Source organism: Pituophis catenifer, unplaced genomic scaffold, assembly GCF_029215685.1.
Source record: "Pituophis catenifer annectens isolate HBS135680 unplaced genomic scaffold, rPitCat1.0.hap2 SCAF_3, whole genome shotgun sequence".
In the NCBI taxonomy this organism is placed as follows: Eukaryota; Metazoa; Chordata; class Lepidosauria; order Squamata; family Colubridae; genus Pituophis; species Pituophis catenifer.
The window spans coordinates 3,489,877-3,561,965 of record NW_027256883.1 but is presented as its reverse complement, the minus strand read 5'-3'; the positions used below and the strand labels follow the sequence as shown (position 1 = coordinate 3,561,965).

Sequence of the window (72,089 nt, the reverse complement as noted above, 5' to 3'; positions counted from 1 at the left end):
GATGCATTCATTTCCTTGGGGGTAACCAAATGCAGGTTACTAGTTTACCCCATTAAGATGCAAATACTTTTGACTAGCCAGCCTCCTCTTTGCTAAGCAAGCCTGTTCAGCCAAGAACGGGGAACCGGGAAGAAGGGGAACAGTCCCTTCTGATTAGGCTACCTTCACCCAGACCTCCAGAGTCTTGCAGAGAGGAGGCTGGCTAGTCAAAAGTATTTGCATCTCAATGGGGTAACCTAGTAACCTGCATTTGGTTCCCATGGAGACAAGCGCTCCAGCGGTGGTGCTGTGCGGATTGACACTGCACATTGTGGTGCAGGGAAGCCTCTGCTCCACCCCATAATAGAAGCCAGCAACACAGCTATGCAGACATTCGCCCCCCGCTCCTCCTGCTCCCCCACCCCCAAGAGAATATTGAAGAGGATCAATATCCTGAAGACAGCCAGAAGTTTCTTTGGTCTTGGGTTGACATCTATCATGGAGGTACAAGGAGGAGAAGGTGGAACGGGGAAAGGGAGGAGGCTGACGCGGTGAAATTGGCAAGAACGTTGGAATTGTGAGCGTTGTGGTGTGTTTGTGCCTGGAGGGGTGGATCCAAAAGAGGCCAGGAGCAATTAGTGCAAAGGAGACCTTCCCAACAGCTGAAGGAGGGTTGGCAACTGGCCGGCATGGCTCAACAGCTGCCAAGAAGTCCTCTTGTATTTCAAAGACCGGAGGAACAGCAATGTGCTGTTGAAGGTGAGCTGGCATCTCCCCTTACCTGCTGAGTCATGCCAAACAGTGTGAATAGCCTACGCCGGGGGAGTGAGTGCCAAGAGGTTGGCATTTGAGCTCCGAGAGATGAGGGTCCGTGGGTGTCAGCCCTCCATCCTCCTCTGAGACATAAAAGGCCAGGCTGCCTCTGTGGTGTGTCATCACCAAGATGATACAACTGAATAGGAGGGTCAGGGAGATGGAGGGTAATAGAACACGAGAGTTGGAAGGAACGTTGGAGGTCTTCTAGTCCACCTCCTACTCAGGCCACAGACCCTATACCATTACAGTCAAATGGCTTTCTAATCCCTTCTTGAAAATATCTCAGGGGCTGCCCCAAAGAAGAGGGAGTCAAGCTATTCTCCAAAGCACCTGAAGGCAGGACAAGAAGCAAATGGTGGAAACTAATCAAGGAGAGAAGCAACTTATTATTATTTATTTAATTTTATTCATTTAATTTGTATACCGCCCTACTCCCGAAGGACTCAGGGTGGTGAACAGCCAAACAGTAAAATACATAAATACAAAATTTAAAAACAGGATAAAATCGAATTAAACCATTTGGCCCAGACCAATTAAAACACCCCAGTCATTTAAAAACAGATTAAAATTTGCATGTTTAAAAAGAAAAGAGGGAAAAAGATTAGGCCAGGCCCGCCTGGTGGAATAAAAAGGTCTTGAGAGCGCGGCAGAAGGTGTGCAGATCCGGGATCCTCCGTATCTCTGGGGGGAGCTCATTCCAGATAGTAGGTGCCCCCACAGAGAAGGCTCTCCCCCTGGGGGCCGCCAGTCGACATTGTTTGGCTGACGGCACCGGAGGAGCCCCTCTCTATGGGAGCATACCGGAGAGAAGCAACTTAGAACTAAGGAGAGATTTCCTGACAGTGAGAACAATTAACCACTGGAACAACTTGCCTCCAGAAGTTGTAAATGCTCCAACGCTGGAAGTTTTTAAGAAGATGTTGGACAACCATTTGTCTAAAATGGTTTAGGGTTTTCTGCCTGAGCAGGGGGTTGGACTAGAAGACCTCCAAAGTCCCTTCCAACTCTGTTATTCTATTCTAAAACTCCAGTGATGGACCACCCATAACTTTTGAAGGCAAGTCATTGCACTGATTATTTATTCTTCTTGTCCTGCCTTCAGGTGTTATGGAGAATAGGCTGACCCCCTTGTCTTTGTAATAGCCCCTCAAATATTGAAACACTGTTATCCTGTTAACTCTAATCCTTGGTCATTGCCAAACATGTCCCTTCAAGTACTCCTTTCATAGAAGAAAAGATGAGTGAACATGGATGTCTTGCCCAAGTGGCTTAAGCCCTTGAAGGACTAAATATGGGTGTCTACCATAACTAGCATGTGAGAGGATCTCACGAAGATCGATGGTTCGTTGAGGGTGCTTCCAAGAAAAGGCAGCACGCAAAGGTGCAATCAAGTTAAATCTTTATTTAGGAATAAAGTAGGTAAAATGAGTTCCCTGGCATGGAGGCATCCATGCCTGGATTGAGCCCATGGATCAGTCCCATAGGAAGGTAGAACAAGAGCCGAAGAGCAGCCCCTGTGCAGGGGTTCTTATAGGGGTCCCTGTCCCCTCCCTTACAAGGTGTGTGAAGGGGCCGGAGGGCCATTAACTCTCCCCAATGGGGCTGCAGGGGCCGGAGCCCCTTGACCCACCAGTGGGATCAAAGGTGCCTCTTTGCTCCCATCTGGTGGCCTTTTAAGAAACTGCCATGGCTGGCACAAAACACCTAACATAGCAGCACACTACTATTGTATAGGATGAACAGTAATGGTCTGTAGGTTATGGGAGAAGCCCACACTCAGTCCTTCAAGGGTTTAAGGGGGGTGAGCAAAGCAATGTTCACCCATTCTCATTGGACAGGATAGAAGAACAGAATATCAGAGTTGGAAGGGACTTTGGAAGTCTTCTAATCAACCTGTCAGGATTCTGATGGATGTCCTGATTAAATCATGAGCCTCGAGCCAAGCTTCAAAAGAAATCCAGTTATTTATTAGCAGCTTCATGTCAACACGTACCCAAATGAAGCCAACTCTGACCCCAAGTAATTTACGGCCCCAATCATGACCCTGTTTCCCCCCTCCCTCAAGGATGTGTCATCAATCACATTCACCAACGGAGCAATTCCGCGGGTTGTAGAGATCGCTCCCTTCCAGCCGCTGTGGGTTAACCCTGGGAGACAGCCTTGAGAAAAATATGTCTGGAATGTGCTCCTGTCTTTGGCTGCTGTGTTGTTTCACTGGTTTCCCATCCCCCTTGCCTGAGGACTCAGATTGTTGGGGGCAAGAGGCTGACTCTGTAAACCACTTAGAGAGGTTTCACAGCCCTCAAAAAGAGGGCTGTGAAAATATCTAGTACAGACCTCTCGCATCCTGGACATAAATTGTTTCAACTTCTACCCTCAAAACAAGGCTATAGAGCACTGCACACCAGAACAACTAGACACAAGGACCGTTGTTTACCCGAATGCCATCACTCTGCTAAACAAATTATTCCTTCAAAACTGTCAAATTAACTACTAAAACTATATTACTATTCTTCTTCTCATCTTTACTAGTATCTATCTCTCCCCACCTATGGCTACAATCATGTTGCTTGTATCTTTACAATTTATATTGTTTTATTGTTTCCTAGTATGATTTGATTGCTTATTAGTATCCTATGACTATCACTAAGTATTGTATCTTATGATTCTTGATGAATATATTTTATTTTTTTCTTTATGTACACTGAGAGTGTATGCACCAAAGACAAATTCCTTGTGTGTCCAATCACACTTGGCCAATAAAGAATTCTATTCTATTCTATTCTATTCTATTCTATTCTATTCTATTCTATTCTATTCTATTCTATTCTATTCTATTCTATTCTACATTCTACATTCTACATTCTACATTCTACATTCTACATTCTATTCTGTTCTGTTCTGTTCTGTTCTACATTCTATTCTATTCTATTCTATTCTGTTCTGTTCTGTTCTACATTCTATTCTATTCTACATTCTATTCTACTCTACTCTATTCTACTATTCTATTCTATTCTATTCTATTCTATTCTATTCTATTCTATTCTATTCTATTCTATTCTATTCTATTAGTTTAGTTTAGTTTAGTTTAGTTTAGTTTAGTTTAGTTTAGTTTAGTTTAGTTTAGTTTAGTTTAGTTTAGTTTAGTTTAGTTTAGTTTAGTTTAGTTTATTTGATTTGTATACCGCCCTACTCCCGAAGGACTCAGGGTGGTGAACAGCCAAACAATAAAATACATAGATACAAAAAATTTAAAAACCAGATAAAATCAAATTAAATCATTTTGGCCCAGACAGATTAAAACACCCCGATAATTTAAAAACAGATTAAAATTTACATATTTAAAAAAGGGAAGAGATTAGGCCAAGCCTGCCTGATGGAATAAAAAGGTCTTCACAGCGCGGCAGAAGGTGCGCAGATCCGGGATCCTCCGTATCTCTGGGGGGAGCTCATTCCAGACGGTAGGTGCCCCCACAGAGAAGGCTCTCCCCCTGGGGGCCGCCAGTCGACACTGTTTGGCTGACGGCACCCGGAGGAGTCCCTCTCTATGAGAGCGTACTGGCCGGTGGGAGGCTATTGGTGGTAGTAGGCGGTCCCGTAGATAACCAGGTCCTAAGCCATGGAGCGCTTTAAAGGTAGTAACCAAAACCTTGAAGCGCACCCGGAAGACCACCGGGAGCCAGTGCAGCTCGCGCAGGAGAGGTGTTACATGGGAACACCATGTCGCTCCCATAACCACCTGCGCGGCCGCACTCTGTGCCAGTTGGAGCCTCCGGGTGCTCCTCAAGGGGAGCCCCATGTAGAGAGCATTGCAATAGTCCAGGCGGGAGGTGACGAGGGCATGAGTGACCGTGCGTAACGAGTCCCGATCCAGAAAGGGACGCAACTGGCAAATCAGGCGAACTGGATGAAAAATATTCTATTCTATTCTACATTCTATATTATACATTCTATTCTATTCTATTCTATTCTGTTCTGTTCTACATTCTATTCTATTCTACATTCTATTCTACTCTACTCTACTCTATTCTATTCTACATTCTATTCTATTCTGTTCTGTTCTGTTCTGTTCTGTTCTGTTCTGTTCTATTCTACATTCTATTCTATTCTATTCTATTCTATTCTATTCTATTCTATTCTATTCTATTCTGTTCTGTTCTGTTCTGTTCTATTCTACATTCTATTCTACTCTATTCTATTCTATTCTATTCTATTCTATTCTACATTCTATTCTATTCTATTCTATATTCTATTCTATTCTATTCTGTTCTGTTCTGTTCTGTTCTATTCTATTCTATTCTATTCTATTCTATTCTATTCTATTCTATTCTATATTCTGTTCTGTTCTGTTCTGTTCTGTTCTGTTCTGTTCTATTCTATTCTATTCTATTCTATTCTATTCTATTCTATTCTATTCTATTCTATTCTATTCTACATTCTATTCTATTCTATTCTAAAATTGAGTTCATTTGACTCCCCATTGACTTTCCTTGTCAGAGGTTCCCAAAAGGTGACTCTGTGATCCCAGGACTTTGCAAATGTCATAAGTATGAGCTGATTGATAAGCCTCTGAATTTTGATCATGTGACCATGTGGTTACAGTTGTAAGTGTGAAAAATGGTCATAAGTCACTTTTCTCAGTGCCTTTGTAATATCAAACGGTCACTGAAGAATGGTTGTAAGTCGAAGATTGCCTGTTTCATTGACCTTTCTCATAAGAATGAATCAATAAAGCTATGGAAAGTTCAAACGTCGGCACTTAACACTTCAGGAACTCAGCGTTTGTTCTGCACAAATGTCCCTCGCCACAGCATCTGCCTAAGTCTCATTCCCCAGGTGTGCCTTGTGAAGATGGGCGGGGCACTCTCCTCCTGAGTAGCCTGCTCAGTCTGCGCTGTTCTCACCTTCTCTCCACTCTCTGTGCTCGAGGATCAGGAGGGGGTGGTCCTTGTTCCTTGCCTGAGCTCAGTCTCTCATGTTTGTTTGTTTTTTTTAATTTGATTTATATGCCACCCTTCTCCAGAGACTCAGGGCGGCTTACAATGCCTTAAGCAATAGCCTTCATACTTTTGTATATTTATACAAAGTCAGCTTATTGCCCCCATAATCTGGGTCCTCATTTTACCTACCTTAGAAAGGATGGAAGGCTGAGTCAACCTTGAGCCTGGTGAGATTTGAACTTGCAGTAATTGCAGGCAGCAGATGTAAGTGGATGTTAATTAGTCTGCTGAGCCACCAGAACTCAGCAGAGCTCTGAACAGAGTTCATCCTGTCCCTGTTCCTCCCAGTGTACAAACTGTCCTAATCCTGAAAGGCCCTGGTGTGACTGCTCCTGCCCTTCCCATTTTCCTCCGAAGCCAACAAAGCCACCCCCTCAATCTCTCTCAGCTCAGGTTCCAGCTCATCTTCCCCCACAGATTCAGGCTCCAATGGGGGCATGAGAGTAAAATTGATAATATCCCAAGTATAGGAGAAGAAATGGCAGAATCCGGAGGGCAGATTGAAAAGGGGTATCAGCCTAGATTCCCTAGGTAGCCACAAGCAAGCTAAGTCCAACCCCCCTTGAGTGCCATTCAACCTTATCTAACACTAAGCGCACACTGACCATTACTTCAGAAGATTCCTGTACATAGGCTTTTTAGCAATAAATCAATTTAATTGAACTTTTGTGTGTGTGTGTGTGTGCCTCACATCAAGACATTCATTCAATATTCTGGGCGGGAGAAAGAAAGACTGGAAACAACGAATGAGAAGCCAAGCTGCATTGTTTTAAGCAATTATCACACAATGTTTTATTGTAGGAATCTACAAACACAAATGCTTCCTCACAACGCACCGATTTTGCTACAATCCTTTTACATGTGGAGAATGCTTTTTCTTCTCCTCCTCCTCCTCCTCCTTCTTCTTCTAATGTTAATTGGCTGACACAGCCTCATAAGGTTCACCACCAGTGTGATAAGGTAGAAGAAACGTCATACAACTAGAACAAGGTTCAAGTGATTTGAGTCCCCCAAGCCCATGTATCAAAACCACAGCTGTCACAATGCAGTGGTGGACTTGTTGTCTTCATGGCTTCCTTTGAACAGATCAGTTCCAGTAGTTAAAAACAAAAAGCAACAGATCGAAAGTCGACAGCAGATCTGATGGATTAATATTGCACAACAGGTACGATGGTCCGTTTGGTTTGGGTAGATCTTTCCCCGGTTCTCCTTACAGAGAATTAGAGCATCAGCTCTCTTAGTCAAGAAACAATGATCCATAAACAATGATCCATAATTCAACTCATTAGAAGCAATCCATAATCCATGCACTTCCCTTCTTCAGCTTCTCTGATAACCCCAGAAGCATTGTTACACGGTTGCTTGTGAAGCCAGAGAAGCCATAGCAGGAGGTGCTGAAGGTCCAAAGAGACATGATAGACCCACTGAAAGTCTACCGTTGGCCTTCTGTTTTGACTAACATGAAACAGGCTATTTTTAATACAACCATCATCATTTATTCGATGGCTAACATTGCATTCGGCTCTGAAGGTTTCAAGTAACCATGGCACCGAATTTGATGACGTCATCAAATTTGGCCCATGAACATACATTCGTGGAAAGTCACTCCTACCTCAGGGTAGGAAGCCCAATGCGGAATACGATGATGAAAATAGTAATAAACAATAATAATCTATACCTATCTCCAATCAAACCTGTTTGACAGGTGGCATGTGAAGCAAATCTTCTTTGAACATCAAAAAAAGTTCTGATTAATGTCCATTGTATGCAATGGTGTGTACATTTTACACTTCTTAGTAGGCTCAAGAAATGGAAGATATATTGCATTCCGTACTCTGCTGTCTAGTGGAGAAAGTTGGATTGCCCCATTTGTCATACATTATTGTCAAACTCCTAATTATAGAGCCTAACATTGTTTAACCAAACACCTTTGACTACAAATTTTTGTTTTGTTTTTTTAAACACTTATCCTCCAGTTATTGTTGTTGTTGTTGTTTTTTACAACATCTTCATGGACCACATAGGTGACAGGAAAATGAAGAGTGGCCCTTTAGAAAGGATGTTCTCTCAGTTCTAGATACTTTGGAGTTCCGGCTGAAGTCCTGCACCAATGTCTTCCATCATTTTTCCCTCCCCAACCCTCAGTCACAACAGTCACATGGTCATAACTTGGCATGAGGCCATCTGAATAACGGATGAATGTCCTTTCAAAGTCCCTTGAACGTCCCTTCGCTGGCCTTTGCTTTTTGTACAGTTTCTTCCTTGCATCTTCTCTGCTTTCTTGGTAGCAGCCCATCTTGAGATGTTGACGCTGCTTACTTCAGTTCCTCAGAGAACAACCCTTCTGCATGCAAAAGTCGAAGCCGTTGAAGAGTTCAGGAGCCGTGCCACCAACAACAGAAGATAACAACTCCCTATAATAACAATAATTAAAAAGAAAGAAAGAAAGAGAAGATTAAGTGACAGGATAATCAAGTGGGAAGAAAAGCAAGTGCTAAAGCTTTGGAGAATTATAGTAATGGGTTTCCTCATGGTTGGGGTCTATCCAGTGGTGGATTCAGCCGGTTCAGGCCAGTTCATGTGAACCAGTAGTTAAATTTCTGGCTGGCTGGCCTCTCCCTGCCCCTCCCCTTCCAGGAATCCCCATGGACCCCATTTTGGCTCCCAGGTAAGTACAGAGAGGCCTCGTAGGCCGTAAGTGGGGGGGGCAGTGCCCCCCATGGCCCATTTTTGACCTCAGGAGGCTGCAGGAAGGCCTACTAGGCCCAAAATGGGGCACGGGGGCAGTGCCTCCCTCCCCATGGCCCGTTTTTGCTCCCGGGGGGGTGTAGGAGTGCTGCCTGTCACACCCCCTGGCCACGCCCATCATGACCACCCCCACCCAGCCAGTCATTAGGGCAGAGAACCGATTGTTAAATTATTTGAATCCCACCACGGGATCTATCCCAGCCAGCATGGTCAATGGCAAGAGGTTGAATCGGGGAGTTAAGGGTACAATATTCCCTATCATTTCCTTACGAGGCAGGAAAAGCTCTGGAGAAGAGAAGGTGGTAGGACCTATTCGAAGTAGGACCTACAGTATCTAAGGTAGGATGTTCTGGATTCTTGCCTCTTTAAGGAAGCCCCACAGAGGTATTCCCAGCACCTCTTTCCCAAAGTGTGCTGTGAAATTGGGAATCTAAGCTTCTCCTTCCCAGTTCAGAAGGAGGTCTATGTATGTAAGTATCAGGAGAATTCAGAACTTCTAATCTGGAGGTTGTCCCAAAGGTGTTTTTTTTTTCAAGAAACAACTGGACTTGTTTTTTCTTTGAAGACGTTTCGCTTCTCCTCCAAGGAGCTTCTTTAGCTCTGACTGAATGGTGGGGGGAACCGAAGAGCTGAAGAAGCTTCTTGGAGGAGATATGAAATGCCTTCAAAGAAAAAAAGTCCAGTTGCCTCTTGAAAAAAGCACCTTTGGGATTTCCATGACTTGGATGACTGAGAATCTCCATAGACATATCTGGAGGTTAGCTAAGAGCAGGCTGAGGAATTTGTCCATCTGGCAGAGAACTCAAATTACCTTCTCTTTCTTCAGACTCTTGTCCTTCAAGAACAGCAGGAGCCTGGGGAAGATGACGTCCATCCAGCTCTGTTGCTTGCTGGGCTTTTCCAGAGCGGTTTCTCCGTCTCCAATCTCTGCTCCACACGCGATTCAGGAAGTGCTGAATTCACAGCCCGTTTTTGAATGAGTCACTGTAACAGAAGCAGAGCATGAAGTGTGAGCTAAAGTTGCTTCAGAAGATCATCCCTTATATTAGCTATTGCTTCCTTCCTTCCCCGGTAAACTCTAATTGGATTATTTCATCTACACAAAAGTCCTTCAGCCGGTTTGCTCTCAGAGATAAAGAAATGCTTATGCACAGCGGTTGGGAAAGGGACTTCTTGCCATACGACCCAATTGCCATTCCTCTTCTTTTCAGAGGAGCTAAATGTAATGTTGACTGTTCCTTCCATTCTGAAAAGACTTTGGGCTGCTGGCAGGAGCAAGGTGAGGAGCAGATTTATACCAGAAATCAAACTCCCCAAATTTTTGTGACGCCAGAAAAGCACAACCTGACAGATGTTCTGGTGTTCATGCTAGGTCCCAACCACCTTGTGCCTTAGCATGAAGGCCTGCTAAACCACCAAAACCCCGAACCTATGTTCACTTCATGCGTGTTGTGAAACCAAGCTAAACTAACCCAAATTGCCATCCTCTACAACCACATCTTTAAACTTGGAAAAAGACAAATAGTCAAGAGGTTGTTACTTACCTCTAGCTTATGGGAAGGAGTCACATCTCCCCATGGTTCCCAGCAAGATTTTTCACAGCTGCTCTTCATCTCGTCCTTTGCATGCCAAGTTATCTCTTTCGGCCAGAAAGGGCCAATTGTCCATGATATGAACTTTGCTTTCGCTTGTCTTCTCTTTTCTCTCTTCAACGGCACAAGACTCTCAAAGTTGCCGATCTTCTTCCTAGTTTGGTTCTTATTTGCGTCATCAAAGGAGGCTCAACTAAAAAAAACTTCAGTTCAAGGGTCTTTACACTTTGGGTAAAGTGGTCCTCACCACTGAAATATGCAGTCCATTTTTTTTTCCAACTAGCAAAAGCTAGTACAACTTTAGTAGACATTCTTGTAGATGGGTTAAGTTCTAAATTCAAGCTGTGTCTGTGCCACGTTTTTTTTCCTTCTTGTAGTCTATGCATCCCTCCAACCTCAAAGTCTTCTTTCTTTTGCTAAACGCCCTTAGATGTTTCTTAAGAATCTCCCTCTTCACTAGAACTCTGCTTATTGCCCTCATGAATGAAACAAGAAATTCAATAGCACGAACCTTTCTCATCTCAACGGCTTGGATTTAGAGATGGAAAGGTGGAAAGTGTATCTACTAATGACTTTTCTGGAGCTGAAGGACCTTAAAAATCAGGTCAAGAGAGAATCCAGAGACTCATCTGAGAATCAAAACTGAGGCCAAAACAACAGAGCTTCAAGTGTCGGCTGGAATTTTCAGCGGAAGTTCTGCCAGGACACCTGAAGCTTGCTTTCCAACGTGTTTTGGAGCTCAATCTAAAAAATGTCGAGGAAGTTATTAAAAAATAGAAACTTCCTAGAAAGTAAGTAAATCCATTGGCTAATGCAGAGATAAACAGAAGCCATCTCTCAACAGCTACCCGGAAGGATGAGAGAATGTCTGGAAGGAAAAGCATGTTGAAGGACAGAACTAATGCTAGAAGGAAGGACCTTCTGTGAGGGTGTCTATTTAATTCCCTAGGGAGTCACCACTCAAGGTGATTCAGTTGTCTCTGCCCCAAAAGAAGGATTTCCTACCTTGGTAACATAGCCTGATCCTTGCTTTTAGAAAGCCATCCACAAGCTCAGCTACTGATGTTCCATCTTGAAGCACATCAGATAGTTCAAGCTTGCTTTGTTCTCCACATGGGATACCAGAAGGAAAAGCCAGTCATCTCCAACCAGCTTCTGAGCTGAGATCCCAGAATCATCAGTGTAGCCCAAGGCACCCACTGAATGGAAACAAACCTGCTGAAGAAGCTGATAGTTCCCATCTGTGTTTCTAGTGCCTTGATTTCTGGGCTCAGATCACCGTGACTGGTGGAGCAGAGACATCTGGATGAGTTTCATCACTAGCAACAGGGCTAGCAGTAGAAGAAGGAGGCAAACTTTCCACCGACCCTCCTAACTGGTTTTTGGGGGACCTCTGGGGACTGGGCTCCTCAGAATTATCTAGGTTGTCCTCAACTTCCTTGCCCCGTTGGATCAGCTGTTCTAAAGTTTTGGGGTAGGGGTGGCTAAGGAAACGCTTGAGTTTGGGCTGGAGGGTCCCTACGACATACTGGATGACCTCCTCTTCCTCAGCATCTATGTAGAGAGTTTGGTACAAGTCCCTTTTGCGCCAAAGGAACTGGTCAAGGGGCTCCCCATCCTTCTGGGGGAGATCCAGTTCCTGTTTGATGGCATCCCTTGTCAAGGTACCCTCGCTGTACTGGAGGAACTCTTTCTTAAACTCCAGCCAGTTCTTGACCGAGTCCTGCTTGTATTCCCACCACTTTTTGGCAGGGCCATTCATGTGGTTCTGGATCTGGGAGAGCCAATACTCTTCCGTTCCACCCACCTGCTTCAGATAGTCCTCCAGATGAGTCAGGAATTCCCTGGGATCTTCAAAAATCTGGGTTTCCACTGGGGAGGGTGGGGTATCATCTGAAATAGTGATCCACTGATAGGAGTCATGGGACTGAGGCACACTAGGGTCTTCCCCCATCGGAGGAGAGGTCAGGGCATACATCTGACTCATGTCTAAGGCATAATCATAAATTTCCTCTTTGCTGGGTTGGATTTCTGGGGCCCCTACTCCTACCGAGACAGTTTGTCTGGATTGGTCAGCATGGCTGTACTTTCCCCCACCAGATTCCAACCGGTCAGCCCATTTCTCCAAGCGGAAAAAGACTTCCTTCCAGACATTAATCTCCCTCTTGACCCACCTCTCCAGGTGAGCAATGGTCTCCTGACATCTAGCCAGACAAGCCTTGATGGATTTTTTCCATCTCTGGTTCTCCACAGCTGAAGGAACATGGTCTTCTAGATTGTTCTCAAGTTTCCCCACCGATTTCTGCAGGCCTTTCAGCTCCCGCTCTACCTGCTTGGACACCTCGGTCAGGAGGTGTCGGTGGGTTCTCCTCACATGTTCTAACATGTCAGCCCTGCACTTCCCTATCTGAAGGATGACGTTGGGCTTGTTGTTGGCCACCCCGCGATGACCCTGACAAGAATGGAGGTTCCCATGGTTGAAGTTGTCCACCTGCATCATTTCTACCTCAGCTGCTATACACTTCCAACAATTCTTTGCCAAACCACTCTGCCCAGAAACTGACTTGCCTTCTTCTTCTTCTTCCCAAAAGCACAAAACACAACTGAATCAGAGGTCACCCGAGGAAATGAAAAAAACGTGACCGTCCAACTCCACTTGGCGTTGAAGCAAAAGTTCACGAAGCAGATCAGGAAAGTTCTTTCCAGCCTCGACTTCTTCTTCTTCCTCGCCTTTGAAAGCTTTTAATTCCCAAGCAGATCCGTCAGGTTCCTCTGGACGGGTGGAAGGCCACCTCTCCGCTGCTGGTGCAACTTCTCCCTGGCTTCCAGACCCCTCCTGAGAACTTTGAGCTAAGCAGAATTTGGTTCTCTTCCTCCGGGAGTTGGAAAACAGAGAGCTCTTCGGTTCGTCTCTCTGCTCTGCCACTCTCTCCGATGGAGACCCATACTTATACTGCACACAGCTCCGTACGTGGGTGTAGCCAGGCCTCTTTGCTCATCGGCAATGCGCCTCTGATTGGATGAGAAAGAAATTCAGGGGAAAACACAGCTTCTGGCATATTTCTCGGCTTCCCCCTCCCGTTCTCCTTTGCCACCCCCTCGTGCACACCTCCAGACTTGAGGCGAGAAGCGCTTGAAAGGTTTTGGAGACAGTTGGAGAGTTGGATGAGTAATCCCTTTACCTTTTCTTTCTTTTTTTTCCCCCCTCTCTCTCTTTCCCTGGCATCCTCCTTCTCTGCCCCCAGTCCCTCCCACACCCCCAGCTCAAGAGCAGAGAAAGGGCTTATTCATCCCCTAGTCAGCAAGGGCCTTATGAAATCTGACACAAAGCGGGGAGATTAAGCCGATGACTGTCACGCCTCACTGGCCACAGTGTAGGATGGACACCCAAAGCCCACTCCGGCGCATTCCTCTGCACAATTAATTACAAAATCCTTCTTCTCGGGTGACTCCCCAGACCTGAGCAAAAAGGTCAGAATAAGCAGAGGAGATGCCTTCCACTTCTCCAAATCAAGAGGTGGGCATTTGAGCTCTAGCATCTTCTCTAACGGGATGAGGAACAGGTGTCCGAGGATGGAGGGGGGGTGACAGAGGGCTTCCTAGACTATGGGGTCAAAAAGGGCCCCACCACCCTTCCCGCAGGGGAAAGGGGGACCTCCTGGATCATGGGGGGGGGGTGGTCAGAAAGGGTCACACCCCCTTCTCACTTGGGGTCCCCAACTCATTAACCCCGCCCATCACCGCCATCTCCCAGCGCTAAGCCCTTGAATGGGTTTTTTCATCGTTCCACGTTCCGCCCACCCGACGAAGCTCACTCACACTTGTTTCCTGGGGCTTGTTATGGAAGCAGGAAGCGGTCCATAAAAGGAAACCAGGAAGGGGTTTTTATGTAACCAGGCAGATGAAGAGATTCCCCTTTTTCTAGAAAAGCAGCAGAAAGAGTTTCCCCTCCGGAACTCCAACCCGTCATCCCTGATGGAAACCTGGCATGACAAGATGTTGGTGTCACATCGTGTTCTCTGCCTCTCCGGGAGAGAGAAAGGTTGGAGGTTTATGTAACGGGGATTAGATGCCAAGACATCCCCCCCCCTTTCAATCCAAGGCATGATTGGCAGCTTTTGTCACGGCTGAAGTTCCCCTGATTTAAATTAGCATCAGGAGTCGAGCTAAGGCATCTGGCCTCTCGGATGCTTCTCTTGAAGAAGCATCCGAAACATTCTCTTGTTTTCTGCTTGGGAAAAAAAAATAAAATACAACAATATAAATTATATACAGTATGGGCACAAAATATTGAAGAACCAATAATGATGGAAATGTGGGAAAAAATATGGATTAGAAATGTGAAGTTTACGCAAGCCCAAAATTTAAGAGAGAATTTTTATAAAATGTTTTATAGATGGCATCTAGATCCTAAAAAGCTTAGCCTGTATGTATCCAAGTGTGCAACCTAAGTGTTGGAGATGCGAATGTGATGATGCCACGTATTATCATATATGGTGGACATGTAAAAAAAAAATTAAGGCATTTTGGATAAAAGTATGGTGGATTATCCAAAACATTCTCAAAAAGAAGATAAAATTTACTCCACAGTTCTTTTTGTTGGGTATAATTACAGATTGTACGGTCATAGAGACTAAATTGATTTTAAATTTAATAACAGCAGCCAGACTTTTGGTGGCACAGTATTGGAAGAAGGAAGAGTTACCAACTATTGAAGAATGGACATTAAAAGTAGTGAACTTAGCAGAGATGGCAAAAATTTCAGCGTATTTGAAGGACCATTCAAATGAAAGATATATATCGGAATGGAGAAGATGGATTGACTATATTCAAAACAAATTTCAAATAGCTTATGAATGAAACAAAAATTTTCTTTTTGAATTATGTTTTGTTAGTTGAAAGGGGAGTTAAAGAGCAAGAGGGAGTTTGGAGCCTACAGAAAGTTAGCATATTTTAGTTTATGTTTGTTAAATGTTATACCCTGTATTTGCTCTGGGAAGTCCGGGGTGGGTGGGTGGGGGGAGGGGGGTTAGAGGGAGAGGGGGGGTGGGGGGTGGGGGGTGGAGGGAGGAGGGAAGGGGGGGAGGAAGGATGGGAAAAATTGTTGTAATACCTGATAAAACTTTTTAATAAAAAAATAAAAATAAATTATATACAGTAGTGGCCAAAATTGTGGAAACCTTTTGGGAAAAAGTGTATTTTCTAAAACTAGCTAATAACACCACTTTTTTTTTTTTTTGGCAGTAGTACCATAAAATTATTATATCAATCAAAAGATAATTTAATCAAGAACGTAATGCAATAACTTTTAGGAAGGGTTTGCTATTAGAATAGCAGTTACGGTATAAAGAAGAAAAGTGAAGCACGTAGAAAAAACGAGGTCTACAAAAATGATCACCATACCAAAAAATGAGATCTACAAAAATGATCACCATGTCAGGTTCATTGGGTAACCTATTATTATAACATAATTATTAAAACATAACCTATGTTGTTGGGTAACATACTTCATTGGGTAACCTTTAGCATGAATGACGGCCTTACAACGTCTTCCCACGGAGTGAACCAAGTCTTTGAGTTCTGCAGCTGTTATAACGTGAAATCAAGATTGAATGATGGCTTCTATGAACTGGGTTTTATTGCTGGGTCGCTTCTGACTAACCAGTTTCTTTAGTCAGCTCCATCAATTTTCAATTGGGTTAAGAAGGTCTGGACTATTCCCAGGCCATTCCAACAGTGGAATAGGATTATCTTGAAACTGCCCAAAAAAAAGTGGTGTTATTAGCCATCAAACCTCCAAAATACACTTTTCCCAAAAGGTTTGCACAATTTTGGCCACTGCTGTAGCACGCAAGAATGGAAGACAATGACTTAACGGCTCAAAGCTGCCTGTTAAAATACATCAGGAGCAGTGAGACGTTATGACAATGCCTATTTTTACATGGTTGTTCCGGGGATTGTCTCTTCAAGGAATCATTATAAAAGAGCTTGTCCTTGCAAATTAAACTCTGACCTTGCTGATCATATCCTATGTATATTTTAAATATATATATATATATATATTTAAAACGTGCAGCAGGGTCTGGAGGGGAGGGAAGTTGGCATGTAATGTAAAACAGTCCTCTTCCTCTTCCTCTTCCCCTCCTCCTCCTCCCCCCTCCTCCTCTCCACAAACCTCCCTCCCTTATAGCGCTGTGGATGTTACACTACCTGGGTATTATTAGTTCAATTTATTAGTTCAACTTATGTGCCGCTTTTTTCCGGAGACTCAGGGCGGCTTACAATGCATTTAAAAAAAAATATAAAAACATTTAAAAATTAAAAAATTAAAATCCATTCACACCATTCATGGCCGGATCTCACAAGATTGCAAGAGTGAGATCAACGGCCCCAGGCCTGCTGGAAAAGCCAGGTCTCCACTGCTTTTCGGAAGGCCAATAGGGTGGGGATAGTCCAGACCTCAGGAGGTAACTGGTTCCAGAGAGCTGGGGCAGCCACAGAGAAGGCCCTCCCCCGCGGGCCCGCCAGCTGGCATTGTTTAGCTGACGGGACCCGGAGGAGGCCAACTCTGTGGGATCTTACCGGTCGCTGGGAGCTATGCGGTAGAAGGCGGTCTCGAAGATAGCCTGGCCCTGAGCCATGTAGGGCTTTAAAGGTAATAACCAACACCTTGAATTGTGACCAGAGACCAATAGGGAGCCAGTGCAGCTCGCAGAGAATTGGTGTAATGTGGGTGTATCTAGGTGCACCCACGACAGCTCGCGCGGCTGCATTCTGGACCAACTGTAGTCTTCGAACACTCTTCAAGGGTGGCCCCATGTAGAGCGCATTATGAAGGGTAATGAAACGCCTGCAAGAAAACCTCCCAAATTGAGAGAGCACTCAAGCTCTCAAGTTCAAGGTCGACTCAGCCTTCCATCCTTTCTAAGGTAGGTAAATTGAGGACCCAGTTTGTGGGGGCAATAAACTGACTTTGTATAAATATACAAAAGGATGAAGGCTATTGCTTAACGCACTGTAAGCCGCCCTGAGTCTCCGGAGAAGGGCGGCATATAAATCAAATTAAAAAAAAAAAAAGAAAAAAAAAGCTCAGAGTTTAATTTGCAAGGACAAACTCTTTTATAATGATTCCTTGAAGAGACAATCCCTGGAACAGCCATGTAAAAATAGGCATTGTCATAACATCTTGCTGCTCCTGATATATTTTAATAGGCAGCTTCGAGCCATTAAATTATTGTCTTCCATTCTTGCGTGCTATATACCCTATATTGTTTTATTTTTATTTTTCTTTCCCCCGAGCAGAAAACAGAAGCCACCAGCTCAAGAGAAGCATCCGAGAGGCCCGATGCCTTAGCTTGGCTCCCGATGCTAATTTAAATCGGGGGGGACTTCAGCCCTGACAAAAGCTGCCAATCATGCCTTGGGTTGAAGGGGAGGGGGGTCTTGGCATCTAATCCCCGTTACATAAACCTCCAACCTTTCTCCCTCCCAGAGAGGCAGAGAACACGATGTGACACCAACTTCTTGTCGTGCTGGGTGTCCATCCTCCTCCTCCTCCACCGCCTCTCCACAAATCCTACTCCCTTCTAGCACTGATGAAGTTACCTAGCTGAGTAATGAAACAGCTGCAAGAAAGCTACCGAGCTCAGAGTGTTCAACCCTGAGCTGCAAAATATTCTCTTTTTTTATCGGCAGTTAAATCCAGCTGACAGAGGCATATAGAATATGTTTTAGAATATGTGTTAGATTCTTGACGAATGTATCTTGTCTTTTTATGTACACTGAGAGCATACGCACCAAAGACAAATTCCTTGTGTGTCCAATCATACTTGGCCAATAAAGAATTCTATTCTATTCTGTTCTGTTCTGTTCTGTTCTGTTCTGTTCTATTCTATTCTATTCTATTCTATTCTATTCTATTCTATTCTATTCTATTCTATTCCATTCCATTCCATTCCATTCCATTCCATTCCATTCCATTCCACTCCACTCCACTCCATTCCATTCCATTCCATTCCACTCCACTCCACTCCACTCCACTCTACTCCTATTCTATTCTATTCTATTCTATTCTATTCTATTCTATTCTATTCTATTCTATTCTATTCTATTCTATTCTACTCTACTCTACTCTACTCTACTCTACTCTACTCTACTCCTATTCTATTCTATTCTATTCTATTCTATTCTATTCTATTCTATTCTATTCTATTCTATTCTATTCTACTCTACTCTACTCTACTCTACTCTACTCTACTCCTATTCTATTCTATTCTATTCTATTCTATTCTATTCTATTCTATTCTATTCTATTCTACTCTACTCTACTCTACTCTACTCTACTCTACTTCTATTCTACTCTACTCTACTCTACTCTACTCTACTCTACTCTACTCTACTCTACTCTACTCTACTCTACTCTACTCCTATTCTATTCTACTGTACTCTACTGTACTCTACTCTACTCTACTCTACTCTACTCTACTCTACACTACACTACACTACACTACACTACACTACACTACACTACACTACACTACACTATTCTATTCTATCTAAGGATAGAAGCAACCTGGAATTAAGGAGAAGCTTCCTAACAGTGAGGACAATCAACCAGTGGAACAGCTTGCCACCAGAAGTTGTGGGTGCTTCATCACTGGAAGTTGTTAAGAAGATACTGGACAGCCACTTGTCTGAAATGATATAGAGGCTCCTGTTCAAGCAGAAGGTTGGACTAGAAGACCTCCAAGGTCCCTTCCCTTATTCTGTTAATTAATCAGCAACATGGCTTGCCTTCAAAGGTTATGGGTGGCCCATCACAGGAGGCATTCCAGAAGAGATTGGACAGCCATCTGTCTGAAATGATATAGGGACTCCTGCTCAAACAGAGGGTTGGACCTGAAGACCTCCAAGGTCCCTTCCCTTATTCTGTTAATTAACCAGCGGAATCGCTTGCCTTTGGAGGTTATGGGTGCCCCATCACCGGAGGCTTTCAAGAAGAAGCTGGACAGCCATCTGTCTGAAATGGTATAGACTCTCCAGCTCGAGCAGGCGGTTGGACTAGACTCCAAAGTTCCTTCCAACTCCATTATTCTATCTTCTTCCTTGATTATGACCACCAAATCTTCTACCTACCCTATCGCTATGGTGATGATTTACCAGTTGGCTATATATTGCTGCCGGGTGTTTTCTAAGGGGGAGGGGGAAAAATGAAGAGAGGTTTCCTTTGGGGTATCCTAGCTGATGGAGATGCCATGACAACCATTCAGACGGCTGTGCTAATAAAAGGAAGAGGAGCAGACAGAATCAGAGACAGGAGGAGAACAGGTGGATGACTGAGGTGGAGGAAGACACAGAAAATGACAGACGTAAGTAATTTTCAGAGCCATGGTCACTTTGGTTGGTACACCATGGTCAGTAAACGAATTGTTGCAAGTCGAGGATGAATGGTACTTACTGTTGGTGGTGGGGAGGAAGGCAGATTCAGACAGGAAACTGGGTTATGGGAACTAGGACGTTGAACAATAAGCCCCTGAATGCATTCTACGAGAGATTATTGGTTTGTTTGTATCCTGCCTTTATTATCTTTATTATCTAATAATTCAAGGCAGGGAATATATCTAACGTATCTCCTTCTCCTATTTTCCCTACTGCAGCAACCTGTGAGGTGAGTTGAGCTGAGAGAGAGAGAGAGAGACTGGTCCAAAATCACCCAGCTGGCTTTCATGCCTAAGGTGGGACTAGAACTCTCCCTCTCCTGGTGATTGGCCCAAAGTCACTCAGATCGCTTTCATGCCTAAAATAGGATTAGAACTCTCCCTCTCCTGGTGATTAGCCCAAAATCACTCAAATCTCTTTCATGCCTAAGGTGGGACTAAAACTCACCCTCTCCTGGAGATTGGCCAAAGTCACTCAAATTGCTTTCATACCTAAACTGGGACCAGAACTCTCCCTCTCCCAGTGATTGGCCCAAAGTCACTCAGATCGCTTTCATGCCTAAGGTAGGACTAGAACTCATCCTCTCCCAGTGATTGGCCTAAAGTCACTCAGATCGCTTTCATGCTTAAACTGGAACTAGAACTCTCCCTCTCCCGGTGATTGGCCCAAAGTCACTCAGATCGCTTTCATGCTTAAACTGGGACTAGAACTCACCCTCTCCCGGTGATTGGCCTAAAGTCACTCAGATCACTTTTATGCTTAAACTGGGACTAGAACTCACCCTGTCCCGGTGATTGGCCCAAAGTCACTCAGATCACTTTCATGCTTAAACTGGGACTAGAACTCACCCTCTCCCAGTGATTGGCCAAAGTCACTCAAATTGCTTTCATACCTAAACTGGGACTAGAACTCATCCTCTCCCAGTGATTGGCCCAAAGTCACTCAGATCACTTTTATGCTTAAACTGGGACTAGAACTCACCCTCTCCCGGTGATTGGCCTAAAGTCACTCAGATCACTTTTATGCTTAAACTGGGACTAGAACTCACCCTGTCCCGGTGATTGGCCCAAAGTCACTCAGATCGCTTTCATGCTTAAACTGGGACTAGAACTCACCCTCTCCCAGTGATTGGCCAAAGTCACTCAAATTGCTTTCATACCTAAACTGGGACTAGAACTCACCCTCTCCCGGTGATTGGCCTAAAGTCACTCAGATCACTTTTATGCTTAAACTGGGACTAGAACTCACCCTCTCCCAGTGATTGGCCAAAGTCACTCAAATTGCTTTCATACCTAAACTGGGACTAGAACTCACCCTCTCACCCTCTTTGGGTGATTGGCCCAAAGTCACTCAGATCGCTTTCATGCTTAAACTGGAACTAGAACTCTCCCTCTCCCGGTGATTGGCCCAAAGTCACTCAGATCGCTTTCATGCCTAAGGTAGGACTAGAACTAATCCTCTCCCGGTGATTGGCCTAAAGTCACTCAGATCGCTTTTATGCTTAAACTGGGACTAGAACTCTCCCTCTCCCGGTGATTGGCCCTAAGTCACTCAAATCGCTTTCATGCCTAAGATAGGACTAGAACTCACCCTCTCCTGGTGATTGGCCCAAAATCACTCAGATCTCTTTCATGCCTAAGGTGGGACTAAAACTCACCCTCTCCCAGTGATTGGCCTAAAGTCACTCAGATCACTTTTATGCTTAAACTGGGACTAGAACTCACCCTCTCCCAGTGATTGGCCCAAAGTCACTCAGATTGTTTTCCTGCCTAAGGTGGAACTAGAACTCACCCTCTCCCAATGATGAGCCCGAAGTCATTCAGATCGTGTTCATGCCTAACCTGGGACTAGAACTCACCCTCTCCCGGTGATTGGCCCAAAGTCACTCAGATTGTTTTCCTGCCTAAGGTGGAACTAGAACTCACCCTCTCCTGGTGACTGGTGATTGGAAAATGACTGGTCTCTGCTCACTCTCCTGTTATCTAAGTGACTTTAGGCCAATGAATCAATGAGAATATATTTTCTATCTCTAGAAATTGTGGGTGCTCCAACACCAAAGGCTTTGAAGAAGAGATCGGACAACCATTTTTCTGAAACTGGGTATTGGGTTTCCTGCCTGAGCAAGGGGTTGGACGAGAAGACCTCCAAGGTCTCTTACAACTTTGTTATTCTGTTAGTTGTCTTACCGCAACTACATTCTCATTCCTCCCCTTCCGCCCAAAAAAATGCACCAAAACAAGATTAGGAAAATAATCCTGCAGGGTGATTCATCTAATCCAGGTGAGACAATTGCCATAAGGCAGGTTCTTTTTTTTAAAAAAAAATACTAGTTTAACTTTCCACTCGCCCTGGCAGTCTGGAGAGCCATATTTGCTGTAAACACAAAGAAAATACGGGGTTTTGTTGTTTTTTTTTAAGTGCTGTATATCAGTGTATGTTCGCAGCATCTTATCTTCCATCCACGTCTGACACGTTTTCTGCATACGGCATTCAACCCACCCAGTTCAAGGGAAGCTGTGGTGCTTCTACTCCACATGAGTGCCCATGTTTAAAGGGAGGGGGAGGGGGAGGGGAGGGCAGGAGTCAACGGGCAGCCACAGGGCGTTAAAATCTGGGGGCAAAGTGGTTCGGTTTTATTTTCCGCTATTTTTTTTTTTTAACCAATCGGCTATATTAGGGTGCAGTTGTTTTTGGCATTTTTCACTCCTCCAAAAAAACCAAGGGGAAGGGGCATGGGAACAGAGAGTTTTTGCAAATTGAAACTATCCTTATTTTCCCTTCTCCCTCCCTCCTTCCTTCTTTTCCTTCCTTCCTCCCTCCCTCCCTCCCTTCCTCCCCTTCTTCCTTACCCCTCCCTCCCTCCTTCCTTCCTTCCTTCTTCCCTCCCTCCCTCCTTCCTTCCTCCCTCCTTCCCCTTCTTCCTTATCCCTCCTTCCTTCCTTCCTTCCTTTCTTTCTTCCTTCTTCCCTCCCTCCCTTCCCCCTCCCTCCCATCTCCCTCCCTCCCTCCCTTGCTTCCTTCCTTCCATCTTTCTTCCTCCCTCCCTCCCCCTTCTTCCTTACTCCTCCTTCCTTCCTCCTTCCTTCCTTCCTTCCTTCTTTCTTCCCTCCCTCCCTCCCTCCCTCCCTCCTTCCTTCCTCCCTCTCTCCCCTTCTTCCTTATCCCTTCTTCCTTCCTCCTTCCTTGCTACCTTCCTTCCTTCCTTTCTCTTTTCCTTCTTCCCTCCCTCCCTCCTCCCTCCCATCTCCCTCCCTTGCTTCCTTCCTTCCATCCTTCCTTCCTCCCTCCCCTTCTTCCTTCCTCCTCCTTCCTTCCTCCTTCCTTGCTACCTTTGTCCTGCCATCCCTCCCCTCCTCCCCTCCCTCCCCTTCCCCCTTCCCCCTCCCATCTCCCTCCCTCCCTTCCTATCTTCGTTCCTTCCTTCCTCCTTCCCCTTCTTTCTTACCCCTCCTTCCTCCCTCCCCTTCTTCCTTCCTCCTCCTTCCTTCCTCCTTCCTTGCTACCTTTGTCCTGCCATCCCTCCCCTCCTCCCCTCCCTCCCTTCCCCCTCCCATCTCCCTCCCTCCCTTCCTATCTTCGTTCCTTCCTTCCTCCTTCCCCTTCTTTCTTACCCCTCCTTCCTTCCTTCCTTCCTTCCTTCCTTCCTTCCTTCCTTCCTTCCTTCCTTCCTACCTTTTTCAGCAGATTTGGATGGAGACATGCAGGAGTGTTTCAGAAGGGCGAAAACCTATGAAGAACGGCTGCAGGAATTGGGTATATCTAGTCTAGTGAAAAGAAGGACTAGGGGCAGGGGTGAAATGCTCCCGGTTTGGAATGGTTCGGAGAACCTGTAGTGATGGTGGCACGAGGCTCCTCCCACCCGCCCGGTCATCGTTACCTCCTAGTTTTAACCAGGAAGTAACCTGTTTTTTACCCTCTGTGAATGCACAGAGGGTCCGTGCGCAGGCGGCACATGCACTTCCGAACTGGTTGGGAAGGTAAATAGATTTCATCCCTGACTAGGGGTGACATGATAGCAGTCTTCCAGTATCTGAGGGGCTGCCACAAAGAAGAGGCGGGGGATCAAACTATTCTCCAAAGCACCAGAAGGCAAGACAAGAAATAATGGGTGGAAACTAATCAAGGAGAGAAGCAACCTGGAATTAAGAAGAAACTTCCTAACAGTGAGGACAATTAATCAGTGGAACAGCTGGCCACCAGAAGTTGTGAATGCTCCATCCCTGGAGGTTTTTAGAAAGAGATTGGACAGTCATTTGTCTGAAATGGCATAGGGATTCCTGCTTGAGCAGAGGGTTGAACTAGAAGACCTCCAAGGTGCCTTCCAACTCAGCTAGTTATTTAATTTTTTTAAAGAAAATTCAGCTTTTTTCCATCTCTGGCAAGTCTGTTCTTCATAAATAGCCCTGAACATAGAGGTTGGTGACCTGGGAAGGATGCTCAAACTATTTTGTTTTTCTGCCCCTTTCCAATTTTGGATATACCCAGGTCTGGTTGCTCTGGCAACCAGATGCAAAGGAGAATTGGCAACAGCTTTCTGCATTTTCTATCTCCACTTGGGAGATAATGAGATTTCCCCCCCCCCCTCCCAGCACAGTTTGGTTCTTCCTGGCCTTGGGCAATCAGCTTAATGAAAATTAAAATGGCAGGAGGTCACTTCCTGTCCGCCACCTCCTTGAGTTTGATGGTTATGAAGGCTCCCGATTTAGCCTCCCTCTTTGAAAGATTGAGTTCTGATTCATGGACTCTCAAAGGGACTAGGCACCTTCTCCCTTCCATGTGAAAAATTCCAGGCGGGGGCTGCTGGGGGTTCACAAGGGTTCGGGAGAACCTCTAGCTAAGATTCTGTGCAGTTCGGTGAACCCCCAAATCCCACTCTGGGCTGGCACCTCCCACTCCACCCCACACCTCCCAGGTGTCCCCATATGGCCCGTATTGCATGCAGGTAAGCGCAGGGTACGTACAGAGGCTCAGGGAGGGAGAAAAACGGGCCTACCGGAAGTTCAGGAAGGCCAGAAATGGGCTCCAGAGGGCCTCTGGAGCCTGGGGAGGTCATTTTCACCCTCCTGGAGGCTTGAGAAAAGTCTCCGGAACCCGGGGAGGGCAAAAAATGCCTCCCCCTCCCATGGGGCAGGAGGCCGACTAGGCCATGCCTACCCAGGAACCAGGCAGAAAACCCCTTGCTAAAATTTTTGAAGCCCACCCCTGAAATATTCTGATCTACCTTACAGGGTAAACAGATGTTGAGACTCTGGAAAGAGCGCCGATGAGAGCAACAAATATGATTGGGATGCTGAAGGCTAAAACATACAAGGAGATGTTGTAGGAACTGGGTATGGCCAGTTTAGAGAAAAGAAGGAATAGGGGGAACAGGATAGCAGTCTTCCAATATTTGAGGGTCTGCCCCAAAGAAGATTGGGTCAACCTATTGCCTAAAGCACCTGAAACTAACTCAAAGGTTGACCTTAAGAAAGAACCTTCCCACAGGCTTAAGAGATGGGACGGTTGGTGAACTTCTCAGTGAAGTCAGCCTATTCTCCAAGGCACCTGAAGGCAGGACAAGAAGCAATGGATGGAAACTAATCAAGGAGAGAAGCAACCTAGAACTAAGGAGAAATTTCCTGACAGTGAGGACAATTAACCAGTGGAACTGCTTGCCTCCAGAAGTTGTGAATGCTCCATCACTGGAAGTTTTGAAGAAGAGATTGGACAACCAAATGGTATAGAGTCTCCTGCCTGAGCCAGGGGTTTGGACTAGAAGATCTCCAAGGTCCCTTCCAACTTTATTATTTGTTATTCTGTTTCTGTAAGGTTTCCTGCACAATAGGAATGGATGTCAACTACCTATTTCTACCGGTAGTCCTCTTAGACTTAGGATCACAATTGGGCCCAACATTTCTGATAGCCGTTCAATGAATTTCACCCCCATCTATGACCTTGCTTGAAGAAGCCCCTGTGTGAATGTGGCAGCAGGTCTCCAAGGAGCATTTGCAAGGGAACAAGAATGGGAAATGACAGGTGGCACCTAGCACCAGCCAGATTAGCAAAAATGTTCCCTAATGCTTCAGCAACTTGTTGGAAGTGTGGTAAGGATGTCGACACCTTCTATCATATGTGGTGGACCTGCCAAAAGACAAAAAGGTTTTGGTCTAGGATTCGAAATTGGCTACGGGAAATAACTGAAGAGGAATTAGATTTATCCCCTGAAATATTTCTTTTGGGAATAATCAGGGATGGGTTTACCGAAGATAAAATTCAACTCATAATTCATATAACAACAGCGGCCAGATTAGTTTATGCGAAATTTTGGAAAGATAAAACCATACCACCAGAGGAAATATTAATAAACAAAATTTTAGAGTGCGCAGAAATGTCAAAATTAACGAATGAGCTAAATAACGATGAGAAATCAAGACACCATATAGTATGGGAAAAGTGGTACGAATGGTTAAACAACAGGATAAAATCATGATTTCAGGATATGTTTATTTCTTGCAATTTAAGTTTGAAGTATACCTGATGTATATTTTGTAAATATGTACAAACACTGCACCTCTGATTTTAGTAGAGACTTGATGCTTTTTGTAACTATAAAACGAATAAAGTATATATATATATATATGGAGAGAGAGAGAGAGAGAGAGAGAGGGAGGGAGGGAGGGAGAGAGAGAGAGAGAGAGAGAGAGAGAGAGAGAGAGAGAGAGAGAGAGAGAGAGAGAGAGGATGGGAAATGAATGTTCTCCATCTTTTGTGTAGGACCTTTGCAACAAGAATCTGGTCCACAGTTCAATGCTGGAATGGTAGCCCAATCCAGCAAGTACTTGAATGTTATTGAGTGTTGTTCTTTCACTGTCTCATTCTCTCTTTTTCCCTCCCTCCCTCCCTCTCTTTCCTTCTTCCTCTCTCTCTCTCTCCTTTCCATCTTTCCCCATCCCTCTCTTCCTCTCCTTCCTCTTTCTTTTCCACCTTCCCACTCTTCCCCCTCTTTCTTCCCCCCACCTTCCTCTTTCTCCCTCTCTCTCCCAACTCTTCTCTCTCCCTCCTTCTCCCTTTCTCTCTTCCTCCCTCCCTCCCTCCCTCCCTCCCTCTCCCCTACTCCTCTCTCCCCTGCCCTCCTTCTCAACCCCACTCTTTCTCTCTCTCCCCTCTGTCTCCCTCCCTGTCTCCTTCCCTCTCAACCTCTTTCCCATCCTTTCTCTTTCCTTCTCTCCTCATTCTCTCTCCTTCTTCTATGTCTCTCCCTCCCTGTCTCTCCCTCTCATTTCTCTCCCTCCCTCCATCTCTCTCTCCCTCTCCCTTACAAATCCCTCCCTCCCTCCCGCCCTCCCTCTGTCCCTCCCTCACTCTTTCTTTCCCCCTCCATCCTCTGTCTTTCCCTCTCCATGCATCTCTCTTCACCATCCCTTCCCCTCTCCCTCCCTCCCCTGTCCCTCTCCCTCATTCTCTCTTTCCTTTTCTCTCGCTTCCTCTTCCCCCCCTCTCTCTCCCTGCCCTCTCTTTCTTTTTCCTTCCTGTAGGAAGTTAGCACCCACCCCTCTCCTAGGAAAGTGAGATATTTTAGGGAATATTAAAAGGGCAGAATATTTCCCCTAAATGGGAGGCAGAAATTCAGCCCCTCCCCCCACCTTTGTCAATGGGCCATTAAGGCCTGGGGCCAGTCTATTCTACATAACAAAGATCTACCTCCTGCAGGCAGAGCTATAATAGGAATTGCCTTTCATTACATCATCACCCAGCAAGGCTCAACCAAGCCTGGGACTCAAAAACACAACCTACAAAGTTACCCCTGGTCTGACAACCAATCAGAATACAAGGTCAAATTCAAAAGCTCAGAGAGCATAAAGCCCAGGCACTTTCAGCATCTCTTCCCTTTTTTCTGCCCAGGACCTCAAACCATGTGGTCCTGTCTACCATGAAAGCATCTTTCCAAACAGTCTCCAGTTTCCAGTGTCTTTTTCCCCACTTGGAACTGAACCCAAAAGGATATTTCTTCCAACATTTCCCTTCCCACTCTCTGCCTCTCTCTCTCTCTCTCTCTCTCTCTGCCTCTCTCTCTCTCTCTCTCTCTGCCTCTCTCTCTCTCTCTCTCTCTCTCTCTCTCTCTCTCTGTCTCTCTCTCTGCCTCTCTGCCTCTCTCTCTCTCTCTCTGTGTGTCTCTCTGTCTCTCTCTCTGTCTCTCTCTCTGTCTCTCTCTCTGCCTCTCTCTCTCTCTCTCCGTGTGTCTCTTTCTGTCTCTCTCTGTCTCTCTCTCTGTGTGTGTGTGTCTCTGTGTCTCTCTCTCTCTGCCTCTCTCTGTGTCTCTCTCTGCCTCTCTCTCTCTATCTCTTTCTCTCTCTCTCTCTCTCTCTCTCTGTGTCTCTCTCTGTCTCTCTCTCTGCCTCTCTCTGCCTCTCTCTCTCTCTCTCTCTCTCTCCCCGTGTCTCTCTCTCTGTCTGTCTCTCTCTGTGTCTTTCTCTCTCTCTCTCTGTCTCTCTCTCTCTCTTTGTGTGTCTCTCTCTGTGTCTCTGTGTCTCTCTCTCTCTGTCTCTGCCTGTCTCTCTGTCTGTCTCTCTCTCTCTGTGTGCCTCTCTGTGTCTCTCTCTGTGTCTGTCTCTCTCTGTCTCTCTCTCTGTCTCTCTGTCTTTGTCTCTCTCTGTGTCTGTCTCTCTGTCTTTCTCTGTCTCTCTCTGTCTCTGTTTCTGTCTCTGTCTGTCTCTCTCTCTCTCTCTGTCTCTATCTCTCTCTCTCTCTCAACAGGCACTTGTTACCACCCAATCTGCACGTCTTGGAAACATTTCCCCCTACCCCTTGTGAACCTGTCTTTGGGTCATCTCAGTCCAGAGGGCCTCACTCGTAGCCTTCTGCAATGGACCTCTTTCAGAACTGCATGTTTGTTGAGCCGGAGGTTCCTCTCCCACTCTCTGTTCTGTTCTTTAAGATTCAAAACCCACAACGATCGCTCCTTCCAAAGCACAGAATAAAACGCAATTGAAAAAATAATTGGAATCCATTTGATTCAGAAACCCAGGCCTAATCTACATTGTGTTCCCAACATCTCAAAGCGGCTGCTTAGAAATGTTATTATCAAAATCCTTTGGGTTTTTGTTTTTTTTTTAAAAGGCAGGGGTGTTTCGAAGAGGAGCTGAAGTCAAAGTGACGGTGGTAGGGGCTTATGGTTATTATTTCCATCTTCCTCACCATCACTAGAGAATTTCACTGGCCATTCTGTTGACTCTTACCACTTATGGCTTATTTTATTTTTGGGGGGAAATCGGCTTAGGAAGACACTATATTTTTTCTTTTCATAAATGTCTGTGTTGGCTCAATGGAAATCCATCATTTCCTAATTTTCTTGGCAGGAGGCCGAGTGGGCCGGGATCATATTAATGAGCTATTGATTAGAAGCCACTTTTCATCCCTTTCCTGCCGTGTCAAACTGTGGGAGGTGTAATCAAAAGAAGAAACACACCAATTTTGCCTATTAGCTTTATGCCTTTTGCCTCAAACGACTTGAAGCCGGCAATTGTCGGTGGTGGGAACAGTACGATTTATTCGGATGGGGGCAAAGTCACCAGCCAACTCAGGGAGGGCCCAGAAGGCAAGCAGAAACGTGGCCTTTGAGAAAGACCCTGGTCTTCAGAGTCTTCAGAGCCCTGGTGGCGCAGCAGACTAAAGCACTGTTATTAACACCAGCTGCCTGCAATTACTGCAAGTTCAAATCTCCCCAGGCTCAAGGTTGACTCAGCCTTCCATCCTTTCTAAGGTAGGTAAATTGAGGACCCAGTTTGTGGGGGCAATAAGCTGACTTTGTATAAATATACAAAAGTATGAAGGCTATTGCTGAGCACATTGTAAGCCTCCCTGAGTCTCCAGAGAAGGGAGGCATATAAATCAAATTAAAAAAAAACAAACATCTTGGCTGATAGATGATGGGGGAGGGGGCAAAGGGCCTGGGATCCATTTATCCATTTATTGTATTTGTTACTCAAGCTTAGCAGGCTTTTGCAACCAGAGAGCCAGTTTGGCTTAGTCACCAGGAGCCTGGGAGTTCTAGTCCTGCCTTAGACTGGAAAAACTTGTTGAGTGAGTTTAGTCCGAACATGAGGAGATGGTGAGTTCTAGTCCCATCTTAGGTGTGGAAATTGTCTGGGTGACTTTGGGCCACTCATCAGGAGTTGGTGAGTTCTAGTTATGCCTTAGACATGAACGCTGACTGAGTGACTGGGTGAAAATAATAGGAATAGAAGAAGGTAAACTTGTTTTAAAAAATAATAATAATAATCATATTGTAATTTAATTTCCATTTGCTTCAGAAGAAAATCTTTTTTTTTTCTTTTGGTTGTTTTTCTACACTTGCTTTTCCTTCCTTCCTTCATCCTCTTTTCCTTCCTTCCTTCCTCCTTCCCTTCTTTCTCCTTTCCTTCCTTGCTGTCTTCCTTCTTTCCTCCCTCCTTTCTTCCTTTCTTGTAGCAGAGATAGAGAGAGAGGGAGAGAGAGAGAGAGAGACAGACAGACACATAGAGACATAGAGAGAAAAAGGAAAAGAGAGGGAGAGTCATACAGAGAGAAGGGAAGAGGGAGAGAGAGAGAGAGACAGAGAGAGATACAGAGGGGGGGAGAGACATAGAGAGAGATACAGAGAGGGCAGAGAGAGGGGGGAGATAGACATAGAGAGATGTAGAGAGGGGGGAGAGAGGGAGAGACAGAGAGATACAGAGAGGGGAAGAGGGGGGCGATAGAAAGGGAGATGGGGAGAGAGAGGAGAGAGAGACACACACATGCACATAGAGACATAGATAGAGACAGGTAACAGTAAAGGGTTGGAAGAGACCTTGGAGGTCATCTAGTCCAAACCCCTGATCACGCAGGAGACCTATACTAGGGATTCAACAGAGAGAGGGGAGACATACAGAGAGAGGGGGAGGGGAGAGAGAGAGACAGAGAAAGGTACACAGAGAGAGAGAGAGACATCGAGACATCGAGAGAGAAAGAAACAGAGAGAAAGAGACATACAGAGAGGGGGGTAGAGAAACACAGGGAGATACAGAAAGAGGGGGAGAGAGTGACATAGAGAAAGACACACACAGAGGGGGAGAGAGGGAGAGAAGGGGGAGAGAGACACAGAGAGACAGCGATACAGAGAGGAGGGAGAGAGGGGGAGATAGACAAAGAGAGATATAGAGAGGGGTGAGAGAAGGAGAGACAGAGAGGTGCAGAGAGGGGGAGATAGGGAGAGGGGGAGAGAGGAGAGAGAGAGAGACATAGAGAGAGAGATACAGAGAGAAGGGGAGAGAGAGGAGAGAGAGATACAGAGAGAGGAGAGAGACAGAGAGAAAGATGTCAAAAGGGTTTTGTGGTTCCTGGTGTTTTTAACAACCGCTTCTCTGCCCTAATGACCAGCTGGGTAGGCGTGGCTAGGGGGGGGTCATGTGACTGGTGGAAGTGAGTGAGGTTGAGTTGGCCACACCCACCTAGGTTTTGTGACTCCCGGTGTTTTCTTTTCTGTGGGAAACGGGTCCAAATGGCTCTTTGAGTGTTTAAGGTTCCAGACCCCTGATTTAGGTGACCCTGATGACACAGATAAACCTCCAAGTGGCCTCAATGACTCTCTAAAAAGGGTGCAAATGACCAGAATGCTCTCTGCAAGGAGTATAAATCCTTCCATTCCCCACCATCCAGTCAGAGCTGAAGAAGCTTCTCGGATGAAAAATGAAACTTCTTCAGAGAAAAACCAAGAAGGTCCAGTTGCCTCTTGAAAAAAGCACCTTCGGGCCAACCATGATGGACCATGGATGACGGAGAATCTCCATAGACATGTATAATGACAATGTGTATTGAGCACCCTCAGACATGTAAGTGCTCCCCCTTGCTTTGTGCAAGTACTCCATGCTTCTACACATATATCGATCACCTCCTGTCTTTCATGAGATGCCAGCTGCTTCTTTTCAAAGATGCATTATTGGGGATTCTGTATCTGAAAATAAGCAAAGATTTAGTTGAAGGTCAAGATTGCCTGCTGCGGCCGAAGCAAGGAGAGTCAATCTGACTCACCACACTGCAACAATCAGTGAGGGTGGAAATAGTATAGACCAGAGGATGGATGGATGGATGGATTTATTTATTTCTTTTCCTGTTGAAATGCGGCTTTTTCTACCTTGAGCAAAATTGAAGAAGCACTGCTTTCCTTTCTCATTTTGACCAAAGTAAGTCACCGCAGAAGAGGGGCACATGGATAAAACGGACGTAATCAGGTCAGCCAAAGGGTCAAGCACAGGAAATCAGGGGTCCAGGCAGTCCAAAGAACTATATAGATGCTATATAGAATGGATGTTATATAGATGTGATGGCGAACCTATGGCACGCGTGCCACAGGTGGCACACGTAGTCATATCAGTGGCTATTTCTAGTCCCACCAGACATTGGCAAATGGGCCATTTCTGGCCTCTGGAGGGCCTCCGGGGGGGGTTGGGGAAGGCCTTTTTTGCCCTCCCCAGACTCCTAGAGAGGCTCTGGGGGCTGGGACAGCAAAAAACAGGCCTTCCGGTCCGTTCCTGGCCTCTGGGGGGGCCTCCGGGGTGGGGGGAAGGCTATTTTCACCCTCCCCAGACTCCTAGAGAGGCCAGGTGAGAGAAAAAATGGGCCTACCAGGCCATTGCATGCCAGGAGCGGGGGCGGAGTCACACGTGCATGCACAGGGGTGGGGCGCATAGAATTATGGGTATGGGCACATGCATGCATGACCCCACCGCCCCCTCCTGTCACACGATGACAAAAAGGTTAGCCATCACTGATATATAGAACATTAATGGAAATGAGCAGTTAGAAGGATTGACGTATGCTACAATCTAAAAGAGCTTTTTTTACAAAATGATGTACTTGTGGTAGATGACTACAAAAAAAAATGTATTGAAGTATTTCAGATTTTGTGTTGGAAGTGTGGAACCACGTGAAGAGTCATTTTATCATGCTTGTTGGACTTCTTAAAAAATTTCTGGGTTCATTTCTATATAACGATAAAAGGAATTTTGCAGATCAACCTTCAATGGAAACTGGAACTTTTTGTGCTGAGTTCAATGGGCTGCAAATTGGAGAGAGCCACGGAAGATTATTTTTACACATGACAACTGCTGTGAGACTATTATGTGTGCAAAAAATAGAAAGACTCTGAAAAACTCACAACGGAGCAAAGGTTGACGGAGAGGACAGAACAAGCAGAGAAAGCAAAATTAGCTTCTTTGAATTAGAAAAAGATCAATCATTTCTTTTATCAGTGACCGGAAATCTCCTGTGGACTTTTTGCTAAAAAGAGAGGAGAGAGAGAGAGAGAGAAAGAAATATGAATTTGTGATGAATGGATTTGAAGTTTAAAAAGGATACCTTATGGAAAGGCAGAAATTATGATATAACTTTAGAGAGAGAGATAATGAAATCTCTATATATACCGATTAATAGACTTGGAAGGGACCTTGTAGGTCATCTAGTCCACCCCACCCTGCCCAAGCAGGAGACCCTACACCATTTCTGACAAGATGGCAGTCCAGTTTCTTCTTAAAAACCTCCAGTGTTGAAGCTCCCACAACTTCTGAAGGCAACTTCTGTTCCATGGGTTGATGGTTCTCATTGTCAGAAAATTCCTCCTTATTTCCAGGTTGAATCTCTCCTTGGTCAGTTTCCATCCATTGTTCCTTGTCTGGCCTTCAGGTGCTTTGGAAAACAGCTTGACTCCTTCCTCCTCTCTGTGGCAGCCCCCCAAATATTGGAAAGCTGCTATCGTGTCTCCCCTGGTCCTTCTCTTCACTAGACCAGCCATGCCCAGTTCCTGCAACCGTTCTTCATATCTTTTAGCCTCCAGTCCCCTAATCATCCTGGTTGCTCTCCTCTGCCCTTTTTCTAGAGTCTCAACATCTTTTTTATTTTGTGGTGACCAAATGTTATGCTATTTTATAACAGAGTCCTGACTTACAGCAGTTCATTTAGTGACTTTTCCAAAGGCAGTGAAAGAAGTGACTTATGTCGGTTTTTCACGGTTACGACCCTTGTGACCATCCCATTGGTCACTGATCAAAATTCAGAGGCTTGCCAACTGACTCATATTTATGATGGTTGCAGTGTCCCAGAGTCACATTTTGCCGACCTTACAGAATCGAATAGAACAGAACAGAACAGAACAGAACAGAACAATAAAATGCAGAATGGAATGGAATGGAGTGGAGTGGAGTGGAATGGAATGGAATGGAATGGAATGGAATGGAATAGAATAGAATAGAATAGAATAGAATAGAATAGAATAGAATAGAATAGAATAGAATAGAATAGAATAGAATAGAATAATAAAATACGGAATGGAATGGAATGGAGTGGAATAGAATAGAATAGAATAGAATAGAATAGAATAGAATAGAATAGAATAGAATAGAATAGAATAGAATAGAATAGAATAATAAAATACGGAATGGAATGGAATGGAATGGAATAGAATAGAATAGAATAGAATAGAATAGAATAGAATAGAATAGAATAGAATAGAATAGAATAATAAAATACGGAATGGAATGGAATGGAGTGGAATGGAATGGAATAGAATAGAATAGAATAGAATAGAATAGAATAGAATAGAATAGAATAGAATAATAAAATACGGAATGGAATGGAATGGAATGGAATGGAATGGAATAGAATAGAATAGAATAGAATAGAATAGAATAGAATAGAATAGAATAGAATAGAATAGAATAATAAAATACGGAATGGAATGGAATGGAATGGAATAGAATAGAATAGAATAGAATAGAATAGAATAGAATAGAATAGAATAGAATAATAAAATACGGAATGGAATGGAATGGAATGGAATGGAATGGAATGGAATGGAATGGAATGGAATAGAATAGAATAGAATAGAATAGAATAGAATAGAATAGAATAATAAAATACGGAATGGAATGGAATGGAATGGAATAGAATAGAATAGAATAGAATAGAATAGAATAGAATAGAATAGAATAGAATAGAATAGAATAATAAAATACGGAATGGAATGGAATGGAATGGAATAGAATAGAATAGAATAGAATAGAATAGAATAGAATAGAATAGAATAGAATAGAATAATAAAATACGGAATGGAATGGAATGGAATGGAATGGAATAGAATAGAATAGAATAGAATAGAATAGAATAGAATAGAATAGAATAGAATAGAATAATAAAATACGGAATGGAATGGAATGGAATGGAATGGAATAGAATAGAATAGAATAGAATAGAATAGAATAGAATAGAATAGAATAGAATAGAATAGAATAGAATAATAAAATACGGAATGGAATGGAATGGAATGGAATGGAATGGAATGGAATAGAATAGAATAGAATAGAATAGAATAGAATAGAATAGAATAGAATAGAATAGAATAACAGAGTTGGAAGAGACCTTGGACCTTCTGACAAGCCAAGCCAATGGGGAAAGCCAGATTCACTTAACAACCATGTGACTAACTTAAGAACTGCAGTCATTCACTTAACAACTGTGAAGAAAGGTCGGAAAATGAGGCTGAATTCATTTAACAAATGTCTCATTTAGCAACAGAATTTTTGGGCTCAATTGTGGTCCTAAGTCGAAGGCTGCCTGTATTATAAAGTCCTCAAAATGATTTTCAGAGCTGTTTGTTTATCATTTTTCTTTTTCTATTTTCTTTTGTCGCTCTTTATTCTGTTTCTTTATTAGCTTTAATTCACTTTTATGGATTTTTTTTTTTAGTTTGTGGAAAATTTGGCTCTATGAAGGGCCCCGAAAAAAGGCCGATTAGTTCTGATCGCGGGTTTTTGACGCGTCTCCTGGTCTCCTTGTTCGGTTGACGGGTGGCGAAACGGATGGCCTGGACCCAGAAACTCAACTCCGCAACCACATCAAGCGTCTTGTGCAAACACGATCCAAACATATTTAAATAGATATAATGATACGGTGTCCTTCCCTGTCTGAAACAAGATTCACCCAAAAAAAGAACGTTTTATTGGTTTAAATGTCAGGCGCGGTTGAAAGCATAAGTGGCCTTGGGCATATTTCCAAAACTTCAGCCACCAAAAGCTTTCTCCTCCTACGGACCATTTAGGAGAATGGGTTATGCTGCTATCGAGAGCTCTTCACAAGCCTTCATTGCAATAGGCCTTCATTCCAGGATGTAAGGCAGAGGTGGGTAGCCTGTGGCTTCTGCCTTCTTGTATTCTTCCTCTTGCTGTCTGTATTCCTTCTGTCCATACAGGGTGAAAAATAATGACATAGTCTGTCTGTCTGTCTATCTATCTATCTATCTATCTATCTATCTATCTATCTATCTATCTATCTATTTATCTATCTATTGATCATCGATCATCTATCTTTATCTATCGATCATCTATCTAGTTACCATCTAACTATCATCCAGCTATCATCTATCTATCTATCATCTGTCTATGTCTATCTGTCTATCTGTCTATCTATCTATCTATCTATCTATCTATCTATCTATCTATCTATCTTATCTGTCTATCATCTAGCTATCATCTAGCTATCATCTGTCTAGCTATCATCTATTATCTTAGCTATCTCTAGCTATCAACTATTTCTATCATTTATCTATCATCTCTATCATCTTAGCTATCTATCATCTATCTAGTTATTGTCTCTATCTATCTGTCTGTCTGTCTATCATCTAGCTAGCTATCATCTATCTATCATCTATCTGTCCAGCTATCATATATTCTTAGCTATCTCTAGCTATCATCTATTACTATCATCTATCATCACTATCATCTTAGCTATCTATCATCTATCTAGTTATTCTCTCTCTATCTATCTATCTATCGATCATCGATTATCTATCTTTATCTATCGATCATCTATCTAGTTACCATCTAACTATCATCCAGCTATCATCTATCTATCTGTCATCTGTCTATCTACCATCTCTATCTATCTATCTATCTATCTATCTATCTATCTATCTATCTATCTATCTATCTATCTCATCTGTCTATCATTTGTCTAGCTATCATCTATTATCTTAGCTATCTCTAGCTATCATCTATTTCTATCATTTATCTATCATCTCTATCATCTTAGCTATCTATCATCTATCTAGTTATTGTCTCTATCTATCTATCTGTCTGTCTGTCTGTCTGTCTATCATCTAGCTAGCTATCATCTATCTATCATCTATCTGTCTAGCTATCATATATTCTTAGCTATCTCTAGCTATCATCTATTACTATCATCTATCATCTCTATCATCTTAGCTATCTATCATCTATCTAGTTATTCTCTTTCTCTCTCTCTCTCTCTCTCTCTCTCTCTGTCTATCTATCTATCATCTGTCTATCATCTATCTATTATCTGATGATGGGGAATGGAAGGATTTGTATTCATTGCAGACAGCTGGTCATTTGCATCCTTTTTTAGGGTTATTGAGGCCAGTTAGAGGTTTATCTGTAGTAGTACTAGTGGAAATGGGTTTATTCATAGTCATTTGCACTACTCAGGTGACCCTGACAACACAGATAAACCTCCAAGTAGCCTCAACGACTCTCTAAAAAGAACGTAAATGACCAGCTATCTGCAAGGAGTATCAATCCTTCCATTCCCCACCATCCAGTCAGAGCTGAAGAAGCTTTTTGGATGAGAAGCGAAACGTCTTCAAAGAAAAACAAGAAAGTTCAGTTGCCTCTTGAAAAAAGCACTTTGGGGAACTTGCATTCGAAGAGAGGCCCGGGTAGTGGTGGAATTCATTATTTTTTACTATCGGTTCTGTGGGCGTGGCTTAGTGGGCATGGTGTGGCTTGGTGGGCGTGGCAGGGGAAAGATACTGCAAAATCTCCATTCCCACCCCACTCTGGGGCCAGCCAGAGGTGGTATTTGCCAGTTCTCCGAACTACTCAAAATTTCTGCTACCGGTTCTCCAGAACCTGTCAGAACCTGCTGAATAGCACTCCTGGGCTCCGGGATAGATCCATGACATGCTCCCAGTATGTTCATGACATGCAATTAAAATGACTAGATATCATTTTAATACACCAAGAAAGGGGAATCTGCTGTTTTCGCCCAGCTAGTCCAAATCTTCTGTCAACAAGCATTACTTTCCTGAATTGTAAAGACTGAGTGGGTGGGAGCTCATTTTCTTTCAGCCTCTGTCTGCATTCTGTGGCTCATTGAGAGTTATCCTGATTGGGGGAAAAATAGGCTGTATCCACAGAAGGTTAATATTGAGACCAAGAAAAGTAACACTTTTTAAAAAAAAAAAATAAATCTGTCCTGGTCATAATGCTTCTGGAATATAGTATCCAAATCAGTGTGTTGAATTTTAGGAAGACTTTGACAAATGGGACTATACAAAAGATAGCCTGTATGAACAGAGACATAGAATCAAAATCATGTGCAGTATTTGTACCGCTTGTTGTGGCCCATCAGCGGCCTGTGCAGATTGTAGCTGACTCTGACAGTGAAGAGGCTGGTGTGGTGCTGCACCAGCATCCTGTGCAGCTGGCACTCGAGTCGGACAATGAGGAGGCTGGAGAAGATGTGGTGCCAGAAGCAGGGATTCAGCCAGGGCCTTCAGAACCTCCAGAAGCTCCTTTAAGTGAAGAGGATGAAGAGGAGGAGCCTTTTCTCGATGCACGGGTGCGCAGAGCCTCCAAAAGTCAGGAGTGGCTCCTCAGGAGGAGGTCTCCTCGAGAGTAAGGCTTGGGGCTAATTGGCCACTCCCTTAGCCTATTTAAGGGGGAACGCAATTTGACTGAAGCAATTTGTAGGGAACAACTTTAGTCCACTCTACTTCACATCTGGATTCTCTGCAAATTGCTTCTGGGCTTTCTGCCAATCTTAGTAAGATTGTGATTACTTTATCGTTGGTTTCTTGTAGGCTGTTAAGAAAGTTTATTAACAGCCTTTGTTTTGAAAAAGACTGAGTTATTTTAGTAAATTAAGTTTTGCACAAACTTTGTGTGTGTGCTGTATTTTTTGGGGACCGTAGCTGGGGCAGAGCACCGCTTCATAAAGCCTTAGTAAGACCACACTTGGAATATTGCACACAGTTTTGGTCACCACATTACAAAAAGATGTTGAGACTTTGGAAAAAGTGCAGACAAGAGCAATTAAGATGATTAGAAAGGCCTGGAGACTAAAACCTATGAAGAACGGTTGCAGGATTTAGGTCTGGCTAGTCTAGATAAAAGAAGGACTAGGGATGACATGTCACAGAGAAGAGGGGGTCAAGCTATTCTCCAAAGCTCCCAAAGGCCAGACAAGGAATAATGGATGGAAACTGACCAAGGAGAGATTCAACCTGGAAATAAGGAGGAATTTTCTGTCAGTGAGAACCATCAATCCATGGAACAGAAGTTGGCTTCAGAAGTTGTGGGAGCTTCATCACTGGAGGCTTTCAAGAAGAGACTGGACTGGCATCTGTCAGAAGTGGTGTAGGGTCTCCTGCTTGGGCCAGGGGTTGGACTAGATGACCTACAAGGTCCCTTCCAACTCTGTTAATCTGTATCTGTATCTTTATTTGTATCTTTATCTATATATCATCTATATCATCTATATCTATATCTAATCTATCTATATATAATCTCTGTCTGTCTGTCTGTCTGCATATCTATCTATCTATCTATCTATCTATCTATCTATCTATCTATCATCTATCTCTATCTATCTATCATCTATCTATCTATCTATCTATCTATCTATCTATCTATCTATCTATCTATCATCTATCTCTATCTATCTATCATCTATCTATCTATCTATCTATCTATCTATCTATCTATCTATCTATCTATCTATCATCTATCTATCTCTATCTATCATCTATCTATCTATCTATCATCTATCTCTATCTATCTATCATCTATCTATCTATCTATCTATCTATCATCTCTATTTATCTATCATCTATCATCTATCTATCTATCTATCTCTATCTATCTATCTATCTATCTATCTATCTATCTATCTCTCTATATATATATATATATCTATCATCTATCTCTATCTATCTATCTATCTATCTATCTATCTATCTATCTATCTATCATCTATCTCTATCGATCGATCGATCATTGATCAATCAATCAATCAATCTTATTGTCTGGATTGACAGAACATCTTGTTGGCTATTTCATTAATGTTGAATTGCACAGCTCACCGTCTCAAAGTCCAGTTCTCTTCCAGGAAGAGAAATCCAGTAGAAGTAGAATTGTACAACACGTCCCCCCCAAACAAATTGCTTTTCATCCTTCGATATATATATATTTTAATTAGGAGGCTCAAGGGAGGAAAAACATAATTGTCATTACCGAGTCTTCATTCTTCCTATTTAATAACACGCTTGATGAAAATGTTCAGGTTTGGATGACAGCCTGTACCGAAATAAGGATGTGGGGAGGTTTTTTTTGGAAGTGTTTTAATATCAACCTATGTTGAGAAATGATGACACAAGGAACACTTACTCCTTTGTGTTCTTTAGCATGTAAATGATTGCTCTGCCTAAAGACTTTCCAACAAATTGCTGAGAATATAAAATTGGCCCTTTAATATAAAGACCAACTTAAAAGCATCTTTGAAGCCACCTAGAAAATGTTCTGCTATTATTATAGTCTGCCTTAGTGATTGTAATTAGATAAACAGAAGGGGAACAAAGAAACACGTCAAGCTAAATTTTTGCAAAATTAAACCATGGTTTCCACTCAGTCATTCAAGACTGGGGTGTGTTGGGCTCCAACACAGGTAGCCCTCAACTTGCAAATCATTTGTTTAGTGACTGTTTGAAGTTACAGTCTACAACTGGACCTCACACTTATGCCTGTCGTAGTATCCCCAGGGACATGTGATCAAATTTAAGGCTTTTGGCAACCTTTAAGATAGTTGCAGCATTCTGATGTCATGTGATGGCCATTTCAAGCCAGCTTCTGATAAGCAAACTCATTGGGGGAAGCTAGATTCGCTTAATGACCACAGGAAAGGGCCTGGTGGCTCAGCAGACTAAAAGCATTGTGATTAACACCAGCTGCCTGCAATTACTGCAAGTTCGAATCTCACCAGGCTCAAGGTTGACTCAGCCTTCCATCCTTTCTAAGGTAGATAAATTAAGGACCCAGTTTGTGGGGGCAATAAGCTGACTTTGTATAAATATACAAAAGGATGAAGGCTATTGCTTAACGCATTGTAAGCCACCCTAAGTCTCGGGAGAAGGGCGGCATATAAATTAAAGCAAAAAAAAAAAAAACATAACCCACTACTTTGCTTAACAACCATGGCAATAGCAATAGCGCTTTGACTTATATACTGCTTCACAGTGTTTTGCAGCCTTCTCTAAGTGGTTTACAGAGTCAGCCTATCACCCCCAACAATCTGGGTCCTCATTTTACCGACCTTGGAAGGATAGAAGGCTGAGTCAACCTTGAGCTGGTCAGGATCGAACTGCTGGCAGTGAGCAGTGAGTTAGCCTGCAATACTGTATTCTAACTACTGTGCCATCATGGCCCTTCCTTCCTTCCTTCCTTCCTTCCTTCCTTCCTTCCTTCCTTCCTTCCTTCCTCCCTCCCTCCCTCCCTCCCTTCCTCCCTCCCTCCCTCCCTCCCTCCCTTTCTTCACCTAGCCCTTAGACTTATATACTGCTTCACAGTGCTTACAGCCCTCTCTAAGCAGTTTACAAAGTCAGCCTATTGCCCCCAACAGTCTGTGTCCTCATTTGACCAACCTCAGAAGGATGGAAGGCAGAGTCAACCTTGAGTCAATCTTGTAAAATCAGGCATGATTTAATTAACAATTGCCTTGCTTTGCAACAGTCCCAATTATGATTGTAAATCAAGGACTTCCTTTAACCATAATTGTTAGAGTTTGCAGCGATCCAACCAGCACACAAGTAAATAATTCAGCAGGATTCATTTATAGAAGAAACTTGTTTATATACAATAATATAAAACATGATGCATGTATATATACAATACCCATGCAGCTCTTGCAACATGGTAGCAAGTACAAGGACAAAAGCAGAAGTAGAAGCAAGGACCAGAACTAGAAGCAAGCTTAAGTACACAGAACAGTTAAGCTAAGCCACGCCCAGGCTCCGAATTGTCTGACATGGATCTCAGTCACCAAACAGTTCCCCTTGACTGACTTGTTGTTATGGCTATCCCAGCTCATAATTTCTTATACACTGACAAGAATTACCAGTCACCTATTTGTGGAAGGGAGCTATTAACCAACAGAATAACAGAGTTGGAAGGAACCTTGGAGATCTTCTAATCCAATCTCCTGCTCAGGCAGAAAACCCTTTACCATTTCAGACAAATGGTTGTCCAATCTCTTCTTAAACCATTTTAAGAACATCGCTAAATATCTATGGAGAGTCTCAGTCCTCTAGGTCATGGTTGTCCCAAAGCTGCTTTTTCAAGAGGTAACTGGACTTTATGGTTCTTCCTTGAAGACGTTTCTAACCCTAACCAGAAGAATGTCACACATAGGGGTGTTGGAAGAAATATCCTTCTAGGTTCTGCTCCAAGTGGGGAAAAAGACACTGGAGACATGGAGACTGCTTGGAAAGATGGCTTAATGGTGGACAGGATCACATGGCTTGAGTTCCTGAACAGAAAAAGGGGCAGATACGGTAAATCCTTGGGTTTTTATGCCCTCTCTGGCTCTGCATTTCTTGGGGCCCCGAAAGAGTATCCTGATTGGTTGTCAGACTTCCAGGGGGTGGGGGTCTTAGCTAGCCTTGCTGGCTGATGGTCACATGTGCTTCCCAGGTCACATGTGGTGAGTTTCTGCTGCTCTTGTGTAGAGGGCTACTCCTATCTTTGTTGGATCTTTGGCAATTCCTACTTTGGCTCTGCCTGAAGGAGGCAGATCTTTGTTATGTAGAATAGACTGGCCCAGGCCTTAATGGCCCATTGACAAAGGGTGGGGGGCAGGAAGGTGGGAGCTGCTTTGTCTGTAAAATATGCTTCTCCATTTCTCATCCAGGGAAATATAATATTCTGCCTTTTTCATATTTCCTAAAATATTTCACTCTTCCAGGAAAGGGGTGGGTGCAAACTTCCTACAGGGGTATAAAGGACCTAAGTGATCTCAATTACATCATGCATATCATAATGCAGATTATATTTCATCTATTTGTTAGGATTTCTATTCTGCTGATTCCAAAGACTCCTCTTGGTCAGAAATGTTCTTAGCCCTCACACATTAGAAAGTGGCAGACCCTTCTAGATGGGTCAGACTCTGGCATAAGTGGCCTTTCAGATATCCAGGTGCCAAGCCATATAGGTAAGAAATGAAATTTGGAATTCTGCTAGGAATAGGATGGTAAGGCAACACCCACAAAACTGGACTAGAAGTTCTCACCACTGTAGGTGATGTTCTGTATTGATTAACAGCTTCCAGATAGCCTTCAAAGACAAGCCTCATGTAGAATGCATTGCACTGGTCAGTTCATAAGATAATAAGGGCCTGAGTAGTCACTGTCATGGCACCATATTTCAGGAAGGACATAGAATCATTTATTTATTTATTTATTTATTTATTTATTTATTTATTTATTTATTTATTTATTTATTTATTTATTTATTTAATTTGTATACCGCCCTTCTCCAACAGGACTCAGGGCGGTGAACAGCCATGGTAAAACATAACATATAAAATTTAAAAGCAATTTAAAAAACATTAAATAATTTTGGCTATCCATTTAAAACAACCCGGATTAAAACCAATTACAAATTAAAATCGAAGGGATGGGATCAAGCCAGCCCAGCTAGGTGAAAAAGATGGGTTTTCAGGGCCCGACGAAAAGTCCAGAAGTCTGGTATCGTGCGTATCTCTGGGGATAGGTTGTTCCAGAGGGCAGGTGCCACCACATAGAAGGCTCTCCCCCTGGGGGTTGCCAGCCGACATTGTCTGGCTGACGGCACCCTGAGGAGTCCCTCTCTGTGGAAGCATACTGGCCGGTGGGAGGCTATAGGTGGCAGAAGGCGGTCTCGTAAATACCCCGGCCCTAAGCCATGGAGCGCTTGAATCATGGGGCTGGAAAAGATCTTTGAGGTCTTCTAATCCATACCCCTGCCCAACACAGGAGTCTTTATACCATCCCAGACAAATGGCTGTCCAATCTTTTCTTGAAAACCTCCAGTGATGGAGCACCCACAACTCATTGGCGTACCAGTCAAAGCTGGACCAAGCCCCTCCAGCTATGTCCACCTACCTTTTGTGTTGACCCAGGGCATGGCACAAAGGCAACACAGCCAGAGAACCAGTATGAGTCCCTTTATCGGTACCAACTTTGCCCCTAACTCTGCAGCCTGGAGAAAAATTCTCCCACAAACCTGCAGCAGCTTCTGTCTGCAGATACTCCAGTCCAAATGCTGTAAGCAGAATGACTGTAATCATTATCTTGCCCTCCAACAGGGCAAGATAATGAGTCTCAAAAGTGAAGAATTCACGGCAATAATCCCAGCAAGACGAGATAAGCACACAGAAGCACGGCACTAATTCAAACATTCAGGAGGGAATGCCAGGAATGCAGGCCACAACTCTCAACACTAGATGAATTCAGTGTTTGTTCCCGACAAACACCCCTCACAACTGCCTCTCCTTTAAACTCCATCCCCAGGTGTGCCTTGTGAAGGGAATTGGGGCCCTTTCCTTCCTCGTAAACCACACAACCCACGTCCCTCTCTGTGTTCTTACCTGCACACCCTAGGATGAGGAGGGGGTGGGCCTTGGTCTTCATCTGAACCCCCTCTCCTTTGCTCTGCCCAACCTGAGTTTGCCCTTCAGACTTTGCCCATCTCAGATTCAGACTCCAATGGGGGCATGACACCTTTTCAGTCATTCCATGAGTCCAAGGAGATCTTTAGAACACAGACTTTCTCCTGGGAAGGAAAGGATGACTCATTCAAATCTGCTTCCAATGGAATCCCTGGCAAAAGACTTTTCTATAGCAACCAAAGATAGCGTTAGAAGCTGTGATATTGTGCACTCAGAGCTCCTAGAAAGAGTTGGACAGACCCCAAATAAAAATCAGTCACCAAATGCCCAAACTTGCAAAAATAATTATTTCCACCCCCTCAGCTTCATTATGTACCTCCAATTTTAAGAAGATGGATGTGAGGAGTGAATCTACAGGGGGGTGGCACTAATTCCTGACACTAATATGATGTGAAGTTCCGTTGCACAGAAGTAGAATTCGTACCTGCAGTTTTTGCATCCTACTGGCATCACCCCACGCTGACCGTCGAAATGTTCACTCTGTGGTTCCACATTGGAATTGAGAAGTGTGGCAGATGAGAAGGAATTGCCAAGAAATTGACAGAAATGTCTCTGTCTGTATCTTTTTCTAATTATTATTTTTCTCCCTAACGTTCTTTTCTGCTGATAGTTTGCCAGTTACATGGCTTATTCTTTTTAGTGTCCTCCAAATCTCCATCCTTTCGAGGTGGGTGAGGAACAGTTGTGTAATATCGGTATTTTGTGATGCGCATATGCTGGCCCTCGACACTTTTGGGTGTGATCTTGGTGGGACTGAATCATCCCTTTCAGGAGTGAAAGGTTATTACAGAAAGTCCTTGACTTATATACCTACCATGTTTTCCCGAAAATAAGACCCTGTCTTATATTTTTTTCCACCAAAAAAGGCACCAGGTCTTATTTTTGCGGGGGAATGTCACCCACTGACTTACCTCACTTGTGCGTATCACACACACACATACACACACCCCGGCCTCCTTTTCACTGTCAGATGCCTTCAGGAACTTCTTCGGCTCTGGATAGTTGCAACAGGCCTCAGACACCTTGGCCCATTTCTTCTGCAGCCAGAAAGGCTTTCTTAAATGCCTCTGCAGTGGATAACAGAACTTTGGATCGATCCGGAGCCTTGTCGTCAGCTACAGAGCCTTCAGGAAAGACTTGCCAGCTGCAGAAAAAAATGGCCAAGCTATGCGAGGCCTGGCTGCAACTATCAGAATGTAAGTAGTAAGGCAGCTCCACATAATACATCCCCACCAGTGGTGGGTTTCAAAATTTTTTACTACTGGTTCTGTGGGCATGGCTTGGTGGGCATGGCATGGCTTGGAGGGTGTGGCAGGGGAAGGATAGTGCAAAATCTCCATTCCCACCCCACTCCAGGAGAAGGTTACTGCAAAATCCCCATTTCCTCCCAATCAGCTGGGACTCGGGAGGCAGAGAATAGATGGAGGCGGGGCCAGTCAGAATTTTTACTACCGGTTCTCCAAACTACCCAAAATTTCCTCTACCAGTTCTCCAGAACTGGTCAGAACCTGCTGAAACCCACCTCTGATCCCCACCCTAGCTTAATTTTTAACCGTGTACCCTGGAATGGGTGAGGTCTTAATAAGGGCTTATTTGGGGGGGATAGGCCTTATATTGGGTGCATGTGTAAAAATCAAGCTAGGACTTACTTTCTGAGTAGCTTGTATTTTCAGGGAATCATGGTAGGAGCTTCAACCATTCATCATTTTGTTTAGCCTCCAAATTTTATATCATCTTTGTTGCTCTCATCTTTCTAAGCCTCAGCATCTTTTTGTAACATGACCATAACTGGATGCACTATTCCAAGTGTGGTCTCACCAACTTAGTATGAAGCAGTTGTCAACCCTGAAGTTGACCTGACCAAGGCCATTATGAGGCTTCAGTGTTGCCACAATGGTGATGAGGAATAGGGACGGAGGGATAGAGACAGCTGGCGTTTGTAGCCAAAAGAAAATACTTTCTCCTGGAAACCAAGGATATTCCCACAGGTGGTCGGAGAGAAGGAGGAGTGAAGTTACCAGGCAACTGGATGGTACCTTGATTGGACCATGTGACTGATTGTTTGAAGAAGGGAAAAAAGTTTTACTTTTAATTAAGTGAAAACCTTGTGAACATTCAGAGTTGGTTTTAACCAGGCTGTGCCAATATGATATACCCAATAAAATTATTATTTGAGATATTCACTTGCCTTGGAGTTCTATTTACTATGGGTGTATTACTTGTAACTCTGACAGCAGTATTATCACCAGCTTGCAACTCCTTTCCATAATGGGTAAGAGGATACTGCAGAGTTGCCAATTTAATTGAATTTCTGGAATACAATGACCATGGAAGAGTTTATGGTGTCAACTCTGGCAACATCCCCCAACCCGATGTCCTTGGGTCGTTGAACTACAACTTACACTTCCAAGACAACAAGCACAAGTGAAGGGTTCTGGATGGGAGTGATTGGACAAAGATTGAACAAAGGTGGATCAGCAAAATGCTGCGGACATAGCATGCCTAGATTTCAGTAAAGCATTTGATAAAGTAGACCACAACCTACTTTTTTTTTTTTAATTTGATTTATATGCCGCCCTTCTCCAGAGACTCAGGGCGGCTTACAATGCGCTAAGCAATAGCCTTTATACTTTTGTATATTTATACAAAGTCAGTTTATTGCCCCCACAAACTGGGTCCTCATTTCACCTACCTTAGAAAGGATGGAAGGCTGAGTCAACCTTGAGCCTTGGCGAGATTCGAACCCTGCAGTAATTGCAGGCAGCTGGTCTTAATAACCAGCTTAATAACAGGGTGCCTTAAACCCCTGTACTACCAAGGCTCTCTTTACTTGTTAGCAAGCTAGAAAAATGTGGGATAGACAGCGCCACCACCAGATGGGTTTGTAACTGGCTGACAAATTGTACTCAATGTGTAGCCCTCAACGGAACCACATCTACACGGAGGGAAGTAAGTAATGGGATGCCCCAAGTTTCTGTTTTGGGCCCAATATTCTTCAATATCTTCATAAATGATCTAGACGAGGGAATAGAAGATGAACTGATCAAATTTGTAGATGACACTAAGCTGGTCAACATCCCAGAAGACCAGCTCAAGATCCAAAAAGATCTTGACAGACTTGAACACTGGGCCCTATCTAACAAAATGAAATTTAACATAGATAAAAGTAAGGTTTTACACTTAGGCAAGAAAAACCAACTGTATAGGTATAGACTAGTTGAAACGTGGCTTAATGCTGGTAATTGTGAGGGATCTTGGAGTCCTAGTGGACAAATATGAGCCAACAGTGTGTGGCAGCAGCCAAAAAAAGCCAGCACAATCCTAGGTTGCATTAATAGAGGGATAGAATCAAGATCATGTGAAGTTCTAGTACAGCATTACAAAGCCTTAGTAAGACCACATTTGGAATATTGCATCCAGTTTTGGTCACCACAATATAAAAAAGATGTTGAGACTCTGGAAAGAGTGCAGAGAAGAGCAACCAAGATGATGAGGGGACTGGAGACTAAAACATATGAAGAACGGTTGCAGGAACTGGACATGGCTGGTCTAGTGAAGAGAAGGACCAGGGGAGACATGATAGCAAGTCTTCCAATATTTGAAGAATTGCCACAGAGAGGAAGGGGGTCAAGCTATTTTCCAAAGCACCTGAAGGCCAGACAAGGAATAACGGATGGAAACTGACCAAGGAGAGATTCAACCTAAAAATAAGGAGAAATTTCCCGACAGTGAGAACAATTAATTAGTGGAATGACGGCGCGAGCCAGAGACGAAGAGAGCGCATGTTTGCTGACCCAGCTGCGGTTGTATTTCGGAGAAAAGGGGAAAAAAAAGCAATTTTCAAGCTCGCCGTGGTGGAGGTGTTTGCCGGCGTCTGGAAACTGATCGAGAGCGTCAATTTCGACGACTACATGAAAGCTCTCGATGTGAACTTTGCCACAAGACAAATTGCTAATTTGACCAACCCTACCACCATTACTGAGGTGAACGGTGATGCAATTACCATCAAAACCCAAAGCACTTTCAAGAACACGGAGATCATTTGCAAAGTGGGAGAAGAATTTGATGAGACAACAGCAGATGGCAGGAATGTGAAGTCTATTGTGACACTAGATGGAGGGAAGCTTGTTCACATTCAAAAATGGAATGGAAAGGAGACCTCACTCGTTCGAGAAATAAAAGATGACAAGCTGATTTTGACTCTGAAAATGGGTGATGTGGTCTGCACACGTACCTACCAGAAAGATAACTAGAAAGTTTCTACCTCCTTCCTACTGTAATACTATTTTTCACTGCCAAATTGCTGATGTTTTTTTTTTCTTTCTTTGTGTTTTGTACACTGACTGAAATTTTGGAGACCTTTCAGTATCCAACTTCAGCTCTCTTCATAAGTGCCAGTCACCCTGACCTTTATGGAGTTTTGGGTGTGCCCACACATTTTTACTATCGAAGAGATCTTTAAAAAAACAGTAATAAAGTGAAACAATTGTAAAAATAATAATAATAATAATTAGTGGAATGGCTTTCCTTCAGATATTGTGGGTGATTTCAAAAAGAGACTGGACAGCCACTTATCTGAAATGGTACAGGGCCTCCTTTCCGACTCTATTATTCTATGTTCTGTGTTATTATTATTATTCTATGTTTGGGAATCAAAGAAAGAAGAAAATGAGTTCTCCTTGATTATATTTCTGGTTAGTCCAAGAATCTGAATTGTTGCCTTTGTGCGCAAAGATTTCCGCCCTGCACATTCTAGAAAACACATTAAAAAAAATGTTTAGTCTGATGTAACAGTGCTTTATTCTTCCGCCTACTAAGGTTGTCCTTCTTCCCTAATCTCCGTTTTTGCCTTTTTTGGTATATCCGGCACCATACTCTATAATCATCCCTTTCTCCTTTTCCTCTCTAAATGTGGTTGGGGTTGTTTTTTTTTTCCTCCCAGATTGCCTGCACTGTTCTGAACAGCTAAAATTATCTCAATTAAATCTCTCCACCTCCTTCCTTTGATGGCTTTTTTTGGGGAGGGGAGAGAGAGGGAGACTCCTTCCTTCCGGGAGTCTGGAAGTCAGCCCAAAGCAAAGGATTGTTCAGCAAAAAAAAAATAAAAAATAAAAAATACTGCTAGTTGTGAATAGAGAGACTCAATGAAAATGAAGTTGAGAAGCTGGATGTCAGGGTTCCAATTAACACCCCTAATGAAAGAAGATCCGAGGCTTGAGTTTCCTCAAGGTTCCATTTTATTAGAGATGTCATATTGGCACATGAGGGAAAACCCGAATCTGAAAGCTTCCAGTTTTTCGTTGTGGCCCGCCAGTGGCCTGCACGGATCGTGGCTGATCCCAATGACGAGGAGGCTGGTGTGGTGTTGTGCCAGCGGCCTGTGCAGCCGGTGCTCGCGTCGGACAGCGAGGAGGCTGAAGAGGATGTGGTGCCAGAAGCAGAGACTCAGCCAGGGCCTTCAGAACCTCCAGAGGCTCCTTCAAGTGGAGAGAGCGAAGTGGAGGAGCCTCAATGCTCGAGCACGCAGGGCTGCCAAAAGGCAGGAGTGGCTACTCAGGAGGAGGAGGTCTACTCGAGAGTAGACCTGAGGATAATTGGCCATTCCCTTAGCCTATTTAAGTCGCATGCAGCTAGTGCATTCTTGCTGGAAACAACTTGTATTATTATCAGAGTATTTTGGCTTATCATATCTTGTTTTCTGGGCTGGTTGCCAACCTTTGCCAGACTTGTTTATTCTTGTTACTTAATAAATTTGATAAGGACCGTTGGTGTGTGTCAATATCCTCAGAAATCCGGAGCTGGGGCAGAACAGTTTTCTCCACCCAAAAGAAAGTCCAAGTCCCTTCCCCTGCGCCCACATGTCCATCACATGGTCCAAACCAAACACCGTCCCAACTGGAGATGCCTCCCAGTTCCAGCCGTCCAGGTGCAGGGCAAGATGTCCTTGACTCTCTGAGAAAGGAATGTTATTATGACTACGTATCACCCATGCTCCATACAATCCTCCCTCCCAGTTTCCCACAGTAGTAAATGTGGCAGACCTGAAGATCCAGTGAAAAAGATGGCTTCCAGGCCTGACACTGGAGTTCTTGCATGTGTGGACATTGATAGAGGAATAATTATCCCGGGATTCATGATTTCATGATACCATTGACCAGGAATCTAATGTTTCTATTGATAGTCTTGAGGGAGCTTTTCTGCAGATGTCATCATTGCATTGCATCTCTGCAGGCCTTCAAGGTCATGGAAAGTTCCTCCAAAAACACTCAATGTCCCTGAGATGACACCTTCAGGGCTCCAGTAAACACGCCGAATGGAATCAAAACTCCAAGGAAGGCATCTTCCTCAAAGTATAGATTTATTAGGCACATCTGGGGGAAACCCGACTCTGGAGGACCCGAGGTTTTCCCCACCCAAATCAAATCCCAAAGTTCTTCCCCTCGGGTCACACGTCCATCACATGGTCCAACCAGGTCGCAGTTCCCATCTTGGCTGACTTTGGTCCACGCCTCTCCAAAACCTGGTAGAACGTCCTTGGCTCCCATGGGAAAGAATGTTGTTTTGACTACACATCCCCAGTTATTTCTATCTCCCCCTTTTAGTTCTCACAGCTCCAACTGGCCTGGTGGTGGCAGCCCTGAAGATGCTCCCAGAATGGCTCCAGCATAAAAAAATGGCTTCAGGGCTGACAGACACCCAATGTCCTTGGAGGACCTCCAAGGGTGATGGGTGGTTATATCTGTACTTCTTTATCTTATATAGAGTGGGCCAGCTTGACTGGGTGGGGGTGTGCCAGTCCCTCTGAATGGAGAAGTGGACAAGGTAGCAAACACATAAATATGTCAAAGTGTGTTCAAGGTTCCTTCTTGCAATGACCCCCACCTTCACCCCCAGTCTGTATTCAGCTGAATAAACACATACTGTTGTGGCTCCATTGCCTGAGCCTGGGCTATCGACAGATGCAGACTCTGAGAGTGAGGGAGAGGAGTTGGCAAGGCCTCCCTCTCCAGGACCCTCCTCTCTGGCAATGCCTCCAGAGGACACCGAAGGCCAAAAGATAGGCCCAGAGCCAAGCACGTCCCCGCAGCCACAGGTGGACAGCGACGAAGGAGATAAGTGCTGGCTGGACCCTCGGCAGAGGCACAGGGAGAAGCATGCGCAGCAGAGGGGAAGGCATGCCAGAGATTAGCTGAGTCATTGGACCACACCCCACAGGGTATAAATGTAGGTGTGGTGGCCAGTTCAGTTTGTGACGAGCAAAAAACTAGAAATAATCCATGATCTCTGCGTTACTGGACTTCTGCCTGCCTTGTCGGACTGCATTTGGACTAATCCTTGTATTGGGAAACTTTGCCTGCTTTATCGGAATGCTTGCAGTCTAATCTTTGTTTTGTGTGAGTAGAGTCTGAATTGGCAGCTAGTCACTGGGTTGCTGCCAGCTTTATCTTCAAAGATTCTGTCGTGTGGCTTATTAACTCCGGGCCGTCTGTGGGGGTGCGTGTGTGGGACGGGGACAGAACGCATACATCTTATTGAGGCAAATATCTGGACTCTTTATTTATAGCAAGCCACACCTAAGACCGGCAAAACAATACACTTTGCACAACGGTCTTGTGTGTGTGATATCACCATGGCTTGCACCATGCCATTATCTTAGCCTGAACACTATCTATATGTGTGGGAGAAGGAGTGGCAGAACCTGGGGCGGAGTTAAAAGAGGGATCAGCCTAGAATCCCTACATAGCTACAAGCAAACTAAGTCTAACCTCTCTTGAATTCCGTTGGCCCTTACCTAAGCCCAAGCTGGTACTCGCCATTAGTTGAGAAGATTCCTGTGCGTGGACTTCTAGCAATAAATCACTTTAATTGGTCTTTCATGCAGGGACCTCAGCTTTCCCGCCTGGCAATTTGGCTGATTATTTTGGGCACCATCAAAATGCATGGATGATCTGAGGCCAAACAAGAAGGCCAACAATGCAATAACTATAATGTGGGATTTAAAAATTGTGAGAAAATCCGAAAACAATTGAGCGCTAACAATTAATAACGTGAACCTGACACCTCCAACAGCTTCTGTGGCAATTCATGAAAGTGTTGCAGACTTCTTAGAGATGAGATGATTCAATCCGAAAGGAGCATTAAATATTTTCTAAATTGTTCCCCCGAGTTTCAGGAGGCCAAACAATACAACAATCGTAATTTTCTGAATTCATTCTATTATGGTTTAAATTGCAGCTTCCTAGAGGCAGGAAACCATATTAACAAAACAAGCTAATGATTTCCAGGAATTTGCAGGGCTGCAGAGATAGGAGATCAGTGACCTTGATATTGTGGGTGGTTCATCCCTGAAGTAGAAGGGAGGGAGGGAGGGAGGAAGGAAGGAAGAAGGAAGGAAGGAAGGAAAGGAGGGAGGGAGGGAGGGAGAGAGGGAGGGAGGAAGAGAGGGAGGAAAGAAGAGGAAGGGAGGGAGGGAGGAAAGGAAGGAAGGAAGGAAGGAAGGAAGGAAGGAAGGAAGGAAGGAAGAAAGAAAGAAAGAAAGAAAGAAAGAAAGAAAGAAAGAAAGAAAGAAAGAAAGAAAGAAAGAAAGAAAGAGAAGGGAGGAAGGGAGGAAGGAAGGAAGGAAGGAAGGAAGGAAGGAAGGAAGGAAGGAAGGAAGGAAGGAAGGAAGGAAAAGAATAGGAGAAAGGGAAAGACAGGGAGAAGGAAGGCAGGAAGGCAGGAAGGCAGGAAGGAAGGCAGGCAGGAAGGAAGGAAGGAAAAGAGAATACGAGAAAGAGAGAGAAAGGGAGAAGGAAGGAAGAAAAAGAGAATAGGAGAAAGAGAGAGAAAGGGAGAAGGAAGGAAGGAAGGCAGGAAGGAAGGAAAAGAGAATATGAGAAAGAGAGAGAAAGGGAAAAAGAAGGAAGAAAAAGAGAATAGGAAAAAGAGAGAGAAAGGGAGAAAGAAAGAAAGAAGGAAGGAAGGAAGGAAGGAAGGAAGGAAGGAAGGAAGGAAGGAAGGAAGGAAGGAAGGAAGGAGGGAGGGAGGGAGGGACAGGGAGAGAGAGGAGGACTAGGATTTTTTAAATTTCTTATTGATTTTCGAACAAAGCATTGTTGGAAAGAGAAGCTATCTCCCTAACCTATCCAGAACCCTTAGAGGAGGCGGACTACAATTCCCATCATTACAAAAGGGGTTGCGAGGCTCAAGGTTGAAGACAATCCCTTGAACTTTTGAGCAGGCATGAGGAAATGAAATGTAAGTTGGTTTAGGGGTATAAAAACAGACAGCTGAGAAAAATAAGGATCTCATAACTGTTGATTTAGGAAATGGATACAGGTAGTCCTCGACTTACAACCGTTCATTCAGTGACTGTGTGAAATTTACAGTGGCCCTGAAAAAACGTATGATCATTTTCCACACTGACGACCATGGTGGCGCAGTGGTTAGAATGCAGTACTGCAGGCTATTTCTGCTGACTGCCGGCTGCCTGCAATTTGGCAGTTCAAATCTCACCAGGTTCGAGGTTGACTCAGCCTTCCGTCCTTCCAAGGTCAGTAAAATGCTCCCCGACTGTTGGGGGCAAGAGGCTGATTCTGTAAACCGCTTAGAGAGGGCTGTAAAGCCGTGTGAAGTGGTATATAAGTGCTATTGCTGTTGCTGTAGCTGATTGGATGTTGCCTTAGGAGCCCTGGTGGCGCAATGGTTAGAATGCAGTATTGCAGGCTGACTCTGCCCACAGTCTGGCATTTGATCCTGACTGGTTATAGATTGACTCAGCTTTCCATCCTTGGTAAAATGAGGACCCAGATTGTTGAGGGCAAAAGGCTGACTCTGTAAACCTCTTAGAGAGGGCTGGAAAGCACTAAGAAGCGGTATATAAATCTAAGTGCTATAGCTATTATGACCATTGCAGCATCCCCATGATCACGAGATCAAAATTCAGATGCTTGTCAACTGGCTCATATTTATGACAGTCGCCGTGTCCCAGGGTCACGTGATCCCCTCTTGCAACATTTGACAAAGTAGACCACCATCTACTTCTTGGTAAGCTGGAAAAAAGTGGGATAGATAGCTTTACCACCAGATGGATTAGCAACTGGCTGACAAACAGTACTCAATGAGTAGCCCTTAATGGGTCTAAGTCTACATGGAGAGAAGTAAGCAGTGGAGTGCCACAAGATCCCGTCTTAAGCCCAGGACTCTTCAATATCTTCATAAACAACTTAGATGAAGGAATAGAAGGGGAACTCCCCAAATTTGCAGATGATAGTAACCTAGCAGGAATAGCTAACACTCTAGAAGAGAGGCTCAAGATCCAGATGGATCTTGGCAGACTTGAACTCTGGGCCCTATCTAACAAAATGAAATTCAATGTAGAGAAAAGCAAAGTCTTACACTTAGGTAAGAAAAACCAAAAGCACACATATAAACTGGGGGAAACCAGGCTTAATAGCAGTGACTGTGAGACGGATCTTGGAGTCTTAGTGGACAACCAGTTAAATATGAGCCAACAGTGTGCAGTGGCAGCCAAAAAAGCCAATACAATCCTAAATTGCATTAACAGAGGGATACAATCAAGCAAGGGAGGTACTAATACCACTCTATAAAGCCTTAGTAAGACCACACCTAGAGTACCGCATCCAGTTTTGGTCACCACACTATAAAAAAGATGTTGAGACTCTAGAAAGAGTGCAGAGAAGAGCAACCAGGATGATGAGGGGACTGGAGGCTAAAATATACGATGAATGGTTGCAGGAACTGGGCATGGCTGGTCTAGTGAAGAGAAGGACCAGGGGAGACAGGATAGCATCTTCCAATATTTGAGGGGCTGCCATAGAGAGGAAGGGGGTCAAGCTATTTTCCAAAGCACCCGAAGGTCAGACAAGGAATCATGGATGGAAACTGATCAAGGAGAGATTCAACCTGGAAATAAGGAGGAACTTTCCGACAGTGAGACCAATCAACTGATGGAACAGAAGTTGCCTTCAGAAGTTGTGGGAGCTTCATCACTGGAGGCTTTCAAGAAGAGACTGGACTGCCATTTGTCAGAAGTGGTATAGGGTTTCCTGCTTGAGCAGGGGGTTGGACTAGATGACCTATAAGGTCCCCTCCAACTCGGTTAATCTGTTAACCTTCTGACAAGCAAAGTCAACTGGGGAAGCCCAGATTCGCCTAACAACCCTGTCACTAACTTAACAATTTCAGTGATTTACTTAACAACGGTGGCAAGAAAGGTCATCCAATGGGGCAAAGTCCACTTAAGGACGGTCTCGCCAAGCAAGGGAAATTTGGGGCTCCCTTGTGGTTGTACAGGACTGCCTGTATAGCAATCAATGCGAGTGATGGGCAATACGGTTACTATTAATAATAATAATAATAATAATAATAATAATAATAATAATAATAATAATAATTTTATTTCTATACCGCCCTTCTCCCGAAGGACTCAGGGCGGTGTACAGCCTATTTAAAAACACAGACAAAACAACAATATAAAATTTAAAATAATTAAATAAAGTGGCTCAGATTTAAAACCCCAATAAATTTAAATACCCCAATTTAAAACTATTGTGTTGATAATCCGGCCTGGCGGAACAACACCGGAGATGAATAACAATGAACAGATCTTATTTTGGGGGGGGATGCTTAGAAGTTCAGAAGGCCTTTAAAGACCTTGGTCTGAACAAAGCAACAAAGTACAATCCCTGAGAATCTTTCTGAGTCACTGTTTCCCCCTTTTGTGCCTACCTGGTCTCCTCCAGAAATAGAAATATTCCCTGCACCTAAATAGCGGGTATCGTTGAAAAGCGGTTGAATAACAAAGCTTTGTTTTCCTGATTCCCTTCAGCTCTGCTTTCGGTTTCGTCTCAGTCTCAAAAGACAGTGACTGTCGTTCAAATGTCACATAAAATCAGATCGACTGGCAGAACCGGAGAACAAGAGCGAAGGAATTAACGGAATTGTGCAGGTTCCCGTTTTTCTATCGAGGTGGTAATTAAAACAGGTCGCTAAAGATAGACGACCTCCTATTTGCAAGAATCTCCAGGTTGCTGACACCACTTCGAATCCTGGGTCCAGTTCTGGTCACCACAATACAAAAAAAAAAAGATGTTCCTTAGAATAACAGATTTGGAAGGGACCTTGGAGGTCTTCTAGTCCAACCCCCTGCTCAGGCAGGAAACCCTATACCATTTCAGACAAATGGTTATCCCATCGCTTCTTAAAAACTTCCAGTGTTGGGAAGACTAGAAAATGTTGAGACTCTAGAAAGAGTGCAGAGAAGAGCAACCAAGAGGATTAGGGCACTGGAGGCTAAAACATATGAAGAACGGTTGCAGGAAATGGGTATGTCTAGTTTAATGAAAAGAAGGACTAGGGGAGACAGGAGAGCAGTGTTCCAGCATCTCAGGGGCTGCCCCAAAGAAGAGGGAGTCAAGCTCTTCTCCAAAGCACCAGAAGGCAGGACAAGAAGCAATGGATGGAAACTAATCAAGGAGAGAAGAAATTTAGAACTAAGGAGGAATTTCCAGGATTGCAGGGTAAAACAAATGAAGAATGGATACATTAATTGGGTATGTCTAGTCTGATGAAAAGAAGAATCAGGGATGACATGATAGCAGTCTTGCAATATCTCAGAGGCTGCCACAAAGAAGAGGGGATCAACCTATTCTCCAAAGCACCTGAAGCAATGGTGGGTTGCTCCCGATTCGGCCCGGTTTGGGCAAGCCGGTAGTGGCGATGATGTGACATCAGCGAACCGGTTCTCTATGACTGTGAGCTGGGCCTGCCTGCCCGCCCTTGTATTATACCTACCTTTATTTGTTGTTTTTTAGCCCAGCTGATAGGCATGGCAAAGTGGATTGCTGCACCTCAGCTGGGCAGAAATGTAATGCGCTTGTGCAGAGCGCAAGTTCTGCATGCATACGAGTGAAGGGAGCAGGCGCGCGGCTATTGCATGCAAAGCCCGTGCGTGAAGAGAACCTGTGGTAACACCGGTTTTGAACCCACCACTGACCTGAAGGCAGGACAAGAAACTATGGATGGAAACTCATCTAGGAGAGATCCAATCTAGAAAGAATGCAGAGAAGAGCAACAAGGATGATTAGGGAACTGGAGTCTGAAATGTATGTAGAATGGTTGCAGGAATTGGGTATGTCTAGTTTAATGAAAAGAAGGACTAGGGGAGACATGATAGCAGTGTTCCAGGATTTAAGAGGCTGTCATAAAGAAGAGGGGGTCAACCTATTCTCCAAAGCACCTGAAGGCAGGACAAGAAGTACTGGATGGAAACTGACCAAGGAGAGATCCAATCTCGAAAGAGTGCAGAGAAAAGCAACAAGGATGATTAGGGGACCAGAGGCTAAACTATACAATGAGTGGTTAAGGGAACTAGATAGATCTCATATAACAAAGAGAAGGAACATGATAGCATTCTCCTAATATTTGAGAGGCTGTCACCACGAGGAGGGAGTCAGTTTATTCTCCAAAGCATCTGAAGACATGACAAGAAGCACTGGATGGAAACTGATCAAGGAGAGATCCGATCTAGAAAGAGTGCAGAGAAGAACAACAAGGATGATTAGGGGACTGGAGGCTAAAATATATGAAGAATGGTTGCAGGAATTGGGTAGTTTAATGAAAAGAAGGACTAGGGGAGACATGATAGCAGTCTTCCAATATTTGAGACGCTGCCACAAAGAAGAGGGAGAGAAGCTGTTCTCCAAATTACCTGAGGGTAGTTTAAGAAGCAATAGGTGGAAACTAATCAAGGAGAGAAACAACTTAGAACTAAGGAGAAACTTCCTGACAATTAGAACAATTAATCAGTAGAACAATGTGGCTTCAGAGGTTGTGGCTGCTCCAACACTGGAGGCTTTTAAGAAGAAACTGGACAACCATTTGTCTGAAATGGTATATAGGTTCTCCTGCTTGAGCAGGGAGTTAGACTAGAAGACCTCCAAGGTCTCTTCCCACTCTGTTATTCTGTTATTCTACATTTGAACAGCAACATGCTCAGAGGTGGGTGTCACATACCATAGTAACCAGTTCTCCCGGAACCAAAAATGTGAGTGCGGACATGGGCATGGCATCAAAAATCTGGCGATTATACAGGATGTGATAGCATCAGGGCGGGTGGGTGGGCCCAGCCGCTGGTTAGAACTACCGATTCGCTCGAACCGGTCTGAACCGGCAGCAGCCTATCACTGAACCTGCTCCCTTTATTTCCAATTTCTATTCCTGGAGTCTGCAATGCAATTTCCAATCAGAGTTAAACGATACAATGGAACAAAGCCAGATGACAAACATGTGACTCCAGGGATGGGTGTTGATGTCACACTCACTAAAGACTCCCTATGCCTTACACACCTGGAAAAGGTCAGCGCCTTAGTAAAATGAGAAGGTCCTTACCAAGAAAAATAAGTAAATTATTCTGAAGTCCTGTTCCTTAAAGGGAGACACAATCCTCAAATCCATCCACTTGTGTTGACCGGCGCATAAAGTACATTCTAAGTCTTTACACATATCAGCTAAATCTTTCAGAATGCACCCCACATTGTGACACATGATGAGGCCAAGATATAGTAGGAGCATGCCAGCTTTTACTCTACTCTATTCTACTCTACTCCAACCAATGCCCCCTTTCTACTCTCTGACTCACTCACAACTCTGGAGAGAGTGAACACTGAGAAGGCAAGATTAGTAACACCGTAGGAAGAGATGAGAGGGCGGGGATGGTAATGTCGTCCCCCATACCTCCTTCCCCACACATGGAGAACATTTAACTCTCACTGATTGGTGAAGTCGTTGTGCTCTTACATTACTCAGCAGGTCCACATAGCTTCTCAAGCTCTTTTTTTCTGGCAACTCAGAACAGACATTTCTGATCCTACATTTGTGGCTAGAGACCATATTCGCCTTTCAGGACATGTTTCATCATTCTCCTCCTCCTCCTCCTCCTCCTCCTCCTCCTCCTCCTCCTCCTCCTCCTCCTCCTCCTCCTCCTCCTCCTCCTCCTCCTCCTCTTCTTCTTCTTCTTCTTCTTCTTCTTCTTCTTCTTCTTCTTCTTCTTCTTCTTCTTCTTCTTCTTCTTCTTCTTCTTCTTCTTCTTCTTCTTCTCCTTCTCCTTCTCCTTCTCCTTCTTCTTCTTTGTCCTCTTCTTCTTCTCCTCATCCTCCTTTCCTCCCCCTTCCCCTTTCCTTGTCATTGTGAGGACTTTCTAGCTCAGTGTGTGGCCTTCTGCCCTTTATTCGTTTACTTCTTCTCTTCTTCCTCCCCCTTGATCCATTTCCATATTCCAGGTCTAACATTTCAAGCAAATCCATCTAGAGAATGGCAGGTGGAGTGAAAGTAATAAAACCTTCAAACCACGATGGAGCACAGCCTACAGTGTTCAAAAGATAATCCTCATTTTTTCCCAACTCATTGCCAATATCAGGATCCTTCTGAGAAACAATTAAGCAGCGGAAGAGATGTCAGCAACCCATGGAGACTTAACATCTGCCTGACTGCTTTGTTGTAATTATCCTGGCAAAGTTAGATCCGCATGACATAAGACCACTTCTACGTTGTCATTCATTTTCATCCCCACCCTGCCTAAACTCTAGTGGGGAAACTGTCTCCAAAATTTGCAACTTGGGCGTCCTCCTGGATTCATGGCTGTCTTTAGAAGAGCACTTGATGGCCGTGACCGGGAGGATTTTTCACCAGGTTCGCCTGATTCGCCAGTTGCGTCTCTTTCTGGATCGGGACTCCTTGCGCATGGTCACTCATGCCCTCGTCACTTCCCGCCTGGACTACTGCAATGCTCTCTACATGGGGCTCCCCTTGAGGAGCACCCGGAGGCTGCAACTGGCGCAGAGTGCGGCCCGCGCGGGTGGTTATGGGAGCGACATGGCGTTCCCTTGTAACACCTCTCCTGTGCGAGCTGCACTGGCTCCCGGTGGTCTTCCATGTGCGCTTCAAGGTTTTGGTTACCACCTTTAGAGCGCTCCATGGCTCAGGACCAGGGTACTTACGAGACCGCCTCCTGCCACCAATAGCCTCCCACCGGCTGGTATGCTCTCATAGAGAGGGGCTCCTCCGGGTGCCGTCGGCCAAACAATGTTGACTGGCGGCCCCCAGGGGGAGGGCCTTCTCTGTGGGGGCACCTACGATCTGGAACGAGCTCCCCCCGGAGATACGGAGGATCCCGGATCTACGCACCTTCCGCCGCGCTCTCAAGACCTTTTTATTCCATCAGGCTGGCCTGGCCTAACTGTTTCCCTTTCCCCCCTTTTTAAAACGTAAATTTTAATTCGTTTTTAATTTATTGGGGTGTTTTAAATCTGTCTTCGGCCAAATTGTTTAATTCGATTTTATTCAGTTTTAAATTTTGTATTTATGTTTTTTATTCTGTGGCTGTTCACCGCCCTGAGTCCTTCGGGAGTAGGGCGGTATACAAATCAAATAAAACTAAACTAAACTAAACTAAACTCCAAGGTCCCTTCCAGCTCTATTCTGATTCAGAAATGGAAATATAGGGTCTCCTGATGATTCAAGGGGCTGGACTAGAAGACCTCCAAGGTCTCTTCCAGCTCTATTCTAATTCTAATGTAACAAGGTTACTCCATTGTGATTGTAAGTTGAAAATTATCCATATCACCATTCCTTAGCCAGCAGGCTAGACAAGTGTACAAGACAACAAAGACAACTTGAAGGTACACGACGGAGCTACCATCACCATAAGATGTTCCCTGCCTGCCTTCATCTCAGTTCTTGGTCTGCTGAAACGCTTAGTCCTAGTTGTTTTTCATGCCCGTTCTTTCTCCTCCTGCGATCCAGGGAACTCCTTTAGCTGTTTTTCACTTGAAGCATCTGCTTCGAATTACTTTCATGCCAGACGGATATGGTGGGTGTTGTTCTCTTTTCTAAGGAGGAATCTTCCAAATTAGGTGAAAGAGAAATTGACACTTGTCTGAAAGAAGAAGAAAAAAAAAAGAGAGAGAGAGGGAAAGGTTTGGAAAGGAGAAGCAATCTTAAGTGGGGATTATTTAGCAGAGGGAGCCAACGTTCACAACAATTAATGATAATTAAGCCTGATAATTTTTCTAACGTATCATGTAGCCTTGTTACAGTGGTGAAATCCACATTTTTTTTACTACCAGTTCTGTGGGCGTGGTTTGGTGGGCATGGTGTGGCTTGGTGGGCATGGTAGGGGAAGGACACTGCAAAGTCCCCATTCCCTCCCCACTCCTAGGGGAAGGATACTGCAAAATCCCCATTCCCACCATACTCCTGGGGGAAGGATATTGCAAAATCCCCATTCCCACCCCACACCGGGGGAAGGATACTGCAAAATCCCCATTCCCACCCCACTCCTGGGGGAAGGATATTGCAAAATCCCCATTCCCTCCCCACTCCTGGGGGAAGGATATTGCAAAATCTCCATTCCCACCCCACTCTGGGGCCAGCCAGAGGTGGTATTTGCCAGTTCTCCGAACTACTCAAAATTTCCGCTACCGGTTCTCCAGAACCTGTCAGAACTTGCTGGATTTCACCCCGGCTAGACCCCCTCTTTTTTGTAGCAGCCCCTCAAATACTATTATGTCCCCCTAGTCCTTCTTTTTCTCTAGACTAGCCATACCCAAATCCTGCAACCTTTCTTCATATGTTTTAGTCTCAGTGGTGAAATGTAAAATTTGTTACTACTGGTTCTGTGGGCGTGGCTTGGTGGTGGTGGGGTAATATGACTGAGTGGGCGTGGCCAACTTTTTTTTTTTTTTACTTTTAAAAGCATTTTTTCTACAACCTCTTCAACTGAAGAGGTTGTAAAAAAAAATGCTTTTAAAGCCTCTGACGATCCCAGCTGACTTGCCTGATCAGCAGAGGCTTTTTTTTACTTTTAAAAGCATTTTTTCTATAACCTCTTCAGTTGAAGAGGTTGTTAAAAAAATGCTTTTAAAGCCTCTGACGATCCCAGCTGACTTGCCTGATCAGCAGAGGCTTTTTTTTAATTTTTAAAAGCATTTTTTCTATAACCTCTTCAGTTGAAGAGGTTGTAAAAAAAATGCTTTTAAAAATAATTAAAAAAAAGCCTCTGATGATTGCGTGGCTCAGCTGGGCAATGGGGTGGGGGGCAGGGATTTTTGCTACCAGTTCTCTGAACCACTCACCTCCATCGCTACCGGATCGGGCGATCCGGTCTGAACCGGGACCATTTCACCCCTGTTTAGTCTCCAGGCCTTTAATCATCTTCATTGCTCTTCTCTGCACTTTTTCCCAAAGTCTCAACATCTCTTTTGTAATGTGGGGACCAAAACTGGAGGCAGGATTCCAGGTGTGGCCTTACTAAAGGCTTTATAAAGCGGTACTAATACTTCACTTGATTTTGATTCTATGCCTCTGTTTACACAACCAAGGATTCTCTTAGCTTTTTTTTTTTTTTTTTTGGCTGTTATGAAAGATATTAAAGTTATAGTTATTAAGGTCTGTTAACAATGACTAACACTGTGTTCATTTTGACTGTGTCATGCTGGGATTCTGGAGGCAGGGACTGTTCGGTCCTGGGAGTCATCCTTTGATTGATAGCCGAACCTGGGTCAGTCCTGACCTACCTTTCGTGCCTCCTCCGATTTTTCTCAGCTCTCTCTGTCAAAGCTTGCTTGCAGGATCCCCTCCGTCTCCTTCCCACTCCCCGCAGCAAAGAATTTGCATCGCTTTGTAGCGTGATTCCCCTTCCACACACCCCCACAAGTGTACACACACACACACACACACACACACACACACACACACACGCACACACATTCCTCTCCCTGCTCTTATTACCAGGCAAAACTCCCTCACAAGTGGGGCCCTTTTTTGCTTGACTGCTGCTGCCAAGGATTGAGTGGGTGGCAAGCAAAGTGTGGGGAAAAAAATGTGTTACTAGTTTATTTCTGTGCTTGGGGTTTTGTGCAGAGGGAGTGGAGTTGTCACCGCAGGGGTGGGGAGCTGTGGCTCAGTGGCACCCCTATCCGCCCACAGCATGCCACCTCCCCTCTTGGGGGGGGGAGCTTGCTTTTTTGAGACACAGAGAAATGTGTTGCAAAAATGCTGCAAGAGGAAAAAGGAGCTAGACTTCTACCAAGTGTCTTCTCTGCTCTGTGTCTTTTTCTCTTGCCAACTTCACATTCCTCTGGTCACTTTGGCAGCCCTGAAGGACTCCTTCTCCCAACTGACCCTTTGCTTAAACAGAGCCATAGAATCAAAATCAGGTGAAGTATTAGTACCACTGACAGCATTCTGATGCTGCCATAAAAAGACGAGGCTTGACTTTTCACCTACTTATTTTCTCTGTAGATAATATCCCCTAGGAGATGGGACGGGAGAGGGGGACATTCCTGTGGGGTGAGGTCAGAAGCTGGGGAGACTGACTTGGAAGATGGCCAATGAGAAGATGAGAATTGGGGAACGGAAAGGGAAGGTGTTTGGGGGTCAGAGGGTTAGTATCGGCTACGACGAAGTCGGGGCCAGATCTGTCGTACTCAATAAATGGAATATTTCAGCAAAGATTGTTTGGGAGTGCAATTTATTTGAGAAACCTGACAACCGCTTTATAAAACTTTAGTAAGGCCACACCTGGAATACTGCAACCATTTTTGGTCTCCGCACTGCAAAAAATATTATTTGAGATTTTGGAAAAAGTGCAGAGAAGAACAACTAGGATGATTAAAAGGCCCGGAGACAAAAAAAACATATGAAGAACGGTTGCAGGAATTGGGTATCTGGAGAAAAGCCTAGTCTATAGAAAAATCTAGATTAGTCTATAGAAAAGAAGATAGCAGATTAAGATTAACAAATGCAAGATGCAGTATGATAAACCAAATTGAAGTTGTAGTATGATGATATGTAATGTTATTTAGAAACTGTAGATATATGGGGATTGAATCAACCTCAGTTGTATGTATGTGATTGTGTTTCGTTATACTCTTTATTCTGTTTTATGTTTCTAATTTATAATAAAATTTTATTAAAAAAAAAGAAAAAAAAGAAGATAGCAGTGTTCCTGTATTTGAGGGGCTGCCAGAAAGAAGAGGGGGTCAAATAGTTTTGCAAAGCACCAGAAGGCAACACAAGAAACAATGGATGGAAACTAACTAAGGAGGGAGGGAGGGAGGGAAGGAGGATTCAAAGGAAGAAGAGAAGAGAGAGAAAGAAGAGGGAGGGAAGAAGAAAGGAAGGAAGGAATAGAAGGAAGGAGAGAAGAGAAAGGAGGGAGGGGAGAATGAATGAATAAAGGAAGGAAGGGAGGGAGGGAGGGAGGAAGGGAGGAAGGGAGGAAGGAAGGAAGGAAGGAAGGAAGGAAGGAAGGAAGGAAGGAGTTTCCCTTGTGTTATATCCTTGTCCTGGAAACTTTTGAAATGTTTTGTGCACCTTGTGCCAAAGTCATCCCTAACCACTTGAGGAAAATCAGATCCAGAGTCAAATATCTTGATGATTCTGGTTTATTCTTATAGACCCGCGATGGCGAACCTAGGGAACGTGTGCCACAGGTGGCACGTAGAGCCATATCTGTGGGCACACGAGCATTGCCCTTGCTCAGCTCCAGCGCACATCTGTGTGCCGGCCGGCTGATTTTTGGGCCTTCCGGGCCCACCAGAAGTTGGGAAATGGGCCGTTTCCGGCCTCCAGAAGGCCTCTGGGGAGTGGGGAAGGCTGTTTTCGCCCTCCCCAGCCTCCTAGAAAGACTCTGGAACCTGGGGAGGGCAAAAAATGGGCCTACCGGGCCCACGTGCCATCACGTGCCAAAAGGGGGACCACAGGGAGTGGGGCTTATTGAATTATGGGTGTGGGTATGCCCACACACAATTCCCCCCCACTCCATCCGCTTTTGGCACGTAACGGCAAAAAGGTTACCCATCACTGTTATAGACTAATAACATAAACTTGAAAATCTTTCTCCTCCCTCCCCCCTTACACTAAGACAAAGCAACCATTTCTTTCTCATATTTCCTTCAATTTCTGGAAATTATTCTCTCATCTAAGTCCCTCCCTTAATGGCTTGGTCAGACCAAGGTCAGTTCTAAATGTCTTTAGCAAGATATCTGGCCATCTGTTCACATCTTCTCAAATTTTGATGAAACCAGAATTCTGGCTGAAGACGTTCCCTGCTGAGGGTGGAGGCACCACTTCTCCGCCCCAAAGTCTGGACACCCTTGATTATTTATTTATTTATTTATTTCATTTATTTTATCAAATTTATATGCCACCCTTCTCCCGTAGGACTTGGGGCGGCTCACAGAATAAAAACAGCATGACAATAAAACAGTGCTAAAACAAACCAATTTAAAATCCCCAGACAATTAAAACCTCGCAGCAGATCAGGGAATTTGCTGAAAAAAGCTATGTCTTCAGGTCGGCATGGAAAGTGCGGAGGTCAAGGACTGTCCGGAGCCCGGTGGGTAACCCATTCCAGAGGGTCGATGCGACCACAGAGAACGCCCTCATCCTGGGGGCCGCCAGCCGACATTGTCTGGCCGACGGCACTCGGAGGAGGGCAGTCCTATGTGAGTGCACTGGGCGGTGGGAGGCTGGTAGGAGGTGTCTTTCAAGTACCCCAGGCCCATGCCATGAAGGGCTTTATAGGTAAGTACCAGCACCTTGAAGCGGATCCGAAGAACCACCGGCAGCCAGTGCATCTCGCGCAGGAGAGGTGTTACACGGGAGTAACGGGAAGCTCCCGTGACAACCCGCGCGGGTCGCATTCTGGACAGGCTGGAGCCTCCGGGTGCACCCCAAGGGCAGCCCCATGTAGAGAGCATTGCAGTAATCCAACCGGGAAATAATGAGAGCATGAGTGACTGTACGGAGGGGGAAGACTTCCTGAAATGAAGGTTGGAACAGGTTTCCATCAAATAGGACATTTAGTAAGTGGGCACGCTAAGGGAAATCTCACCCACTGTCATTTTCAGAGGAATTCTCAGCTGCCTGATTCTGTTAAAAGCTGCCATACCATAAAAGGACATAGAATCTCTGTTCAGCACCGCGGAGAGCGACTGCGAGATTCAGATGCTCCTTGGCAAGGAAGCGGAAATTTATTTAAGGCATTTCTCTTCGGGATGACACAGTTCTTACAGATGGTGCCTGAGAGACAAATGTTTCGTGCTTTGTGGTGTGTGTGTGTGTACATGTGTTTGTGTGTTGCCCCTCACCCCAGAGCAGGAGCATTTCGATGTTGCATTGCTGCAGGGAGGAAGAGGCAAGCGGCCACAACTGGAAATCCATCCAGACTGTTTTATTTCATCTATTTGGCATGTAGCAAATCTTCGGAGGTCATGCAATCATGGATATACAGGTAGTCCTCGACATACGGCCACAGCGGAGCCCAACATTTATGTCGCTCAGCCTGACATTTGTTAAGTGGCTTTTATGACTTTTCTTGACACGGTTATTAAGGGAATCTGGCTTCCCCATTGACTTTACCCATCAGAAGGTCACAAAAAGGGATCACGTGAGCCTGGACAGTGCAACGGTCATAAATATGAGTCATTTGGCAAGTGTCTGAAGTTTGATCATGTAACCATGGGGACCGTGCTGCCGGACTAGGTGGCTCAGTGGCTAAGACACTGAGCTTGTTGATCAGAAAGGTCAGCAGTTCAGCAGCTCCAATCCCTAGTACAGGTCATAAGTCACTTTTTTCAGTGATGATGTAACTTTGAATGATCACTAAATGAACTGTTGTAAGTCAAGGACTTATCTCTACAGCTGTAAGTTTAAATAAAGCATCAGCAATATATATGTATATGTATATGTATATGTATATGTATATGTACTGTATATGTATATGTATATGTATATGTATATGTATATGTATATGTATATGTATATGTACTGTATATGTATATGTATATGTATGTATATAGATGTATATATATGTGTGTATATACAGTATATATATATATATATATATATATATATATATATATATATATATATATACACACGCACACAGAGTATATATAAATATGGAGAGAGAGCAGGAGAGAGAGAGAGAGAGAGACAAAGAAAGACAGAGAGAGAGACAGAAAGAGACTAGAGGAGAGAGAGAGAGAGAGAGACAGAGAAGGAGAGAGAGGAGACAGAGAGAGAGAAACAGAGAAAGACAGAGAGAGAGACAGAAAGAGACTAGAGGAGAGAGAGAGAGAGAGAGAGAGAGAGAGAGAGAGAGAGAGAGAGAAGAGGGAGAAGGAGAAGGAGAGGAAGACAGAGAGAGGCAGAGGCAGAGAGAGAAAGAGAAAGCGAGAAGGAAAGAGACACAGAGAAAGACAGAGAGAGAGGGAGGGACAAAGAGACAGACAGAGACAGAAAGAGACCAGAGAGAGAGACAGAGAGAGGGGGGGGGAGGGAGGGAGAGAGGGAGAGAGGGAGGAACAGAGGGAGAAGGGAAGCTTAACTCCCACCCCCCTTTGCCTTTCCCTTAATCTACTTAGTACATCTTGGCTGAGCTGGGGAGCTACATATGGCCTGCTTGGTTAAAGCCTGCATGAAGAACTCCCAGGAAGCAGCAGATGCTGAGAAACACGCTGATGACTTGGAGAAGGAAAGTGACAGCAATTAGCGGAACACCAATTAGGCTGTGAAAGGAAGAAGGCATCAAAAATGAAGCCCCTCTACCTAAATTCCCTTTGGTGTAAGGGGAGGGGGGGTAGGAAAAATGCATCAGGTTTTCAAGGTTCTGTTACTCTAGAGTAGCAAAATAGAATTCCAGGAATTTTTTTTGCAGCATCTGTTTCCTGGCCTGCCCTACCTGAAGGGCTAACATGGGGTTCAAGCTACCTATGGAAGTCCCAAGCCATCTAAGAAGAAGGCCATGGCAATCACTCCTGTAGAATAACACCATTGGAAGAGATCTTGAAGGCCTTCTCATCCAACTGCCTGCTCAATCCCCTCTAACATTTCACACAAATGGTTGTCCAATCTCTTCTTAAAAACTTTCCAATGTTGGAGCACCCACATATTCCACTGGTTAATTGTTCTAACTGTCAGAAAATTTCTCCTTAGTTCTAGGTTGCTTCTCTCCTTGATTAGTTTCCACCCATTGCTTCTTATCCTGCCCTCAGGGGCTTTGGAGAATAGCTTGATTCCCTCTTCTTTGCCTCTTGTCATGCCTTCAGATACTTTGGAGAATAAACTGACTCCCTCCTCGTGGTGACGGCCCCTCAAATATTAGGAGAATGCTATCATGTTCCTTCTTTTTGTTATATGAGATATATCTAGTTCCCTTAACCATTCATTGTATAGTTTAGCCTCTGGTCCCCTAATCATCCTTGTTGCTTTTCTCTGCACTCTTTCGAGATTGGATCTCTCCTTGGTCAGTTTCCATCCAGTACTTCTTGTCCTGCCTTTAGGTGCTTTGGAGAATAGGTTGACCCCCCTCTTCTTTGTGACAGCCTCTTAAATCCTGGAAGACTCCTATCATGTCTCCCCTAGTCCTTCTTTTCATCAAACTAGCCATGCCCAGTTCCTGCAACCATTCTACATACATTTCAGACTCCAGTTCCCTAATCATCCTTGTTGCTCTTCTCTGCATTCTTTCTAGATTGGATCTCTCCTAGATGAGTTTCCATCCATAGTTTCTTGTCCTGCCTTCAGGTCAATGGTGGGTTTCAACCGGTGTTACCGCCGTTTCTCTTCATGCATGGGCTTTGCATGCGATAGCCGCGCGCCTGCTCCCTTCGCTCGCATGCATGCAGAACTCAAATATTGGAAGACTGCTATCATGTCTCCCCTAGTCCTTCTTTTCATTAAACTACCCAATTCCTGCAACCATTCTTCATATGTTTTAGCCTCCAGTCCCCTAATAATCTTTGTTGCTCTTCTCTGCACTCTTCCTAGGTTGGTGTTCTCCTTGATTAGTTTCCATCCATTGCCTCTTGTCATGCCTTCAGATACTTTGGAGAATAGGTTGAGCCCCTCTTCTTTGTAGTAGCCCCTAAAATATTGGGTTGTTGTTGGTACAGTAGTTAAACTACAATATTGCAAACTAACTCTACCACAACCAGGAGTTCCATCCAGCTCAAGGTTGACTCAGTCTTCCATCCTTCCGAGATGGGTAAAATGAGGACCCAGATTGTTGGGGGCAATATGATGACTCTGTCAACTGCTTAGAGAGGGCTGGGAAGCACTGTGAAGTGGTATGTACGTAAGTCTAAGGGCTATTGCTATTGTTAAGACTGCATTCATGTCTCCCCTGGTCCTTCTTTTCATTAAACTAGACTTACCCAATTCCTGCAACTTCATATGTTTTAGCCTCCAGTCCCCCAATCATCTTTGTTGCTCTTCTATATACTGTTTCTAGACTCTCAATATATATATATAAATTTTTTACATCATGGCAAGGAGTTAGCCAGTGCAGATCTTTAAAAAAGCCCTACCTTTTTCAGATAAATCATTTAAATATGAGCCAGCCGTGTGCAGCAGCTGCCAAAAAAGCCAACACAGTTCTAGGCTGCATTAACAGAGGGATAGAATCAAGATCACATGAAGTGTTAATACCACTTTATAATGCCTTGGTAAGGCCACACTTGTAATCCTGCATCCAGTTTTGGTTGCCATGATATAAAAAAAGGATTTTAAGATTCTAGAAAGAGTGCAGAGAAGAGCAACCAAGAGGATTAGGGGACTGGAGGCTAAAACATATGAAGAACGGTTGCAGGAATTAGGTATGTCTAGTTTGATGAAAAGAAGGACTAGGGGAGACATGATAGCAGTCTTCCAATATCTCAGGGGTTGCCACAAAGAAGGGGGAGTCAAGCTATTCTCCAAAGCATCTGAGGGTAGGACAAGAAGCAATGGGTGGAAACTAATCAAGGAGAGAAGCAACTTAGAAATAAGGAGAAATTTTCTGACCGTTAGAACAATTAATAAGTGGAACAACTTGCCTGCAGAAGTTGTGAATGCTCCAACACTGGAAGTTTTTAAGATGTTGAATAACCATTTGTATGAAGTGGTGTAGGGTTTCCTGCCTAAGCAGGGAGTTGGACTAGAAGACCTCCAAGGCCCCTCCAACTCTTTTATTCTACTCTATATCTAAAGTAGAAATTGATTAGTCATCAGTCTCAATGAGGTTTCCATTTCATTGAAGTTTCTACTGTGAGCGATACTTCTGTGGAATGATCCTCTCCTGAAATTCTTAGGGCATCTCCTATAAAATATATGTTGGACAGCAATAAAAGATCTCTGTTTTCACCCAGACCTTCTCAGTATGAATTTTGCATGAAGGGTTTTGCTGACGCTTGGCTCTCCGCTCTGCTTTTAAATAAATATTTTATCTTGTTTTCATGCAGGTGATTTATCTTTTGATCGTAAATCGCACCAAGGGGCCTGTGTGAATGGCGAATGGTTTGTAAATATGTTAAATGATTGCAGGAACTGATGAAGAATTAATATCTCGGTTGTAATAGCTTGACAGACAGGGTGGGGAGTAGAGATGAGCAGTAGAACAGCTGAAGGGGAAAGGCCTTTGAATGAAGGATACAGATTAACAGAGTTGGAAGGGATCTTGTAGGTCATCTAGTCCAACCCCCCGCCCAAGCAGGAGACCCTACACCGTTTCTGACAGATGGCAGTCCAGTCTCTTCTTGAAAGCTTCCAGAGATGAAGTTCCTACAACTTCTGAAGGCAACTTCTGTTCCACTGGTTGATTGTTCTCACTGTCAGAAAATTCCTCCTTATTTCCAGGTTGAATCTCTCCTTGTTCAGTTTCCATCCATTATTCCTTGTCTGGCCTTCAGGTGCTTTGGAGAACAGGTTGACCCCCTCCTCTCTGTGGCAGCCCCTCAAATATTGGAAGCTGCCATCGTGTCTCCCCTGGTCCTTCTCTTCTCTTCACTAGACTAGCCATGCCCAGTTCCTGCAACCGTTCATCGTATGTTTTAGCCTCCAGTCCCCTAATCATCTTTCTTGCTGTTCTCTGCACTCTTTCTAGAGTCTCAACATCTTTTTTTATAGTGTTTTAACAGTATTTAACAGATTAACAGAGTTGGAAGGGACCTTATAGGTCATCTAGTCCAACCCCCCGCTCAGGAGACCCAATACCATTTCTGACAAATAGCAGTCCAATCTTTTCTTGAAAGTCTCAAGTGATGATGCATCCAGTTTTAGTCACCACACTGTGACCAAAACTGGGTGCAGAATTCTAGGTGTGGTCTTACTAGGGCTTTTCAGAATGGTATTTGTCAAGTATTTGCAAGCCATTGGCGCATGTGTCATATAGACGCCAGTGGAGGCAGAGAGTGTCTCCACCCCTATGTGGAAAGGAGGGGCTTACCCTGAGTATAAAACCCCCTCCAACCTTTTCCACCTCGCTCTCTCCATCTCTCTCACTTCTTGTGTTTGTTCCTCGTGAGACTTGATCTCTGTTGTACATAGTTAATATGATTTATTATATGAATAAATACGTTTAAGACATTTATTTATGCATCTGCCTCTGAACTCTTCTATGCTCCTGGGTGTTTCTACGATCCCAGTTCCACAGTATTAGTACCTCCCTTGATCTTGATTGTATCCTTCTGTTAATGCAATTTAGGATTGCATCGGCTTTTTTGGCTGCTGCCTCGTATTTAAGGAATATTAGAGGTAAAGAGACAAATGACCTCACCACTTATTGGAATATTGACGGAGTTTTAATCACATCTGCAAAATGTATAATGAAAAGAAAAACAATCTTGCTCCTCCACCTGTAGCCAACACAACTATCAGATCCAAAGTCGCAGCATTGATCTCCCACCAGGGGTGGGTTCTAAATTTT

At 44.2% G+C, this 72,089-nt stretch overlaps 1 protein-coding gene and 1 pseudogene across 1 annotated transcript; one reads left to right on the top strand and one right to left on the bottom strand.

Moving 5' to 3' along the window:
- Nucleotides 1-11,405: 11,405 nt before the first annotated feature.
- ARC (activity regulated cytoskeleton associated protein) lies at nucleotides 11,406-12,635 on the bottom strand. Its single transcript, XM_070941964.1, has one exon. It carries the CDS (start codon nucleotides 12,633-12,635, stop codon nucleotides 11,406-11,408), a length of 1,230 nt encoding a protein of 409 aa, XP_070798065.1.
- A 35,530-nt stretch (nucleotides 12,636-48,165) lies between these two features.
- Nucleotides 48,166-48,822, top strand: LOC139315572 (fatty acid-binding protein, heart pseudogene; annotated as a pseudogene).
- The last annotated feature ends 23,267 nt before the right edge of the window (nucleotides 48,823-72,089 follow it).

Bases quoted from the DNA above. Each gene is read 5' to 3' on its own strand.
- ARC (XM_070941964.1), bottom strand. From the start codon at position 12,635: ATGATGCAGGTGGACAACTTCAACCATGGGAACCTCCATTCTTGTCAG.